Raw genomic sequence first — 72,089 nt, 5'->3', positions numbered from 1 at the left:
CTCCAATCCTAGTTTATCCTAATGCACTATCAGGTATACAAGGTAGAACTCTCTCATTGGCCTCATTATTAAAAAGAGTTGTGCACATTCAAGGCTCATAGGTTTTTTGTTTGTTCGTTTGTTTGTTTGTTTAATCTGGGATTGTGAATCGTGGGACAGTTTTCACTTTCCTTCTTGCTGCAAGGCTTAGCTGAAAGTCTGTGGTCTACCTCTAACGAGTGTGCGGTCCTGTGGGATGCATTTTCCATCCTCAGCTCCTTCTGTTACCAGCCAACTTAACTACCTTTGTTTGCCTTTTCATAATTTTTTTTACTTGTTTTTTTCTTTCTTATTCTATCTTGTTATCTTGTATGTCCTTTTAAAAGCTTACTAATATCTTTTCTGGAACAAAGTAGAATGTAAATAAAACCAAATCAATTTTTAAAATATGAATGTTTTGAGTGCTCATTTTTCTGCTATTTTCTGTCTTCTTATCATGGTTTTCCCTTAAATCCAAAAGTAAAGTACACACCTATAGTTTTCGCTGCTCTGGAGGCAAGAGGCTCACTTGAGGCCAGGAGTTTGAGACCAATATGGGCAACATAGTCTATGTCTAAAAAATAACACAAAACAAAAGTGGGACCTAACTCTATCATTCTGATTATGCAAATACTTTAAACTACAAAAGTTTGCTTTAATTAAATTTTAAATTTCTAGAGAGCGGGGACCAGGTCTAATAAGGCATAACGTAGCTGAGTAGGCCCAAAGAGCCCTTGGCTAAGAGTTTCATTTCTAGTTCTACTAAGTACTATGTGTTTGACCTTGGACACAGCCTGTCTCTTTGGATCTCAGTTTTTTTGTTTATAAAATGAAGAGGTTGGATCAGGTCACCTCTAAAATCCCAGCTCAGAAATTCATTGACTCTCTGACCCACTGCGGGTGCTTAATAAATAACAAACACACTTCCAGAGAACCTCCAGAATGACTTGCATGTGGACACCTCTGTGAATAAATACTTACCTGGCATTCACATGGAATGTGGCTACTGCTGAGGGACAAATCAAAGCTGTTCCCCCAGGGTCCGGGAGAGGCCCACATGCAAACCTAAAAGGGAAACTTAGACGCTTGCTCATTCCCACTGCCTGTGGGTTCCAAGATCTTACAGGATCACTGAAATTTCTTGCAGGCATGAAGAATCAAAGGCACAGATGAAAAAAGTAGCATACATAAGAAAGGGAGCTCGTACATTGTACAGAATATATGTAAAATTGTGTAAGCCTTTAGAGTGGAGGGGAATGGAGAATTTTCAAAAATTATTAAATAAGATCAATGTTTAATACTCTATAAGTCAAAAGTATATATAATTTCATTTCACCACAAAACGATTGTGCTTGGTGTAATTTCCCTTTAAAATTAATCATTGTTAATTACAAATTTGATGATTGATTCTTATTCTCAACTACTTGTGTTTTTTCACACGAATGGATCTTTAAGCCACTGATAACATCTTTTAGAATTTGCTAATTTATAAGGAATGGAGCCAAGTCAAGAACAAACCATCAATACTCGAAAAAAAGTTTGTAAGTTCCTTAAGTATACCAAAGATATTGTACAAGCAGCCATCCATTTTCAGAAAGAGACTGGGAGAGAGGGAAGGGAATGGAAAGAGGAAGGAGAAAGAGGGAAGAAGTGGGGAGGGGATGGGAGAGGAGGAAAAAAGAAAGGAAAGAAGGAAAGGAGAAAAGAAAGGGTCTCACCAAATACAGTTTGTGCCACAAGTCACTTTCTCTTATCCCATATTTTTCTAAACTATTCTGGGAGTCCTAGGACTGTAGCAATAGTTCTATAGTTCTATTGCTTCATTTTAATCATTTCATAGGACCTTGAAATACTAAGAATTTCTCTTGGGGCAAGTCTTTGCCTTTCTAAAGGCCAATTGTTTCCTTCTTCCTCATAAGTGAACCGAGGCAGATTCCTGCTCATATTTTAGGGGGTGGAAGTGACGGGATCAGAGAGCAAGCTGTGCCAAGTGCGTGCAGTCCCAGGGAGGGAAGGATGTGTCCACACCTGTGGACACAACATCCAGCCAGTCTTTTCATATTCTGCAAACTTTAACTACCTTCCTATACCAGCGGCCAAGTGTACTCTGTGATTCCATCCAATCCAGGAGAGTTACAATGTTTGCTCGCCTTTGAATCCAACAATTCTGCTACTTCCTGCCTCTAAATAAGCATTTTCATTTGCTGCTTTCTTCCCCCTTCAGGTGGAAGTAAGCTTGAAATCCTTAAAAGTAAAATTGTACCCCTCAAGGTCATTGCCTGAGGAATAGCTGGCAAAGGGGCACTTGGTTTTTCAGATAAGATCTCTGAGAGGTTAGAAAAAAGGTTGGGGTCCCTTCCACTGGCTGAGGCTTCAGGGTCTAATTTTCTTTAAATGAGGACAATCCAAAATAAGGCGAAATGTTTTATTGTTTTTTTAAATGTGTAGTTTTTAACAAAGGAAAACTCGTAAAGTATATGCATACAAAAATCCAACATGGGTATAACAGCTAACTTCAGAGTTGATTAAAAGGTTAGCTCATAACACATTGACTATCTGTGTGGCTTGTGATGGGGCTGGAGTCAAAGCGGTATAAAGGTTATTTTATGCCAACCCTGTTGGCATCCCTGTGTAAGTTCAACTTGATCTAAAGATAAAAGGAAGATCCTAACCATAAATTTGAAGCTGCAGCCTGATGCTCCCCTCCCCCTTCCCTTCGAGTTGTAGCATAAAATCGACTTTAATGTCTTCAGGGCTACTTGCAGACTTTTTTGTCAGATACGTTTACCCTTACAATAGCGAATTAGGTAGGGAACTGTGGCTCACACCTGCAATCTCAGCACTTTGTGGGGGTCAAAGAAGGAGGATCATTTGACCCCAGCGACTTGAGGCTACAGTGAACTATGATGATGCCACTGCACTCCAGCCTGGGCAACCGAGTGAGACCCCAGCTTAAGAAAAACAAAACAAAACAAAACAAACAAACCAAGGGAACTCAAGATGGTCACTCATTCCCATTTTCTCAAACAGCCTCTTCATTTTTCAGAAAATCCTAAAGATAGAGCCATACTTTCTGTGCCAACTCAGAGTTCTAAACCACTCCTGTGGCATTTTTTTACATTCCATATCCCTTTTCAGATCTCCCTCTGGAGAGCACCCAAATTCACGATGTCATGAGTAAGCAGGTGGGACAATGAGAAGAGAAAGCATCTTTTGTGATCTGTCACTGTTTGTCCTTTATGATCTTCCCTACTGTGTCCCTGTTTCCCGCAGTCTGCAAATCAGAGTCACCTCTCCCTCTCTTTTCTGCAGCCTCTCCGTTGATAACTGACGTCTGCGATTTTTCTGTTGTCTTCTGCTCTCTGTGAAACAAGCTAACCCAAAACTCCTGGGCAGGGGGATTGGCATCACGTGACACCTCTTCTTGGCTCTCTGTTAGTATTTGGAAAGATAACATCCCATTGATTGCTACTCGGGCAGTTTCCCTTTCCTCACCATACTTTGCTTCTAAGAGAGACTTTTCTCAGAGCACGTCTGCAGGACAAACAAGATGCTGATCTTAATAATTAAAACACTTCCTGCCAGGATGCATTTTTAGTTGTTGACTGTTGTGTTCCAGAAAATATAGATCGCTCTAATTATTACTTCCTCTCCAATCCCTGGATCAGCAATGAAGCTGGGACTGTTTTCCATTTCATAGCTTCAAAAATTTGATTTCTTCGGGCTAATGATTACATTACAATGATGCTTAAAACAAAAAAGAAGCTGCAGCAGGAATTTTGGATCAAATATCCTTAAAAGAGATAAACGGATGAATGTGGGATATTCTTCTCCATAAGAATCTTGTAATTATAGTGACATTTAAATTTTCTATTTTGTTGAGAATAAAGCTGAAAAGCTTAATGAATATCTTATTTTAAATTGTATTTACCATTTTTTAAAATCCCAACAGGAAACATTTCCCCTTTTGTTTTGTTTCAATTTGGGGAGGAGGCCTTCAGGAAAAAATGGAGGGAACAGTCGTAAATGTCTCCTTGTCCCATCCTCAAGTCTTCACCTTCTCGGTGCTCTGCAGTTGCCTTCACGTAGACACCACTGAGCAGTGTCTTCTGTGACTGGAAGGACACACATGAAAGGTCAGAGCCAGGTTCAATTTCTGACTATAGTGATTATTAGCAGTGAGACCCAGAATAAGTTACTTGACAACTCTGTGCCTCCATTTACTCCTAGAGCTTTTGAAAACGAAAAGAAAGAAAATATTTGGCTTTACACTGGGCATGGTGGTTCACGCCTGTAATCCTAGCACTCTGGGAGACCAAAGCAGGTGGATGGCTTGAGCTCAGGAGTTCAAGACCGGCCTAAGCAAGAGTAAGACTCATCTCTTAAAAAAAAAAATAGCCATGCTTTGTGGCAGGTGCCTGTAGTCCCAACTTCTCGGGAGGCTGCAACAAGAGGATCGCTTGAGCGTTTGCGGTTGGGGTGAGTTATGACCCCACAGCACTCTACCGAGGGCAACAAAGTAAAACTCTGTCTCAAAAAAATAACAATGAAAACAACAACCAGAAAAAACCTTGGCTTTACTGGCACAAATTTATAGCAGACAGTAAATGCTGGTCCCTGCCCCTCCCAGTTGCTGGCGGTTCTGGGAGGCTTTGAGGAGCTTCTTTAGGGGCCTTAGGCTTTATATTATGTTTTAAGAAGCGATGTAAGTCCTACCATGTACACGAGCCCCTGGCCCTTTGAAGTGGGCAATGCGGAGCCCTTATCAGTGTTAAACCACACTTGTCCCTTACCTGGTTCCTCTGACTGGCTGTCAACTGCCCCTCATTGGCAGCCCACCTGAGTTATAGTTACTTGACATTTATTTGGCTTTTCCTGTCCCACGAAAACGAAGAGTCAATAGCAGGTATGGGCCTGGTGCGATGGCTCATGGTTGTAATCCCAGCACTCTGGGAGGCTGAGGTGGGCAGAATGCTTGCTGAGGAGTTCAAGACCAGCCTCAGCAAGATCGAGACCCCAGGTCTACTAAAAGTCGAAAAATTAGCTGGGCGTGGTGGCAGGTGCCTGTAGTCCCAGCTACTCTGGAGGCTGAGGAAAGAGGATCACTTGAACCTAGGAGTCTGAGGTTGATATGAGCTAGGCCAATGCCACAGCACTCTAGCCTGGGCAACAGAGTAAGAGTCTGTCTCGAAAAAAGAAAAAAATATTTAAAAATTTGAAAAATTTTTAAAAAGCAAGTATGGTTGATGCTTGATAGAAAGATAGACAAGAACCCTTAGCCTCTGTGAGAGAGGGAGAGACACTAAATAAATTCAAGATACCATGAAGTGGTCTTTAGAAAGAGATCTTACCCTTGGCTTTTGACTCCTTATTTTTGAAGAGTAATATTACGTTAAATAAGCACAGTTTTTCTTATAGAACTAGTAAAATTTCACATGGCCTCTTTTTGCTTTCCATGCTAACTTTTACAAGCGTGGACTTGTGACACTGTCTGGAACCTGCTGCACTGAGCCCGGCACGCTTTCTGGTCCATCTGTCACTTAGAAGGTTAATGTCTTGGGTGCTTCTTTCAGAATTGCACCCTTCTGATGTTAACGACTGTGCAGGTTTAATAGGACAGTGGTACAGTGAAAGGAGATATAAGATCTCTCTAGACTTTCAGGAAGAGTTACAATCAGTCAAAAACAGAAATCAATTTGGGTTCTACTGTGTTTCCCTTCTCCCTCCTTCTTGGTGCTGCTCCCACTCTCTGGCCTCATCAGTTACGGGTCTGTGGATTTCTCCTTTCATGCTTTGGGCTTTTTCTGCTAATTCATTCCCTTTACATTTTTCTGGTGCTGTTTCTTCCTTGTTTCTTCTTGTCTCCTTTTTTTTTTTTTTTTTTTTGTCTCCATTTCTGACACTAGCATTATTTCTTGTCTTCTAATTTCCCATTTCTCATCTCTTCCATAAAAGGAATAAGTTTCATTGTTGCTGACCAAGTCTATCTATTTTTTGTTCTCTGTGGGCTTATGCTGAAGCTGTGTTGCAAACTGCCCGTGTACACTGGGCCCTGATAAAACCATAGAGAGTGGAGAACCCACCCCAAAAATAAACAGTCACTTCCTCTTGGAAGGCCATTAGCAGTACAAGGAGCACTTCTTTTGTCAAAAGCTGTGAATGGAAACTATTTCTATACTAAGAGAGGTCAATGAAACTGGTTTCCTGTGTTCAATCAACAAATACTTCTAGGCCAGGTGCAGCAGCTCACACCTGTCAATCCAGCACTTTGGGAGGCCAAGGTAGGAGAATCCCTTGAGGTCAAGAGTTTGAGACCAGCCTGGGCAACATAGCCAAATCCCATCTCTACAAAAAACTTAAAAATTGGCCAGGCTGGTATTATGGTCCTCTAGGACCAGTTGCTTGGGAGCCTGAGGCAAGAGGATCACTCAACCTAGGAATTCAAAACTGTAGTGAGCTACAATGGTGCCACTGCACTCCAGCCTGGGTAATCAGGTCAAGAAACTGTGACTGGCTTGGTGTGACTTCTTGAGAAGGCAAAGGACTCAACAAATGTTAAACAAGCCCGACAATGACATCTCTTCCCCCACATCTTCCCCCTTCCCTGAATTACTTTTCTCTGTACCATCATCACCATCTGACATACCTTATGTTTTGTTTATCATTAGTCTTTCCTCCAACTAGGATGCTTGTTCTGTGAGGGAGGGATTGTCTTGTCTTGATCATGGCTGAATCCCTGTATCTGAACATTGCAAGTCACAGAAGGCAATGTGTGCTAAATGAAGGAAATGTGTCATGATAAGTGGAGAATTAGAAATGCTGACAAAGTGCTATGGCATTCCAGGAACCCACATAGAAAAAGGGGTTTGTGTGTATGTGTGTGTGCGTGTGTGTAAAAATCAGATTCAAAGAAAAGTTGATGCATTGGAATTGAAGTAAATAAAACAGCAAATAGAAAAGGTCGGGTCATCTGGTAATAGAATACAGATTTGTGACTGAAGGGAAATCTGACATTTTCTACCCTTGAAGAATATTAAAGGGCTTGTTCCTTCAGAGAGTTGTATTAGAAATGTTTGCATCAATCTCACGGAGGCAAGGTGGCAGACGAGTAACAGCTTCCCTGCAACTGGGCATGGTGAGTCTGGGGAGATAAGACTCCAGGCATCTCTGGCTGGTGGGATCTGCCTATAATCATCCCTTTGAGGATACAGGGAGTCAGCAAGGGACTTCTGCACCCCAAGAAGAGAACAAAAACAGTAGAAAATTGGCAAGTGGTTGCGTGTGTTCGATCGACCTAATCCCGCCAGCAGCCGAAGTACAAGCAGCAGTGAGACTGCAAACCAGAAAGGCCTTACCTGTGAACTGTTTTGGTGTTTTTGCACTTGGCACTCAGTTGAACTGCCTTGGGGAGAGCTTGAGCAGGAGTGCGGAGAACTTTGGGCATTATCTAGGGCCCCAGTTTGAGCCGCTGAGCTAGACAGAGCTAATAGTGTTTGGATGTGGGCCGCAGGGAACCATTGTGAGAGAACTGCCCCAGCAAGCTCCGCCCTCAGGGTCGCAGAGCAAGGATCGGGCGGGAGCTAGTAACCTAGTGACTGAGCAGCCTAAAGGCAGGGACTGAGCTGCCTTATAGCCTTAACCCTCAGGGGCAGAGTGAGACCAGTTTTGGCACACTGGAGCCTCAGGCTGTTGCCCTGGGTAGAGTGCCATGGCATTACAGCTCATAGCAACCTCAAACTCCTGGGCTTGGCACTGCCCGGACCTCCATAAGAGCTGTGCTACAATCCCCGCACCTGCTGGACCTCTGCATGCCCTGACCAGGAACTGCGGAAGCCTCACAACCCTGTGTCCTCCCTCCTATACCCTCCCTGCCTCCACACCAGCCCGCTCATCTGGCCAGGGACTCTAGTAGCCATGTGCCCTCCGGAGCTCTCCCTGCCTCTGTGCAGAGCCCTTCTCCTGTCCAGAGACTGCTGGAGCCTTGGGTTCTCTGTGCCAAAGTCACTGGGCACCAGGCATTCCCAGAACCATGTGCACCACCTCCCGCCCTGTTGCTGGATCCAGTGGTGTCACACTCCGGAGCTGCTTCCACAACCAGAACTCCCGACTGGAGCAACCCCAGAGGAACTACACAGGGTCACTCCCTACAAGATCCAGCAACAATAGAGTGACCCTGCAGGGGTCTAATCTTGGAGAGACACCTCCCCAACTCTGAGGACAGCCAGAGGGTGAAAAACAATCATGAGGCAAAATCAACAGAAAAACTCTGGCAATATGAATAATCAGAGTAGATAAACTCCCCCAAGGATCAATGGGGCAGACACAGCACAAGATCCCATGCACAAATAGCTGAGATGTCAGAAATCGAATTCAGAATCTAGATACCAAATAAGATTGATTAGAATTCCAAGCAGTAACCCAAAAGATATCTCAAGAATTCAACGAATTCAAAGACCAAATGACCAAAGATTTTGACACATTGAGACAAGAAGTTGCAGCCCTCAAAGATCTGAGAAACACAGTAGAATCCCTCAGTAACAGAATGGAGGAAGCAGAAGAAAGGATTTCTGACATTGAAGACAAAGCTTTCGAATGCTCCCAAACTCTCAAAGAGGAAGAGAAATGGAGGGCAAAAACAGATGACTCTCTCAGAGAGCTCTGGGATAATTCAAAGAAAATCAATATTCATCTTATAGGGATTCCCAAAAGCAACGAAGTGATATCACAAGGCACAGAGACTCTTCTCCATGAGATTATGAAGAACTTTCCAGACATGCCAAGAGATTCCGAAATTCAGATAGCAGACAGTTTCAGAACTCCAGCATGACTCAACCCAAATAAGACATCCCCCAGACACATCATAATCAATTTCACTAAAGTAAATATGAAGGAGAAAATTCTGAAAGCAGCCAGACGAAAGAAAACCATAATCTACAAGGGCAAAAATATTAGAATAACCACAGCTCTCTCTGCTGAAACCTTTCAAGCTAGAAGAGGATGGTCATCGACTTTTAATCTCCTAAAACAAAATAACTTTCAACCCAGGATCCTGTACCCAGCTAAAATGAGTTTCATTTATGACGGAGAAATTAAATACTTCAATGATATTCACATGTTGAAGAAATTTGCCATAACTAAACCAGCTCTCCAGGTTATTCTCAGACCTATCCTCCATAAAGACCAGTGTAATCCTCCACCACAAAAGCAAACCCACCCAGAAAATTTTGATCAAATTCCAACTTCCACAATCGCAAAAGGATTAAAAATGTCCACCAGACTCTCAAAAGGCTTATCAATATTCTCAATTAATATGAATGGTTTAAACTGTCCTCTAAAGAGGCACAGGTTGGCTGACTGGATGCAAAAACTCAAGCCAGATATCTGCTGCATACAAGAATCACATCTTACGTTAAAAAACAAATTTAGACTCAAGGTGAAGGGATGGTCATCTATATTCCAGGCAAATGGAAAGCAGAAAAAAGCAGGCATTGCAATCCTATTCGCTGATGCAATAGGCTTTAAACCAACTGAAATAATTAAGGATAGGATGGACACTTCATATTTGTTAAAGGTAATACTCAATATGATGAGATTTCAATTATTAATATTTATGCACCCAACCAGAATGCACCTCAATTTATAAGAGAAACTCTAACAGACATGAGCAACTTGATTTCCTCCAGTTCCATAGTAGTTGGAGATTTTAACACCCCTTTAGCAGTGCTGGATGGATCCTCCAAAAAGAAGATAAGCAAAGAAATTTTAGATTTAAACTTAACCATTCAACATCTGGACTTAACAGACATCTACAGAACATTTCATCCCCAAAAAACTGAATATACATTCTTCTTATCAGCCCACGGAACATACTCCAAAATCGACCACATCCTAGGCCACAAATCTGACCACAGCAAATTTTAAAAAATAGAAATTATTCCTTGCATCTTCTCAGACCATCACATAATAAAAGTTGAACTCAGTAACAACAGGAACTTGCATACACATACAAAAACATGGAAGCTAAACAAACTTATGCTGAAGGATACATGGGTTATAGACGAGATTAAGAAGGAAATCACCAAATTTTTGGAACAAAACAACAATCAAGACACGAATTACCAGAACCTCTGGGATACTGCAAAGGCAGTCCTAAGAGGGAAATTTATAGCACTGCAAGCCTTCCTGAAGAAAACAGAAAGAGAGGAAGTTAATAACTTAATGGGACATCTCAAACAACTGGAGAAGCAAGAACACTCCAAACCCAAACCCACCAGAAGAAAAGAAATAACCAAAATCAGAGCAGAATTAAATGAATTTGAAAACAAAAGAATTATACAACAGTTCAATAAGTCCAAAAGTTAGTTTTTTGAAAAGATCAATAAAATAGATAAACCTTTGGCCAACCTAACCAGGAAAAAAAGAGTAAAATCTCTAATTTCATCAATCAGAAATGGTAACAATGAAATAACAACAGACCCCTCAGAAATTCAAAAAATCCTTAAAGAATAGTACAAGAAACTCTACTCTCACAAATATGAAAATCTGAAAGAAATCAACAAATACCTGGAAGCACGCCACCTACCAAGACTTAGCCAGAATGAAGTGGAAATGTTGAACAGGCCTATATCAAGTTCTGAAATAGCATCAACTATACAAAATCTCCCTAAAAAGAAAAGCCCAGGACCAGATGGCTTTACGTCAGAATTCTACCAAACCTTTAAGGAAGAACTAGTACCTATATTACTAAACCTCTTCCAAAATATAGAAAAAGAAAGAATATTACCCAACACATTCTAAGAAGCAAACATCACCTTGATCCCCAAACCAGGGAAAGACCCAACAAGAAAAGAAAATTATAGACCAATATCACTAATGAATATTGATGCTAAAATACTCAATAAGATCCTAACAAACAGAATCCAACAACACATCAAAAAAATTACACACCACGACCAAGTGGGATTTATCCCAGGGTCTCAAGGCTGGTTCAATATACATAAATCTATAAATGTAATTCAGCACATAAACAAACTAAAAAATAAGGACCATATGATTCTTTCAATTGATGCAGAAAAAGCTTTTGATAATATCCAGCATCCCTTCATGATCAGAACACTTAAGAGAATTGGTATAGAAGGGACATTTCTTAAACTAATAGAGGCCATCTACAGCAAACCCACAGCCAATATCGTATTCAATGGAGTTAAATTGAAATCATTTCCACTTATATCAGGAACCAGGCAAGGTTGCCCATTGTCTCCATTGCTCTTTAACATTGTAATGGAAGTTTTAGCCATTGCAATTAGGGAAGAAAAGGCCATCAAGGGTGTCCACATAGGGTCAGAGGAGATCAAACTTCCACTCTTCGCAGATGATATGATCATATATCTGGAAAACACTAGGGATTCTACTACAAAACTTTTAGAAGTGATCAAGGAATACAGCGATGTCTCAGGCTACAAAATCAACACCCATTAATCTGTAGCCTTTATATATACCAACAATAACCAAGCCGAAAAAACAGTCAAGGACTCTATTCCTTTCACAGTAGTGCCAAAGAAGATGAAATACTTGGGAGTATACCTAACAAAGGACATGAAAGATCTCTACAAAGAGAACTATGAAACTTTAAGAAAAGAAATAGCTGAAGATATTAACAAATGGAAAAACATACCATGCTCGTGACTGGGAAAATCAACATTGTTAAAATGTCTATGTTACCCAAAGCAATACATAATTTTAATGCAATTCCTATTAAAGGTCCACTGTCATATTTTAAAGATCTTGAAAAAATAATACTTCTTTTTATATAGAAACAGAAAAAACCTCGAATAGCCAAGACATTACTCAGAAATAAAAACAAGCAGGAGGAATCACACTACCAGACCTGAGACTGTACTACATAAATCGATAGTGATCAAAACAGCATGGTATTGGCACAAAAAGAGAGAAGTAGATGTCTGGAACAGAATAGAGAACCAAGAGATGGATCCAGCTACTTACCATTATTTGATCTTTGACAAGCCAATTAAAAACATTCAGTGGGGAAAAGATTCCCTATTTAACAAATGGTGCTGGGTGAACTGGCTGGCAACCTGTAGAAGACTGAAACTGGACCCACACCTTTCACCATTAACTAAGATAGACTCTCACTGGATAAAAGATTTAAACTTAAGACATGAAACTATAAAAATACTTGAAGAAAGTGCAGGGAAAACTCTTGAAGGAATCGGCCTGGGTGAATATTTTATGAGGAGGACTCCCCAGGAAATTGAAGTGGTATCAAAAATACACTACTGGGACCTGATCAAACTAAAAAGCTTCTGCACAGCCAAGAACATAGTAAGTAAAGCAAGCAGATAGCCCTCAGAATGAGAGAAAATATTTGCAGGTTATACCTCCGATAAAGGTCTAATAACCAGAATCCACAGAGAACTCAAACGTATTAGCAAGAAAAGAACACATGATCCCATCCCAGGGTGAGCAAGGGACTTGAAGAGAAACTTCTCTAAAGAAGACAGATGCACGATCTACAAACACATGAAAAAAAGCTCATCATCCTTAATCATCAGAGAAATGCAAATCAAAACTACTTTGAGATATCACCTAACCCCAGTAAGAGTAGCCCACATAACAAAATCCCAAAACCAGAGATGTTGGCGTAGATGTGGAGAAAAGGGAACACCTCTACACTGCTGGTGGGAATGCACACTAATATGTTCCTTCTGGAAGGATGTTTGGAGAATACTTTGAGACCTAAAAATAGACCTGCCATTTGATCCTATAATTCCTTTACTAGGTTTATACCCAGAAGACCAAAAATCACAATGCAACAAAGACATCTGTACCAGAATGTTTATTGCAGCCCAATTCATAATTGCTAAGTCATGGAAGAAGCCCAAGTGCCCATCAACCCACGAATGGACTAGCAAATTTTGGTACATGTATACCATGGAATACTATGCAGCCTTAAAGAAAGATGGAGACTTCACCTCTTTCATGTTTACATGGATGGAGCTGGAACATATTCTTCTTAGCAAAGTATCTCAGGAATGGAAGAAAAAGTATCCAATGTACTCAGCCCTACTATGAAGCTAAATTATAGCTTTCACATGAAGGCTATAACCCAACTATAGCACAAGACTATGAGGAAAGGGCCAAGGAAGGAGAAGGGAGGGGTGCAGTTAGGGTGGAGGGAGGGCAAGGGGTGGGGCCACACCTATGGTGCATCTTGGAATGGGTACAGGCGAAACTTACTAAAGGCTGAATACAAATGTCTACATATAATAACTAAGAAAATGCCATGAAGGCTACATTGAACAGTTTGATGAGAATATTTCAGATTGTATATGAAACCAGCACATTGTACCTCTTGATTGCACTAATGTACACAGCTGTGATTTAACAATAAAAAATAAATTAATTAAAATAAATTAAAAAAAAAATGTTTGCCTTGGAATCTCCCTTAGAACTCAAAAGGAAATCTCTTATCCCAATGGCCAGTGGCTGGCAGGAGGGGGCTGAAGAACTCAGGTGTGGAGACCTGGTTGGCTCTGCTGTGTGACCTGACCTCTTGAGCAGGGGAACTTACATCTCTGAGTTCCCTCCCCCTTCCTTGAAGTTCTGTGGTGTCCTAAGGGTTAAGGGAGACAATGAAAGCAGAATGTTTACACTGTTAAGCCTGCACTAGAGAAGGTAGATTCCTTCATTCAGGTCACAACAGCAAAAAGCAGAGCTCAGGACCTTGTGCGTCCACATTGCTGAGGGTGGGGACAGCACACTGCTAAGCGTAATATATGTAGTTTCAGGTACACCTCAAACGGGGTTTTCCCCAGCTTTTTATTCCTGTACAAACTGGGGCTTCATCGGACACTAATTAGGTGCCAATAAATATTACAATCGTCTCCCATTCTCAAGCATTCGCAAACCTAGTAGGGAACTGAGCAGAGGGAGAAATCAGGCGCCTCTGCCTTTCTGAGGCGCAGTGATGGTTTCCTTCCACTAGAATGTGGTTACCTGGGTGACGGAGTCATCAGCCCTCCTCTCCACACTCACTGCTTTCTCTCACAAATACGCCTCCCCCTTCTGCTGCAAAAGCTTTTTGCAGAACAACTTAATCTATAATTTTACAATCTGCCATCACCATCTACTTAAAGCATTTTTTTTTGTTTCCTGAATGCATACACGTATTTTTTAATATGTGAAGAAGATACTTTTTATCTAGGGCAGAGAAAGGGAATGAAATGGCACATAAGGAAAGAGAAAGATGAAGGCACTAGGATGGAGGGAAGCTAGGGGGGTCCATGGGGCCTCAGTGGACTCCTGGGGACTGAGTTTCCAGAGGTCGGGCAGGCAGCTTTGTTAATGTGGGGTTTGACCTCTGGGAAAAGAAATGGGTTCCAAGGCCCAACTTGGCCTCTTGGTCATGAGTGTCTTTGCTTGGACAATTTGAGCAATAGATGAAATTTGGGGGAAAAGCCTGGGATTTTTTTTTTTTTTTTTTTTTGAGACAAAGTCTAACTCTCTCTACCTGGCATAGAGTGCCATGGCATCATGGCTCACAGCAATCTCAAACTCTTGAGCTCAAGCAATCCTCTTGCTCAGCTTCCCAAGTAGCTAGGACTATAGGCACGTACCACCAAGCCCAGCTAGTTTTTCTATGTTAGTAGAGACGGGGGTCTGACTCTTACTCAGGCTGGTCTCAAACCCTTGACCTTAAGCAATCCACCTGCCTTGGCTTCCCACAGTGTTAGTATTATAGGTATGAGCCACTGCACCTGGCCAAGCCTGGAATTCTTATCTAATTCTTTGTGCTTGTTTCATTTGAGTCTTTAATATTATCTTATATAAACCTTGACCTTATTGCTTCCGTTTTAAATAAAAATTATGTACATGCCTTGCTACTTGGGTTTAGGGATTTTTGTGTGCAGATAATCAACCCAGATCAAGACATAGAATTTTTATTTATTTATTTATTTTTTTTAGAGACAGAGTCTCATTTTATCACCCCTAGTAGAATACTGTTGCGTCACAGCTCGCAGCAATCTCCAGTTCTTGGACTTAGGCAATTCTCTTGTCTCAGCCTCCTGAGTAGCTGGGACTACAGGTGCCCACCACAATGCCCAGCCATTTTTTTGTTGCAGTTTGGCCGGGGCTGGGTTTGAACCCACCACCCTCAGTAAATGGGGCCAGCATCCTACTCACTGAGCCACAGGCACCGCCCAAGACATAGAATACTTTTAATTCCCCAGAAAGTCTCCTTGTTACCCCCAAACAAGTCAAAGTACCCCACCTTACACCAAGTAACTATTATTCTGACTTCTGTCACCATCTGTTAGCTTTACCTGTCCTTGAACTTCATATAAACAGAATGATACAGTAGGTATAAATCTGTGTCTAGCATTTTTCATTCAATGTCATGTCTTTGAGATCCATGCAAGTTGTTACATAGGGCAGTAGTTTGTTCTTTTTATTGCTGTGTAATATTCTATTGTTTGAATATATTACAATTTTTTCTTAGTTGGTGATATTTGGGTTGTTTCTAGTTTGGGATTATTGGGAAGGAAGCTACTTTGAAGATCTTTAGGTGGACTTATGCATGAATATCTCTTGGTATTAGGAGAATTCCTCAGTCATAAAAGAGACACATATTCAGTTTGTAGTGGATACCACTAAATAAGTTTTTAAAATATTTGTACCATTGTATACTCATATCACCATACTACCCCTGCCTTAAATGGGCAAGGTGTAACTTTCAGTGTAAAAGTAAACACACTTTTTTGTTCACCCCGTGTTCTCAGCCCCCATGCACAAATCAAGGTCCCATCAGTTACTATCAGTAATAGTTTGTACCTGTTGTTCCTCTACCTGGAACACTCTGTCACTGGTATTCCCACGGCCATTTCCTTGTCATTTGGGTCTCAGCAAGGCCTTCCCTGACCACCCTACCTAAATTTGCCACCAGGCTTCCCTAGCTCATCATTCACTATTTCATCAGTCTGTTTTATTTTCTTTCTAGAATTTACACTGTCTGTGCCCTCATGAGTTTATGTATGTTTGTCCCCTCCCCTGCTGGGAACGAAGGCTCCATGAGAGCTGAGCACTTAGCTGTCATAGAGCTCACTGCTACTTTATATCACCCCCACTTAGGACAGTGCCTGGACAGAGGAGGGCACTGTGGGAGCCATCTTGCAGGAAATATGCCCCAGGGATTGTCACCTTCGGCTGTGCTCATACCCTTGTGCAGTTTCCTCCCATACTGAACAGAGCTATCCTGTAAAACCAATAAAACATTACAGAAAGGATGGGTGTGACAGCCAAGATTAGGTAATAAAAACTGGTGACTTCTGCTTTGCTCTTTCTTGGCTCACCTGCTGAGGGAAGCCATATGGCGAGGACATTTGAGCAGCCTTGGAAAGGTCGCCATGGCAAAGAGTTGAGGTTTTTCGCCAACAGCCTGCCCTGACTCTCCAGCCACGTGAGTGAGCACCAGGGAAGCAGATTCCAGCCCCAGTCAGGCCTTCAGATGACTTCGCCTTAGCTGACTTTTGGACTGAAAGCTTGTCAGAGGCTTTAAACCAAAACCACCCAGCCAAACTGCTTACAAATTCCTGACCTACAGAAACTATAGTTTTAGACTGCTAAGTTCTGAAATAATTTATACACAGTAATATTTTTGAAATACATTCAGCAAATACTCGTTGAACAAATGAGTGAGTAAATGATATTGAGCAACATAAAACATGGCCTCAACATAAAACAAGAGCAACATAAAACATGGCCTCACACTCTCTGCCTTAACTCGGGTAGATGTATGTGCCACAGACTTCTCCTCGGTCCTGTAAACTTCAGGTAATGCTTAAGACCCGAGAGCAGGATTTCTCAACCTCTGTGCTATTGCTACTTGGGGTCAGGTAATTTTTCATTTGTGAGACAGCCTTGTTCATTGTTATAGTATGTTTCGCAGCCTACATGACCGGTCCCCACTCCTCAGAGGCCAGTAGCAAGCCCTCCCTACAATAAAGTAGTCACAACCCAAACTGTCTCCAAACATTGCCAAATGTCCCTTGGGGTACCAAAGTGCCCCCAGTTGAGAAACTCTTCACTCACTCTAGCCTTAGGCAACAAAGCGAGACCCTGTCTCAAAACCAAAAAAAAAAAAAAAAAAGCAGCACTGTTCTACAGTTTTCTTTTTTTTTTTTTTTATTAAATCATAACTGTATACATTGATATGATCATGGGGCATCATACACTTGCTTCAAAAACCATTTGACACATTTTTATCACAGTGGTTAACATAGCCTTTCTGGCGTTATCTCAGTTACTGTGCCAAAACATTTACATTCTACATTTACCAAGTTTCGCAAATACCCCTGTAAGATGCACCACAGGTGTGATCCCACCGATCCCCCTCCCTCTACCCACCCCCCCTTCCCACTTCCCCCTATTGTTAAGTTGTAGCTGGGTTATAGCTTTCATGTGAGAGTCCCAAATTAGTTTCATAGTAGGGCTGTGTACATTGGGTACTTTTTCTTCCATTCTTGGGATACTTTACTAAGAAGAATATGTTCCAGCTCCATCCATGTAAACATGAAAGAGGTAAAGTCTCCATCTTTCTTTAAGGCTGCATAGTATTCCATGGTATACATATACCACAATTTATTAATCCATTCGTGGATCGATGGGCACTTCGGCTTTTTCCATGACTTAGCTATTATGAATTGGGCTGCAATAAACATTCTGGTACAAATATCAGAGATCTAAAAATAGATCTGCCATTCAATCCTGTAATTCCTCTGCTGGGCATATACCCAGAAGACCAAAAATCACAACATAACAAAGATATTTGTTCTACAGTTTTCATTAAAGAGAGATTAGAAGTACAGGCAATCTAAACATCTAGCTGACAGTCAGGTCAGCTCGCACTTAAGAATAGAGGCTATTACAGGTCCTAGGTAAATGTACCTGTTCCAACTTACATACAAAGTCAACTTAAGAACAAACCTACAGAACCTATCTCATTCATAACCCTTATAACCCAGGGTCTGCCTTACATTCACAATACTGGTTGGGTCCAGAACTGATACAAAATTGTATAATATTTTCAAAATATTTGATGTACAAAAATCCAATCAATGTATAAATTATTTTTCCAATAAAATGTATTTAGTTAAGCAAAGTATATTTATTCATAAAATAATCCTTTCTTATAAGTAAATGGTCCCAATTAATATATATTGTTGCTAGGCCTGAAAAATGATGGCATGAGGACCAGCTAGAGTTTAATCTCTGGCTAAATAAATTATTGAGAAGGTGATGTCTCCCTTGAGTCTTTCTTTGAAAAAGCAACAGAAGCTACTGTGACAGTACAGCAGGCCAAGAAACAAGTCTTCCTAGAATATATCTTCACCTTTCCTATTCCCTCTGGCCCGAAAGCTTTCTCAGGAGAGCCATACAGCTTGCTTTCTTACTCTGTTCAGGTATCTGCTCAAGTATCTTATTATCAGAGAGGCCACCCAAGATCAGCCTTCAAAAATAGCACCATCCCTGATCTGACACTCCTTATCCCAGCAGCACTTAATCACCATCAGACAGACCATATATTCAATTTCCCCAATTATCTGTCTCCACTCCACTAAAACATTAGTTCCAGAAGGGCGGGGATTTTGTTTTATTCTTTCCAGTATCCTTGCACCTGGGATGGTGCCTAGCACTAGGCAGGTGCTTAATAAATATTTGTCAAATGAGCAAAAGAATGACAATGGTAGGTGGTGAGTGATGGGGCAGGGAGAGGTCAAATGCCAAGGTAGACTGAAAATGCCTTGGTAAAGAAAAAGACTTTATTTTTTGGTAGTTTTAAACTCACAGCAAAACTGAGCAGAAAATATGGAGACTTCCCATGTGACTCCTGTCCGAACAGATGCACATCCCCCAACAGAGTGGTGTATTTGTTACCACAGATGAACCTGCATTGACACATCATAATCAACCAGAGTCTGTAGTTTACACTAGCGTTCACTCTTGGTGTTGTACATTTTATGGGTTTGAAGGAATGTATAACGTCCTGTATCCACCAGCACAGTTCCATACAGAGTATTTTCACTGCTCTAAAGTCCTCTATCCATCCCTCAGCACAACCACTGATCTTTTTACTTCCATGGTTTTACCTTTTCCAAAATGTCACACACATACTTGGAATCATATAGTGTGCAGCCTTTCACGTTGGCTTCCTTCACTTAGTGATATACATTTGAGTTTCTTCCATTTCCCTTAATAGCATGGTAGCTCATTTCTCTTTAGCACCATTTAATACTCCCCTGTGTGGATGCACCACCGTTTATTTCTCTGTTCATCTACTGCAGTATATCTTGGTTGCTTCCAAGTTTGGGCAATTATGAATTAAGCTTCTGTAGACATTCTTGTGCAGGTTTTTGTGTGGACATAGATTTTCACTTGGGTAAATGCCAAGGAGTTTGAATACTGGATTGTATGATAAGGGTATGTTTAGTTTTATAAGAAATTACCAAACTCTCTCCCAAAGTGGTACCATTTTGCATTGCCACTGGCAATGAACACGAGCTCCTGTGTTCCACATCCTCTCCAGTGTCTGGCTTTGTAAGGGTTTGCAGGGGTATCTCAGTGTAATTTTAATTTACATTTTTGTGATGGCATATGATGTGAAGCGTCTTTTCATAATGCTTGTTCGCTGTCTGTGTATCTTCTTTGGTGAAGTGTCTGTTAAGGCCTTTGGCCTGCTGTTCAATCAGGTGGTTTGTTTTCTTATTGTTGAGTTTGAGGGGTTCTTAGTATACTTCTTTATCAGATCTGCCTTTTGCAAATGTTTTTTCCCAGTCTGTGGTTTATCTTTTCATACTCTTGACAATGTCTTTCACAGAGCAGAAAATTTTTATTTCATGATATTTAGCTTATCAAGTCTTTCTTCATAGCTCATGCCTTTGGTGTCCTCCATAAAATGTCATGGCCAAGCTTGAGGTCATCTAGATTTTCTCCTCTATTATCCTCTAGGAGTTGTATAATTGTGCATTTTACATTTAGGTCTATGATCCATTTTGAATTCATTTTTGTGACAGGGAAAAGTTTGTGTCCGGCTTCATCTTTTTGCGTGTGGATATACAGTTTTTCCAATATCTTTTGTTGAAAAGACTAGCTTGTCTCCATTGTCTTGCCTTTGCTTCTTTGTCAAAGATCACCTGGCTGCATTTATGTGAATCTATTTTTGGAGAGGGAGATTTTTCAGTGCATATCATATTGTACTTAGTGAGTTTTGAATCATGTACACGTAATAGCTACTTAAAACAAATAAAAGAAAAACATGGTCAGTTCCCTCCTTCTCCCAAATGGGGGTAAATATTGCCTGCTGTACCATCTCAACATCACTTTACATGAGTGTCATACTTAAAATGTATTGTCACTGTATCTCATTGGTATAAAATTGACTTTTATTGCAATTATTGTTTGCACAACATAAAATGACAGATTATTTTAGACACTCATTCTTTATTTTGAGGATCTCTGGGCCTTTTTAAAGTCATGCTTTAGTCCAGACATGGTGGCTCATGTCAATAATCCCAGCGCTTTGGGAGACCAAGGAGGAAAGATCCCTGGAGGCCAGGAGTTTAAGACTAGCCTGGACAACATAGGGAGATTCTATCTCTGCAAAAAAAAAAACCTCTTTTTAAAATTACCTAAACATGCTGGTGTATACACATTCTTAGCTAGTCAGGAGGCAGCAGGAGGATAGCTTAAACCCAGGAGGTCAAGGTTATAGTGGGCTGTGATTGACCTCTGCTCTCTAGCCTGCGAGTGAGACTCTGTCTTTTAAAAAAAAGTCATTTCTTCAGTTTTTTCAAGTATTTTCAAACATACATAAGCAAAAAAAAAAAAAAAGTAAAGCTATCATTACATGTAATCTATAATCACAAAGAACAAATATTTTAGGACATGTCTACTTAAATTGATAACTACTTTTTGAGAAAAGTGAAGTATACATTTAAGTATTGTAAATCAAAGAGTTTAAATGCATCATGGAGACATTCTAAGATGATCCTGTGGTGAATAGTTTTATCTTAAAAAAATTAAAGAGACTCTTCTGCAAAGCAAGTCATTAACTCTTTTTCTATCCTGTCTTATCCTCACCCCAACCCAGCTATGTCATGATATCACATCTGGCTTTTTGAGAAACCTGATTAAAGGTATAAAGCCTGATGTACAGCAAAGGGCAAGGCAGAATGGCGAGATCCCGAGTCCGCCTGGACGCTTGCCCTCTTGCTGCATTGGACTCTATTGGGCAGAACACATGCAATGGGGATGTGGTCAGTTGGATGAACAAATGAGTGTGTGAGTGAAAAAACAGAGAGCAAGACTGCTTTACAGCAAAGCAAAAGTTACTTATTCACAAATAAGTCATCACTCCATCTTTTTGGAACTCAGTTCAATGGAGCAAAATGATGCAGGGCTTTGTTTCAATAGTGTAATGTTTTTTTTTTTCAAGACAGAGTCTCACCATGTCGCCCTCAGTAGAGCTTCATGGCATCACAGCTCATAATAACCTCAAACTCTTGTGCTCAAGCGATTCTTCTGCCTCAGCCTCCAAGCAGTTGGGACCACAGGCGCCCACCACAATGTCCGGCCATTTTTGTTGTTGTTGTTGCAGTTGTCATTGGTCCAGCTGGCCCGGTCTGGGTTCAAACCCAGTAGCCTGGGTATATGTGGCCAATGCCGTAACCACTGTACTGTGGGTGTTGAGCCTCAATAGGTAATTTTTAAATTTTTTTCTTCTGTCCTTTCATTCATTTTTTAGTAAAATAATTAGAAGTATTCAACAATAGAAATTGCTGCTGCCTGAGTTAGGGAACTCCTGTCATTGTGCTAACTGAAAGCTGGAGTCATTGAATGAGTAATCTGACCACATGAATTGCAAAGTCCAGGTTCTGTGATTCTGTTGAGAATTCTCCAGATTTTACTTGCTGTGGGTGATACAAAGAAGAAAACTGTCTTTTTTTTTTTTTTATTGAGACAGAGTCTCACTTTAATGCCCTCAGTAGAGTGTTGTGGCGTCACAGCAACCTCCAACTCCTAGGCTTAGGTGATTCTCTTGCCTCAGCCTCCCGCAGGCACCCGCCACAATGCCCGGCTATTTTTTTGTTGCAGTTTGGCCAGGGCTGGGTTCATACCTGCCACCCTCGGTTTATGGGGCTGGTGCCCTACTCACTGAGCCACGGGCGCCGCCCAGAAAACTGTCTTTGATTCTCATAGTTCACAATCTAGTTAGCATAAGACCTTGTCTTAAGCATAGTATATTTAAAAAATTATTTATAATGCTACTTTCATACTTTATTTTATTTATTTATTTATTTATTTTTTTGAGACAAAGTCTCACTATGCTGCCTTCCGTAGAGTGCCATGGGGTCACAGCTCTCAGCAACCTCAAACTCTTGGGCTCAAGCGATTCTCCTGCCTCAGCCTCCCCAAGTAACTGAGACTACAGGTGCCCACCACAATCCCTGGCTATTTTTTGGTTGAATTGTCATTCTTGTTGGGCAGGCCTGGGCTGGGCTCTAACCCACCAGCTCTGGTGTATGTGGCTGGCACCCTAGCTGCTTGAGCTACTGGCGCCAAGCCTAATACTTTATTAATATCAAATCTCTGTATACTTTCTCTATATGTGAAGTCTAAAGCATATTTTGAAAACAGATTTGATCTACACACTCGTTCATGATTTAGAAGCAGGTCTCTTTGTCCTGTAATTCTCTCCTTCTATGACAAGTTCAGAAGGCTAAAAGCTTTTGACCTTCAGGTCTCAAGATAAGAATCATTTACTTCCTTGAGCTTTTGCCCAAGTAGAAACCAGATCAAAACAGAAAAGGGGAACCATTAAGAGGTGTGCTGCAGGGAATTTTAATTTTTGAAACAGTAATCAAAATTGTAAGTTGAAAATTAAAAATTTAAACAGCTCAAAGGTGAAAAAGAAAAGAAATAAGAAAAAGTTACAAAGACAATGTTCAAACTTGTTCATTTCTTTCCACTATTTTAATTAAAAATCAGAGATATATTAACAAATACCAATATTCATTCTCTACACTAGTCCTTGGGAGATTTTTGATATTTCTTAATTAAATAGAATGGAATGGAATTTGACAAAGTCAGCTTCTAGATCTTAGACCTTGTAGGAATGAAAACTTGGATGTGCTAAAAATCATATGTTTGTTTTGATGTATTACAATTCCAAAAATATAGATGAATATTGCCCACAATGATATTTGCAAATATAGCTAAGGGTCGGTTTAAGGCAAGGTGAGTTTTAGATTAAGTTAAGGTTAGAATGGAAATAAAAACAATAAAGGTAGGGGCAAGGGACTACCTTTAGAGTCTAAAGCACCAGTCTCAAGTCTGATTTTATTTTAATTTCAAGCTCTGCTTATTCCTCAAGAATTGTGAGCAAGTTACTTCACCCTTGTGTGTCTCTGTTCTCTGCAAAATAAGGATAAGAAAATCTACTTAATTTTGGTTTTGTGAGATTTCCTACGTAAAGCACTTGTCACACAGCTTAGCATAGTAAGGATCTAGTTACTGAAAACTTCAAAAGTAAAAAAAAAAGTATCACAATTGTCACTTCTTGTTTTTTTAACACCTGTACTGGAAGATTTGCATCTAATTTTTAAGTGGTTAATTTAAATTGTAAACTAGGAAGACTAAAATATGAGAATAAGAGTTATTGTTTATTGAACCTCCACTATGAACCAAATTTGGTGCCAGTCCCCTCATTTACTAATTCCTAATTGTCACATTACATCTGGTATCATAGTCTCTATTCTATAGATGAAGAACCTGAAAATCAGGGTGGCGCCTCTGGCTCAAAGGAGTAGGGCGCCGGCCCCATATACCAGAGGTGCTAAGTTCAAACCCAGCCCCAGCCAAAAACTGCAAAAAAAAAAAAAAAATATTCAGAGGAATTATTCACTAAAATGGTGACACGCTGGTTGGAAAAACTTAAGTCTTCTTATCGGGTCAGCAACATGAACCACAAAAAATACCGTGTTCACTTTAATTCGCCAAAGCAGTAAGCACATGGTTTGTAGTTACTCTGTCATAAAACCTTGGAACAACTAAGTACTATCTACCAACATCCAGATATAGACACCTAACAAATCGGGGCAGTTAAGCTCTCTCCCTCTCTTTTTTTAGTGAGGGGTAACTTTTATTTTTTTAAAGATCTAAGATTCTTTGATGCTGGAAAGAACCACTTCAGGGTTCCTTTGAGGTAAGCGCTCTCAAAATAATTAATTGACGTTTTTAGAATACACAACTGATAAAACAAAGAACCCAATTAAAAATGAGGAAGCGATAAGAAGATATACAAATGGCAAGTAAGAACATGGAAAAATGCCCAACATTGGCTTGGGGCCCGTAGCTCAGCAGCTAAGGTGCCAGCCACATACACCAGAGCTGGCGGGTTCAAATTCAGCCTGGTCCTGCCAAGCAACAACGACAACTACAACCACAAAATAGCCAGGCATTGTGGCCGGAGCCTGTAGTCTCAACTACTTGGGAGGCTGAGGCAAGAGAATCACTTAAGCCCAAGAGTTTGAGATTGCTGTGAGCTGTGATGCCACAGCACTCTACCGAGGGTGACATAGTGAGACTGTCTCTGAAAAAAAAAGAAAAGAAAAGAAAAATGCCCAACATTATTAGTCATTAGGAAAATGCATCTTAAAATCACAACGAGATACCACTACACACACCATAATCAAAGAGACTGGTAATTCTAAGTGTTCCCGAGGATGCAGAACATTCAGAGCTCTCCTATGTTGCCAAGGGTAATGTAAAATTGTAAGACCACTTTGGAAAACAGTTTGGCAGCTCCTCTTTTTTTTTTTTTTTTTGAGACAGGTTCTGGCTCTGTCACCCACCTCACACTCCGGGACTCAAATAATCCTCCTGCCTCAGCTTCAGGAATAGCTGGGAGTACAGGTGTCTGCAGCCAATGCCAGGCTAATTTTTCTATTTTTAGTAAAGATGGTTTCACTCTTGCTCAGTCTGGTTTTGAACTCCTGAGCTCAAGCGATCCTCCTGCTTCAGCCTCCTAGAGTGCTAGGATTCTAGGCATGAGCCACTGTGCCGGGCCAGTTTGGCAGTTTCTTATAAAGTCAAATATACAGTTACCATGTAATTCTTCAGTCCAGTTCCTAGGTGTTTATGCAAGAGAAATAAAAGAATATGTTCACACAAAAGCTGATATGTGAATGTTCACGGGAGCTTTATATTTGGAGCCAAAAGCCAGAAACAATCAAATGTTCAGCAATGGGAAGATGCCTTCCTCCTTGCGATAAATCTGTCAAATGGAATACTACTAAGTAATAAAAAGGAATGAACTAAATAGACCCATGCAAATATGCCCCACTGAGTTTTGGCAAAAGCAATTTAATGAAGGAAGGATAGCTTTTTCAATAAATGGTGCTAGAGTAATAGGACATTTACTAAAAAAAAGAACATTGACCTGAACCTCACAAATTACAAAAAATTTACTCAAAATGGATCATGGGCTTAAATGTAAAAGTAAAAAACTTAAAAAATATATCAGGAAAAAAATCTTTAGGATCGAGGGTAAGCAAAGAGTTCTTTGACTAGATACCAAAAGTGCAATCCATAATAGGAAGTATTGATAAATTGGGCATCATCGAAATTAAAATTTTTTCTCTGTGAAAGACCTTATGAAGATGATAAAAAAGGCAAGCTACAGAATAGTATAAAATGTTTGCAAACCATCTATCTGACAAAGGTCTAGTATCTATAATACATAAAGAATTCTCAAAGCTCAACAGTAAAAAATAAAAAAATCCAATTAGAAAATGGGCAAAAAGACATAGACATACCACCAAACACAATATACAGATGATGAATAATCACATAAAAGATGTTTAACATCATTAACAAGCAAGAAATGAAAATTAAAACTATAATAAGCTATCACTACACAACTATCAGGTTGGCTAAAAGAAAAAATAATGCCAACACGAAAGGCTGGTGAGGATGCAGAGAAACTGAATCGCTCACTCATTGCTGGTGAGACTATAAAAGGGTCTAGACCACACACCCTCTGGGCTCTGATAAGATCATGAACAAAGCAGCCTGTGATTTTTGGGGGGTGATTCCACCTTGGGTAGGAGCACCCACCCTTATCCCTTCTCAGGGACAAAGACTGTAAAGGACCAATTGCCAGCCATGTGTAATCCTTTAGACTTAACCCCTAGATAAAAAGCCCAAGTGGAGACTCCAGGGGAGTTCTTCAGTTCTTTCCCCTTCCAGAAGCTCTGGTGCTTTTTCTTCTTCTGTATTCCTTTCTAACTTCTAATAAAAGTCCTATCTTACCATTGAAAAAAGAAGAAAGGAAAGGGTCTAGCCTCTCTGGGAAATGGTTTGGCAAATTTTTATAAAACTAAACATCCAGTATCATGTGATGCATCAGTTACACTCTTGGCATTTATCCTAAAGAAATGGAAGCTATGTTCACACAAACACCAGTAGTCAAACGTTTATAGTAGCTTTATATGTGATAGTCCTAAACTAGAAACAATCTAGATATCCTGCAATGAGGGATGTTAAATAAACTGAGATATAGCCATAGCATGGAATATTATTCAGAATATGAAGAAACAAACTACTTACACATGCAGCAACCTGGATGAATCTCCAGAAAATTGTGCTGAGTGAAAAAAAGCCAACTCCAAAAGGCTCCATACTGTGATTTCATTCACATGACATCCTTAAAATGACAAAATCATAGACATGGAGACTAGATTGGTGGTTGTCAGGGGTTACTGAGAGGATAGGAGGCCAGAACGGGTTATGGCTATCAAAAGGCAATATGAGAGATGCCTGTGACAATGGAACTATATTGAGGTCATTATACTGACTAGGATACTGTATTACAGTTCTGCAAGACACAACCCTTGGGAGAAATGGGATAGAGTATACATCTGCATTATTATACTAAGTAAAAAAGTCAGACAGAAAATATTACATACTATATGATTTCATCTGTATGAATTTCCATTTATACAGTAGAAGTAAACTATTAATAGAATGAAGATCAGTGTTTGCCAAGGGTAGGGCACAGGGAGAGGCATTTGAATGCAAAAGGGAATAAGGGAAATTTTGGAGTGATGGACCATGTTAACTGATGATTCTGGTGGTAGTTATGTGACTAGGCAACCACTCACTATATTGAGCACTTAAATTTGGTGAATTTTACTATATGTAAATTCTGTATCAGTGAATACGATTACAAAGAAATTTTGAAACACATCTAATAAATAAAGCAAAAAATAAATTCCTTATTCCCTACCCATATGTACTATTCATTAAGTAATTTATGTATTTTTCCAAAGTAAAAAGCAACTCTCAGAAACATCATTTTTTAATTTTTTATAGAGAAGAAGTCTCACACTTGCTCACACTTGTCTCAGAGTCCAGGTCTCAAAGGATCCTCCTGCCTTGGCCTCCCAAAGTGCTGGGGTTACAGGTGTGAACCTGTAACATAAGTCTTATTTTAACAAATTAGAAAAAAAGAGATGGCTTGGCGCCCGTAGCTCAGTGAGTAGTAGGGCACTGGCCACATACAAAGAGGCTGGTGGGGTTAAGCCCGGCCCAGGCCTGCTAAACAACAGTGACGACTGCAAAAAAAACCAAAAAAAAAAAAACAGCCAGGCGTTATGGCAGGAGCCTGTTCTCCCAGCTACTTGGGAGGCTGAGGCAAGAGAATCGCTTAAGCCCAAGAGTTTGAGGTTGCTCTGAGCTGTGATGCCACGGCACTATACTGAGGGTGACATAGTGAGACTCTAGTCTCAAAAAAAAAAATAAATAAAAAGAAAGAAAAAGGAAAAAAGAGACATGGGAATTACATAGGAGGTACACTGAATAAATAAGATAAAATACGGTGATACATCACTTTAGCAGTTATCCTACCCAGGAAAAAATAGGGGGAAAGGTAGTATAACCTGCTAAAGAAAAGCACGTTATGACAGCTCACTTAGGAGATGCCAAGTGTCACAGAATCCTCTGATATTATATAAGTCAGATAATAATTTTAGGGCTACTTAGGTCACTATTATTTAGGATTAGGTTTGACTGCAGTGGCAGAAATCCCAAATAAACACAGGCTTAATGACATAAGGTTCTTCTACTCATCCTGCAACAACACTGCAGGAGTGCTCTGGCAGCTCCACGTTGTCAGAGGCCCAGCCTCCTTCCATGTTGCTGCTCCACTTTCCCTCAAATACTGCCTTGTCCGGGTTGACTGTCCAGGCTCCTTATCATCATGTCCACATTCTGGCCAGCCGGAAGGGGACAGGACCAAGCAGATATATTGCTTGGTCCTGTCCCCATCAGGGGCGCCTCCCAGAAGTCTCTCCGGAAACATCTCCTTACATCTCTTTGGCCTTCGCTTATTTACATGGCACGCTTCACTGGGCAGGAAGGAGGCTGAGAAATATGGTATTTATTTCAGCTGAATAGCAGAAATTCTATTAGTAATAATAAGACAAGGGTTGGGCACAATGCAGGGGGATCATCTGAGCTCAGGAGTTTGAGGTAAGCCTGAGCAAGAGCAAGACCCATGTCACTACCAAAACTAGAAAAAAAAAAATTAGCCAGGCATCGCGGCGCATTCCTACAGTCCCAGCTACTCAGGAGGCTGAGGCAGAAGGATCACTTGAGTCCAGGAGTTTGAGGTTGCTGTGAGATGTGAAGACACTCCTGCACTCTAGCCTAGGTGACAGAGGAACACTCGGCCTCGAAAAAAAGAACGAGGAGGAGAAGGGAAGAAAATATACTAGAAAAACCTTGCAGACTCTTCCATAGGCCAGATCTATATTTTCTCCTCCAAAGGATCTCCAGCCTCTATCTTCTTGAAGAGTCTGGGCCAAGAAACATGACATGATGACATTTCTATAAAACTTTAAAAACCTGACACTCATTGATTCATCGTTCATTCAATAAATATAAATATTTTTGCAAGAAACTGTGGTAACTGCTAAATTAAGGCAAAGACATGCTGTAGAAATTTTGTTTGTGAGAGACATTCATTATTAACAGAAATTTTATTTTATTTGTTTTTTCATTTAATTAATTAATTTATTTATTTATTTTTGAGACAGAGTCTCACTCTGTTGCCCTAGGTAGAGTGCCTGTGTCATCGTTCACAGCAACCTCAAATTCTTGGGCCCGAGCAATCCACTTGCCTCAGCCTCCCAACTAGCTGGGTCTACAGGCCTGCAGCACAAAACTTGGCTAGTTTTTCTAATTTTAGTAGAGATAGGGTCTTGCTCTTGCTCACGCTAGCCTTGAACGCCAGACCTCAAGCAATCCACCTGCCTCATCCTCCCAGAGTGCTAGGATTACAGGCTGGAGCCACTGTTCCCCACCAATTACCTACTCAGCAGGGAATACAGTTTGAGATTAATACTAGGTTTGTTTTGTTTTTTGATTTTGTCTTTGTTTTTGTTTTGAGACAGAGTCTCAAGCTGTTGTCCTGGGTAGAGTGCCTTGGCATCACAGCTCACAGCAACCTCCAATTCTTGGGCTTAAGCGATTCTCTTGCCTCAGCCTCCCAAGTAGCTGAGACTACAGGTGCCTGCCACAACTCCCGGCTATTTTGTTGTTGTTGTTGTTGTTGTTGTTCTAGTTGGCCCGGGCTGGGTTTGAACCCACCAGCCTCAGTGTATGTGGCCAGTACCCACTGAGCTATGGGCACTGCCTAATGCTAGGTTTTGTTATTTATATAATCCTTTATTTGGATATTTTCTAGAAATACATTTGAAGGTGATGTTTGAATTTTATTATAATACCCTTTTAAAATTCATGTCTTGATTCCGTTCCCTAAGTCAAGTAAATATTTCAAAAAAGACATTTATTTTTGGTTTTTATATGTAATTGGATTATACAGGTCTTCTTTCCCTTCTTCCTTTTACTATCTTATTTCATTCCTAACTAAATCTACACCAGGGTCCTTTGCACAGAAATGAACATTAAAAAATTTACTCAGTTTTTCTTAATAAGAAATATTTTCTATTATCTCTGGGCTTAAATACTTAGAATGTGTTTATCAGTGAATTTCATTTATTCATGATATTATCCATACATAGCAGTATTAATAATTTCTAAAGTGCCATTTTCCTCTTTTTAAAAATCCATTTATTTATTCATTATTCCATTCAACCAATCTTTATCAATTACCTATAAAGAGATGGCAACTTTAGTTAGCCCTCTGTATCCACAGGTTCTGCATCCATGGATTCAACCAACCAGGGATCCAAAATATTCCAGGGAAAAAACTGTATTGAATATGTACAGACTTTTTTTCTTGTCATTGTTCCCTAAACAATATGGGGAACTATTTACATAACATCTACATTGTATTCATCATTACAGATACTCTGGAAATGATTTAAAGTATGTCCGAAGACATGCACAAATTATATGCAAATACTACATCATTTTATATAAAAGACTTTCCCATTCCTGAATTTTGGTATCTAAAGGGAGTCCTGGAAACAGTCCTCTACAGATATTGGAGAACAACTGTATATTTGTTTCCTCCCCACAAAATGGGACTATGTGTGGTCCAGAAGTGTCTTTTTCGGTTTCATCCTTCTAATCTCAGAACCTGTCATATCTGGTATTTAAATACCTATTCAATAAACATCTCGTCAAGAATAAATGAAAGAACAAATGTGGTCCTTCCAGAACCCAAATTCACTGATGATGTTCTGCCTTTCTAAAAACAATGACAATAATCCATGGGGTCACTGAACATTTTACTGACGTTCCAGAATTCCCTGGTCCTAAGTACTATTTACTTGTCCTTCTAGAAAGGCGTGAGATGTTTCAGCAAAAAACAGTAGGATATCATAATCAAGACCTCATCATGGAAGGCATTTTCCATTCCGTCTCCTTCCAGCAGGTTTTAGGTGCTTTCCCTGGATTTTGTATTCCCTTTATTCTCAGTTCAAGTCCAATAGCCACTTCTGCTCCCTGACCTCCGACTCTCAAATTACTCTAATCAAACAATCAAGCCTTTGTCAAAAGCTCAGGAGTTAATTGTTCTTTTTAAAGCTGACCTTTGTACTATTTCCAATCCTTACCCTCTTCTCCTATCTACAGATGCTGCCCGCTGGATATATTTTAACTTATTTATGCTGCTTGCATGCATAAGCTATTGCTAGGTGCTACCACGGGATAGGAAAGTCAAAAAAGAAAGGTGACCTCGACTCGTAAATTGCTTAAGTAGTTGATGCTCTCCAAATGGTGCTTTGGAGAAAGTTCAACACGTGTCCTTTTCTTCCAGTGGTTACTTATCAGTTAGAATGTTCCTACTCTTTTCATTTATTCAGTTTTTAATTGACCGTGCCTGAAGCCTGCTGACTGTCTTAGCCTGATTGAAAAATCAATGTTTAACACACAAAGTGAGTCATTAACTGTGTGAAACTTAATCATGTCAAAAACACACATCTAAATTGCCCAGAATGACCACCTCATTTCCTAAGATGTGGGTTTGGTTTACATTTCTTATCAAGTCACTGAGATATTTCAGGGACTCCTGAGGATTTCATAGCTAAGAAAGTGTGAGGACTCCTCCTAAAAATTGTTTCAGGTGGAAAGCAATTGCCACAGAGAAAAGACCAGGAGAACTAGAATGCAGAAAGTTTGCCCTCACGTGGGTCCAGGAAAAAAATTTATATTGGGTCCCAAGAAAACTGCCAGAAATGGGCATTGGGCTTGATTCCTTCTCCAGACGCCAGTTTTGCCAGAGGGGGTGGGCAATTTTTTCTTCTGATATATATGCATTCTTATTGCATTTTAAATCTGTAATGAATTCCAAATGCTCACTTTACTTGTTCGTGAATACTTGGAGGACATATGAGCTAGAAAGGGATAAATGGTTCTGACCTTTCATTCCATGATTGCTTTCAGAATTGTGAACTGATCACTTTTGAATCATAAATGAGTATACTTTTGAAATGTGAGCTCCTGGCAGCTTTCACCTGCCTCAAGGGTGTCACATGACTGCAAGCTCCACTGGCTGAACACACATGGTAGTACCTATAACTTTCCTCATTTTTCTTTGAATGTATGAACACCTTTCCATAAAAGTGACACCTGAATTTAAACTGAACTTCAGGTAAGTATGTAAACCAGCACCTTCATTTCTGTGCCACTAATCACAAGGGTAACTTCCAAAATCTATTTTCTATTGCTTAACACCAAATTAAGTCTTTACCTTTACTTACAAAATGTAAAAATAGAATACAATACAAAGTATAATTGGGTGAAGACTTAAGGGTTAAGATGTTAAAATGGTGTCAAGCTGAGATTCTTGATATAACCTTTCCTATCTTCCCATTGAAATATCATGAGTTTTTGAAAAATAAGAGTTAATCATTTGTGAGTCTGGGAGGAATTTCCAGTGACCACAGTGTAGAGGAGGCCAAATCAAGAAACTCTACCATGGATACTATCTTCTCTGAAAAGAAGACAAAGATGGGTGGCGCCTGTGGCTCAAAGGAGTAGGACACGGACCCCATATGCTGGAGGTGGTGGTTTTGAACTCAGCCCCGGCCATAAACTGCAAAAAAAAAAAGAAAAGAAAAGATGATAGAAAAAAATTTAAGCTCGAACTATTAGTCTGAGTTCATACATCTGGGAAAAGGCACAACAGAAATACAGGCTTGGCACAGTGGCTCCTGCCTGTAATCCTAGCACTCTGGGAGGCTGAGGCAAGAGGATCACTTGAGCTCAGGAGTTCAAGACTGCTGGGATCAGCCCCAAACTATCCCATGAGTTCCCTCCCCATCGCTGGCAGAGACAAGAGGATGAGGGAAAAAATGAAAAATCAGAACTCAAAGAGAAAGTTTTTTAAGAGCAACTAGGTCAGCAACTAGGTCCACCACCAAAGCATGAGAACCAGTGGAAGCCCTTCACACTAAGCTGGGTCCATTTGTATCACAGACATTAAATGGGGTAAGGCTAAACCTTTATGTCACGGTTCTTATTGGGCTTGAATTTTCTAATCAAACTATTTCTTTAACTAAGTACCTTAATTGCATTGATTAACTTCTTACTTTTGTTACTTTTGATCCTAACATAAACAAAGCCTGGGACAGGAACACAGTCCAGGTATAGGACAGCAAGGCTGACCCCAAGTAGACCACCCACACAAATCCCAAGATGAGCTATTAAGCCCCTGGGAAGTCTGCTGTGCAGTTGGGGTGCCTGCCATTCCATACTGAGAAACTCACCTCCCTGAGAGAAACTTTTTCTCTCCTATGAGATCAAAGCATTTGGGCTGTTTTCAGCACATTATGCCTTCTCTTGTAAATCTTCCCAACTCCTTGCTGCTCAATTTCTCCAAGAGGCCAGTACCACCTGCAGGAGCCTGGCCTCCCAGTCCCCAAAGACCTGGGGACCAAGTTGCGCTGCGGGGAGGGATGAAGTCTTCTTGTCTTAAAGGGCCAAGCATTCAGGCTGCACATATTGCAACATATTATAAATTTCTCAGTATGGATCCTGTAGCTTGAACGTGTCCATGCTTTTCTCTGATCCACTTTTCTCCTGTCTCTGTTCCCTTTGTCCATCATCTGCAATCATTTTCTTAATTCAATTTCTAACCTACTTATAATAAATAATTGAATATTGGTTTTAAGTTTGTTAAATCAGTATTTCTAGCAATGCAAGTACATCAGGATATAATTCTTCCCTTAAGTACCCATATTCCCACTCACAAAGACCAGATTGAGCAAGAGTGTGCCTCCACTAAAAAGAAAAATTAGCTGGGCAAGGTGGCTCACCCCTGTAATCCAGCATTTGAGAGGCTGGCAGGGGGTGGGGGTGTCCTGGGGGGAGGATTGCCTGAGCTCAGGAGTTGGAGACCAGACTGAGCAAGAGTGAGACCTTGTCTCTAAAAAATAGCTGGGCATTGTAGTGGGTGCCTGTAGTCCCAGCTACTAGGGACGCTGAGTCAAGAGAATCGCTTGAACCCAAGAGTTTGAAGTTTTTGTGAGCTGTGATGCCAAGGCATTCTACCGAGGGTGACAAAGTGAGACTCTGTCTCAAACAAACAAAAAAAGAAAAGAAAAGAAAAGAAATGCAAAAGGCTGGTGGATAACTGGTTAAAAACTGTGATGAATAGCCTCCTAGAATAAACAGCTATGGATAAGTCAGTGTGTGGAAACATGCTGATAGTTGATGATGTTTAACTTTGTAGATTTTCATTTATCACAGCTGATTAAAGAATCAGATATCTTTTATGTTGTGGTATTTTTTCTTTATTTTTAAGAGACAGGGAAGAGACTAGGTCTTGCTTTATTGCCCAGGATGGAATGCAGTGGCATCATCATAGCTCACTGCAACTTGGAGCTCCCATGTTCAAATAATTCTCCTACCTCAACCCCCAGAGTAGCTAGGACTTAGGTGTATGCCATCAAGCCTGGCTAATTTTTTTTTTTTTTTTTTTTTTTTAGAGGTGGGGTCTACTATGTTGTCCAGACTGGTCTCCAACTCAGGGGATGGAGAGATCCTCCTGCCTTGGCCTCCCACAATTTTGGGATTATAGGTGTCAGCTATGCCAACCAGCACCTCCGATTCTTGACAAATTCCCTTCACTGTGGACAACCAAGTCAGAGTAAGAGCTTGTCATGGTGACTGCTTAACTGGTGATCATCTGCTGGATTCCAGAATTTGGGCGAAAGCATATGCATTTGCACACTCCTATCATTTGAGATCTATCAGTTTTCAAGGGAACAGTAAAAAGAGGCAAAGGAGATTTCATCTGTTAGTTGAGACTGGCAGAAACTTCTCATATTGATATATAAGAGAAACACCCTGTAAGGGCTACTAAAAATTCTGGAGTGCAAAGAAATAAAACGCTATCTGAAGACTCTAAGGAAGAGCATGTATCTGAAAATAATTTACTATAAGAAAAGAAGAAAATTTTAGAAAATGTCTGTTTGTGCCCTTAATAGTGTGTGAGGAAACATGGTATCTATCAAACAGTGACCTACATGGTTAAGGATACTAAAAATCTAACTGAAGAATTTAAAATGTCATTGAAGGCAGAAAAGAAAAATTGAGTAATTTGCAGATGAATATGAACTTTTTAAGGGAAACTTCTTTAGCTTTCCATGGACACTGTGCTTGTTCACAGCTCAGATTTCTTCAAACGCAATTTGTTCATCTGTAGTAGCTCTTACCTTGCTGTGCTGCAGTGGATTTCTGTTTTGTTTTCTGAGACAAAGTCTTGCTCTCTTGCCCAGGCTAAAATTCCATGGTATCTGCCTTGCTCACAACAACTCCAACTCCTGGGCTCGAGTGATCTCTTGCCTTAGCCCTGAAGCTAGGCCTATAGGTGACCACCACCATGCCCAGCTAATTTTTCTATTTTTCAGTAGAAAGGAGGTCTCACTTTTCTCAGGCTGGTCTTGAACTCCTGACCTCAAGCGATCCTCCTGCCTCAGCCTTCCAGAGAGCTAGGATCACAGGCTTGCCCCCTGCAGTGTTGCTACATTCAGAGTGTCTCTGTCCCTGGACTGTCATCTCTGTCTGGAAGGGTCCATGACTTACCCACCTTTATCACTGACGACCAGCAGAATCTCTGACTACTGAGCCCTCACTAAGTGCTTCATGACATGTATGGAATGAGATCTGTCAGCTTGACTTCCTTGTTGTTTTTGTTTTTTAATCAGCATGCAAAAAAAAACACAGTCTGTCACCAAAGTATCATAGGACATAGGGATAGAGTCGAGGATGTAGGGATGTAGGGATAATGGTCATGGGTTGAAAAACACAGTAGACAAAGGAAGGAGGATGATATCAAGTAAAGTAAAAAAGCAAAGTAAGTAGTGAGACTATTAGAACAATTTAGAGTTAAGTGAGGAAATGCTACTTTTCTAAGGCCAGGGTGTCCCAAAAGTTGCCAATAAAGTCACCATACATAGGAAAAATGAGAAATTGCAACTAAATGTACCTTTATTTATAAAATATTCATTATAAAATTTTACAAAATATTTATAAAATAGGATCTACATGTTGGCCAGCTCTTTGTAAAATCTTCTCATTCCCCTTCATTTTATCTCTCTCCATTTATAAAAAATACTTCCCATGGTTTGAACTTGAAAATGACATCCACAGACATTATAGTGCTAGCTGTTACAACAGATAAACCCTAAATTTCAGTGGCTTAAAAATAGAAGTTATCCCTTGATAGATTCCAAAATGACCAGGATTTGCTTTCACAGGCTTTCAGGGAACTAGGCTCTTTTCATTTTATGGCTCCACCCTTCTCTAAAGCCTCAGAATCCTTTCCATTCAGCTGGAATAGAGGTTCAAACAGGGAGGTTTTTATGGACCAGGCAGGCAAGTGGAGCACATCACTTTGATCATAAGGCATTAGCCAGTGCCCAGGCACATGGCCGCTTGGACTTGCAAGGGAGACTGGGCAATGGAGTCTCACGGTGGCAGCAATAGAAGAATGGGGCTGGTGAAGAGCTAGCCTGCCTCTGCTGCTAACTGAAGATTATTTCAACAATAGATAATAGCAATCTAGAGCACTATATGTAGCCCTCTCCCTACTCTTTCATTTAATCATTACAATCATCGATAGGATTAGGAACTAGTATGTCCAGTTTACTAACCTAAGGTCACAAAGCTCTGATTGATAAACCACAATTTAGACCCAGTTCTGACTGCAAAGTCCTCTGTACTATGCCACATTTCCAATTAAAACACAATGTTGAAAGGTAGGGCATGGTGGCTCAAGTCTGTAATCCTAGCACTTTGGGAGGCGAAGGTGGGTGGATTGCTTGAGCTCAGGAGTTTGAGACCAGCCTGAGCAAGAGCGAGACCCTGTCTCTAAAAAATAGCCAGGCGGGCGCCTATAGTCCCAGCCACTCCGGAGGCTGAGGCAAGATGATCTCTTGAGCCCAAGAGTTTAAGGTTGCTATGAACTATGAAGCCATGGCATTCTACCTAGGGCACCAAAGTGAGACTCTATCTCAAAAAAACAAACAAACACAATGTTGAAGTGAGATTATAGCCTAAATTACTGTTACACTTAAAAGATCCTATAACTGTAGCATTGTCAATAGAGTCAAGCAAGCCAGCATGTGCTTGTAATCCCAGCTACTGGGAGGTTGAGATGGGAAGATTGCTTTGAGCGTAGGAGTTCCAGACCAGCTTGGGCAACATGGTGAGATCCCATCTTCAAAATTAAAAAAAAAAAAAAAAAAGCCATCCTTTGAGATGTTTTTCTAATTGGAATGATGGACTTAACATTAATTTACTAGGACTCTTTCCCATTTTGTTTTCATTTATTTATTTATTTTAGAGATAGAATTTCACTGGGTTGACCAGACTGTAGTGCAGTGGAGCAATAATAATTTACAACCTCAAATTCCTGGGATCAAACAATCCTCCCAACTCAGATATATTTTTGTAGAGACAAAGTCTTGCTACATTGTCCAGGCTGGTCTCAAACTCCTGGCGTCAAGTGATCTTCCTGCTTTGGCCTCCCAAATTGCTGAGATTACAGGCATGAATCACCACCTCTTTTCCATTTTAATGTGTAGCACAGCTCTGAAGAAATCATAGCAGTCCCCTTTACTGGAATGATCTTCACTTAACGTCTCATTAGTACTAACAACATACCTATACATTTCCAGAGTTAACTTTAAACCTATACTTCTAAAAGACACAAAAATATTGTTTCACACCCTTTGAACACTAGATGCATCCATTAGATATTATCCATTTACACACTAATAATACCTGCAAAGTTATTCTGTGTAAGGAGTAGTGGTAAGAAATATACATGTATGTATATTCATTAATCGTCAGCACCACCTAAGAGTTCTGTACCAGAAATTTATTGACATAGCATCAAGGCACCAGAGATGCTAAGAGGTGAATAGAAAGTATAACAGCTCAGGCTAGTGAAAGTGTCCAATAATTTTCCCAGAATTCAGAGGTTCTATTTGTCGTTTTGCCATAAGTCATTTCTTATTTCTCAAAATACTTTTCCCTAGAACTTTCATGACATTGTCTATTCTTGCTTTCTTACATCTTCATTATGTCTTTATTGGGTGGCTATGTTGATTTGAGTATGTAAAACCTAACAGTGTCTACTGTTTTACTAAAAAGATACCTTGCTACTTAAAGCATGAGGTGAACACCTAACTTAGCTATTTCCTAAAATAGTTCCACAATTCAGAGAAATCCCTAAACTTTCTCTGAAACAAAAGGCATTTATTCTACATAGACCCATATTTGAGAAATATATTTTAAAAAACATCAATTTTCATTTTAAAAAAGATTTAGCTTAGTGTCTTCTCATTTTTGGTGCCTACTACAAAACTGGAAACAGTAAAAACGACCAGCTTTTGAAATATTAGTCATTTTAAGTGAGTCATTCCCTAAAAGAAATTTACTTGACAGTCAAATAAAGTTGACTTTAACATCTCAGAAATAAAACCCGAATCAATGTGTTCATCCAAAGCCCAGGAGTTAGAGGTTGCTGTGAGCTGTGATGCCATGACACTCTACCCAGGGCGACAGCTTAAGGCTTTGTCTCGAAAAAAAAAAAAAACAAAAAATTGTTCATCCTTTTGACCTACTATGAATTTATGCTGATGCAAAAACTTAAAACATACTGGGGTGGTCCCTGTGGCTCAAGGACTAGGGCACCCGCCCCTTACACCAGAGGTGGCAGGTTCAAACCCGGCCCTTCCAATAACTGCAAAAAAAAAAAAGTAAAACACACTGAACATCAACTGGTCAGTGGAACTCTCCTCATGGTCTCTACAATCTTAATGCCAATGGTCATTTAAAGGGGAACAGTAATTTGAAGAACAGTCTTGGTTTCCACACATTGTATCTATCACATAGAAAATACAAAGTACTGGAAGTGTGAGGAATCATTTTGAGTCTATCACTGAGAATTTGAATCCTCTGGAGCTGTGGTCTCCAATTCCTGGCCCAGTGCCTTTTGTGGCCTGTTAGGAACCAGGCACACAGCAGGTGAGCAGTGGGCAAGTGAAGCTTTATCTGTATTTACAGCCACTCCCCAGTGCTCAGATCACTACTTGAGCCCTACTTCCTATTCGATCAGCTGTCACATAAGATTCTCAAAAGAGCATGAACCCTACCTTAAGATGCCCATAAGAGGGATGTAGGTTGTACGCTCCTCAGGAGAATCTAACGCCTATTAATTGGAGGTAGAGCTGAGGTGGTGTTGCTAGTGCTGGGGAGTGGCTACGGATTATCATTAGCAGGGAGGTTTGACTGCACAGGGTGCATAATCAATTGTTTGCAGATTTGTATCAAAACCATTGCCCCCATCCCCACAACAGTGGAAAAATTGTCTTCCGTGAAACCGGTTGGGGACGCAGCAGAGAACTTGAGGCTGAATTCCTGAGCCTCTTCTGTCAGCTGTACTTAGTGTAGGCCCCTAGCAGGTGTTCAATAAGGGAAAAGTCAACGAGGCCTAGGCGGAGTTTTACACCGGGGTAACAGAAGAGTTCCAAGTTCTCTCGCTGCTAACTATCGACACTCCATGACTGTCACCAGTGGTTCTGCAGGTCATGCAAGCATTAGTCTTTTCTTAGTTCCAACACATTTAACCGGGGGAAGATGTAGAGGGATTCATACTGAGAATATAGCTCTTCGAACTTCCTTAAGTCAACTGGGTGGAGAGCCCCACCGTATGAGGCACCTGCAATTTCCGCCCTTCTCCTTCCCCCTCTTCCTGGCCTCTGTCCCCTGTCCTCTCCCAGTTTGTGGTCCACTCTCACCGCCAGCTGGGTCAACCTGGGCCGCGGGCTCTACGACATCCCGTAAACCTTGCTTCCAGAAGATAAAAAGGTAATGATCTTTATGTTTTAAATAACTTCATTATGAGTTCGTCAAATGAAAGCTTTTACATCTAGCCTACGAGAAAACCAATCAGTGCGTTTAAGCCTATTTCTTTTCCTGTTAAGACTAATACGATCACCTCCAACCCTCCATCTACAGACTCTTTTTCCCCCTGGGTAACTGAAGCCTCCCGAAAGCTGCGTCCCTCTCAGGCCTCACCTCCCGCCAACTCCTCCCGGCCCACCTCGCCGCCCACCTATTGTCCCCTCGCGGCTGTCACTGCATGCACATTCCGAGCTCCCGATTGGAAAACCTCCCCGCCACTCAGCCACACTCAGGGGCTGATCGCCTCACTTTCTTTTCCGAGCCTTAAAAGGTCTAAGGCCGCTTTCCCAGAGCAGCAGGTAAAGCCGCGGCGGCTGGAGGGGCCGCGCGCCCAGGTCGGCCAAGCCGGGCGAAAGGGAGGTGCCGGCGCGGTAGAGGCATTGCGCCCCGCCGCCCCTCCCTCCCCCTCAGACCGCTCCCTGTCCTTCCACCCCTGTTCCCTTGGGTCCTGCTCTTTTTGCCCGGGACACCAAGCCACTCTCGTAATCTGCCTCGGGACGTCCCTGGGGCAGTTACCAGCCCAAAGCACGGAGGGCGGGGCGAGCAAGGTAGCGGGGATGGGGGGGTGGCGGGCGGTAATGTGAGGGGTCCCGGATGTTGTTGAACCGGAGCCCCTGCTAGAGGGAGTGACTAGCGCAGGCGCAAAAGGACTGAACGAAAGCTAACGTGGGGGTGGGGAGAACTTTCCTTCCAGTGGGCGTAAAGGAAGAGTAAGCTGGCAGAGGTTGTGGGGGAGCTAGAGGACGTCTGGGATCCAAGGGGAAGACGAGGAAGGGGGTTAGCGGTGGGAAGGGAAATAAAAAAACAGCTTCCTGCCCAGTAGTGCTGGGGACACGAGTAGAGAACTTGGAAGGCAAGCGGGGCGGGGAGGAGTTGGTAGCGGGCGAGGAGCGCGCTCCTCCGCTCGCCCTCTAGCGCGGGCGGGCAGGGCGCGCGCTGGGGAGCGGCGGTTGCGCTGGGCCCCGAGAGCTGTGGGCACCAATCAACGGTTGCCATAGCAGCGTTTGACGTCATCGTGCGTGTGGTGCCCCTGCTGCCGGGGCTGGTGATTGGAGGAAACCCCGTGTCTGCGGAGCGGCTGTAGCCTGTGAGCAGCGAGATCCAGGGACAGAGTCTCAGCCTCGCCGCTGCCGCCGCCCAGAGACTGCTGATCCCCCGTCCGTCCGTCCGTCCGCCGCCACCCACTCCGGACACAGGTAAGGAGCCCGGCCGCCGCCTCGCCCCACTCCCTCCTGTCCCCGGCCAGCTTTCCACACGCGTGGGTGCCATCGCACTCCACGTCGCCTGGGCCCGGCTTGGCCCGCGGCAGTGGCGCTAGGCTGAGGTGGAGTCTCTTCAGGCGGACACGGGCGGCGGCTTCTCTTCCACTGGACTCTCGAGGGCGGCTAGCGGCCGCCTCCGGCTACTGGCTTCCGGATCGACGCCTGGCCCCGATCGGTGCCCGTTTCCCCTCCCCGCTCCCCGGGGTGGAAAGGGCGCCCACACGCGAGATCCCCGGGGATCCCACGGTCACCGGCTCCCGGGGGTGGGCGAGGCATAGCCAGGGCGCCACCGGCCGCAATCGGTCCCCACCCTCGCTCCCGTGGGCTCCCACCCCCTTCCCCTTCGCCGCCCTTCCCCGCTTCCGCCCGAGATAATGACTCGGCGACGACGGCGGGCATTGCAGTGGCGCAGGTGAGGCCGCCCCCTCCCTTCTCCCTCTCCCCTCCCCCCTCTTCCTCGCTCCCAGGCTCGGCGCAGCCTCGGCGCTCCGCTCTGCGGCGGGACCGGCCCGCCCCCACCCTGGGAGGCGGTGGCGGGGAGGGGCCGGGGACGCTGGGCCCGGCGGGAAGGGCTGGGTCGAGAGCGGGCCTCAGCCCAGGCCCGGCCCGGTGGAGCCCGCCAGGTAGACCCGGGCGAAGCCGTGCTCTGGCGCCGAGGGGAGTGAGATTTTGGGGTGGGGCCCGCCTGGGACCCCCGAGCTGAATTTCCTGGGTTCCGCGGTGGGAGGGAGGACTTGCGTGTTCCCGATTGGGGTGGGGGATGGGGCTGACATTTTTCCCGTCTTGTGAATGGGCGGGGGAGGTGTGGACGGGGGCTCCGGGTCCAGGTCGGGGTAAGGAAGGGAATGGAAAAGCCTGCAGGCCTTGTCTGTAGCTTTCTCCAGAACAGGCTAGAACTAGAAGGTCCCAGTGTTCGGTTTTGGGACGCATGTCCTGCTTGGCGGGGCGGGGGAGTCTCAGCATAACAGCCGGTGGTGTGCCCCCCCCCGGCTGGGTGTGGCTCCCTCTCGTTCCCCTCCCCCTATCTGCTGCAGCTGTCGGGCGCTTGTAGGGTCTGTAAATGGGCACTGGCCGGGTTCAGTGGGGAGGAAGACGCCCGGTGGGAGAGCGGGGTGTGTTCTTGGTGGGGTTGGCGTCTGCGCCCCCGGGTCGGGCGGGCGGCTTCTCTCCATCCCTCGCCACCCCCCGCTTGGGCGGGGGCGCTGGCTGCTCCTCCCTCTTGCTCGGGGTTGGGGGGGGAATTAACACTCAGCGGTAGGTTGGGCTCCTTGACATAGATCAGCCGTGACAAAGGAGAGTCGGGGACTTCTGCAGAGGCACTAGCTTGGGCGGAGCCAAGGTGGGGGTGGTTGCGGATAGCAGAGACTGGAGGATTTGCACTTTAAAGTCACGGTCTGCGGGTTTTCGTTTCACCCTATCCGACGTCTAAAGTCAGTTAAGGGTTAAATGGGTGCGGCGACTCCTCCCCGCAATGTAGAGGCGAGGCTTTAGAGCACCAGCTATTCTGTGAGAAACCTTATCTACTTCCCCTTGTAGCGAAGTGGCCGGGGAGAGAAACGTTTGTACTGGTTTTGAATCATTTTTTGTTAGAAGCGGCGTTAACCAGAGAACGTTTTTTGAGTTCCTAGGGGAAAAATTAATTTTGAGGCCAGAGGAAGATGCACGATCACGAATTTTAAATAGTTTCACTCACTGAAACAGTTTGTCCCGAATCCAAGTTAGCTGATTAGTTTTCTTAAGTGGTGGGGACCTGTTCTCAAATTTGGTTGAAGACCGTGGGATTTCCCTGTCAAGGTAATTGTGATTGACATCCGGGAGTCAATTTCCCTGGTGGTTGACAATGGCTCTTCTGCTCACCTTTTAGTTTAAAAGGTGCGCTTATGGCGATTTTCCTTTAAAATTATTTATTCTGTGGTATCACTATGTATTATCTTTGTACTGTTTTGTTTTAGCACCTTAGAAAAGAGTGTCTTTAAAGAAAAATGTAGCCGAAGTAAATTGAAAAATCTAGGGAATTTTAAAATGTGGGGAAGAGAAAGAGTGAAGTCTTGGTGAAAGGCAACTCGTGATAACTACTACAAGAAGCAAAATGCAGTAATTCTACGTTTAAATTGGAATGTTAACGTTGTAAACACTTGTAAATTAAGTGCCTTCCCATGTGACATATTTTAGTGCTGACAGATAGTAAAGAGTTGAAGTTCCAGGTCTCTTGGATTTTTTTTTAAGCATGTGTGCATATAACAAGGTTTAGGTGGATGAGCCATAGGGTAGGTTAGATATTGATCCTTGGTTGTTTTATATGCGCAGTATCTAAGAACAAACAATTTAGTCATTTTTCCTGTAAAATTGTAATGCTGTGATCAGCTGGCAAGTTATTGCAGAGATCAGTAGATTTGGGGTGGGGTGGGTAATAATACCAACTAAAATTTATTCACTCCTGATAAGAGTAAGTATTGTAAAAGAAAAATGATGTGAATTACATTACAATGACAAGAATCGTGATTGTGGAAGTTATCACAGAAATCCTGATGTTCTCTGTAGGCAATATTTTTGCTAAAGAAAGAAAAGTTGCTTAATTTTGGATCACTTTGTGATTACTGGAAAGGAGTTGACATTTTGGTTAGATTGGTGTTTTTAATAAGGTGTCCTTTTGACCAAATGTGTTTTGACTTTATGTGAAATTAGGATCTTCTGAGCAGAGAGATGAGGTAATGAAATTTTAGTTTTGCTAAATTGATAATAATGGCTGTAAATTTAGCTCTGCATGCTGAGTATGCTATTTTTTCCCCCTCTTTTCTGATTATCCTTTTGTGAAGGCTGCATTTTAATTGCTCATGTGAAGAGTCTTCTGCTGGCAATTAGGTTTTAGGTTCAAGGTGTTAATAAAGGATATTTACCACAGGTAAAGTTTTCAGCTTGTTCATTTTGATGGGAAAAAATGTTTAAATGCTCCTTTTTTTTTCCCCCTGCAGAGCATCCAGTCATGGATAAAAATGAGCTGGTTCAGAAGGCCAAACTGGCCGAGCAGGCTGAGCGATATGATGACATGGCAGCCTGCATGAAGTCTGTAACTGAGCAAGGAGCTGAATTATCCAACGAGGAGAGGAATCTTCTCTCAGTTGCTTATAAGAATGTTGTAGGAGCCCGTAGGTCATCTTGGAGGGTCGTCTCAAGTATTGAGCAAAAGACGGAAGGTGCTGAGAAAAAACAGCAGATGGCTCGAGAATACAGAGAGAAAATTGAAACCGAGCTAAGAGATATCTGCAATGATGTACTGGTGAGAATCATTTAGTCTAGCTTCATTATAGGGTTTCAATGAATATCAGTTACATTACTCTGAAGTTTGGCTTTTCTTTTCCTTCTAGAAATTAAGTGTTCTAAATTTAGAAGTCTTTGGGTGCCATTACTAAAAGATGTTTAAACAATTATAGATTATGTAAAATAAAATAGTGCTTATCAAACAGTTCAAGTTCACTTTTGCTAAAAATAATAGACTGTGTTAGTGTATTTTGTAATTAAAAAGATCAACTAATAGTACTACTATTTAGTCAGAATATTTGTAGTAATTCCAGAGCTGATTATCTTAATTGCACATCTGTGCATGCAGGAATTTTATATGTCTTGTTTTATATGAGACAGATGTAATAGGAGACTCATTGTAGACATAGGACCCTTCCCTGGATTAGTCAGTATAATGTTAATGAGTCACCTGTGCAGAAAACTCTGGCTTCACAGTTGCCTCTGCCTCTTCCTGCGTTGGAAATCAATTTTGTGTTCTGATAACCATAATGGAAGGTTATAAATAATTCAAACTTCATTTTCTAGGTTCAGTTCAATACCTGCTATGTTGAAGCACTGTGCTTCTTTAATAAAACCTTTAAAGAATTAAACATTACATTTTGGTTAATTGTAATTGGTCTCACAGTATGGCGTTCTAATCCAGAAAAACTTAATCTGAGGATAAAATAGAAGATACAGTTAGCATATAACATCCTATGTATATGAATACATCTCTTTTTAATGAGCCAAGAGTTTTGGAAGTAATGTTTAAAGTGATTTTATTAAATGATTACTCCTATAACACAGGACTTCAGGCTATCATTGAATCTAAGTATGACAGGGCTCTGGCATATAAATGGGCAATATCCCAATTTCTCTGGATAGGTTACTGATCTGGGACTCAGTATAGAAATCAAGTGCAGTACTTAAGTATTTGAATCTCATTCTTAAAAGAACTACTATAAGGAGCAGTAGGATTATTTCTGATATGGTTGTGGGTTTGGGGTTTCTGTTAAAAGTTAAAGAGTAGTGATTTTTTTTTAATCCTAATTTATGTGGACTCAAAGTCACAAAGTCTTATGTGGCTTCTGTCTTGGGACAGTACAATGAGAGCTATTGTCATTTCTAAGTTGAAAAAAGGAATATCATATTTTTATTGAGACTGAATGACCAGGCCTATCTTGTGATTTGATAAGGTAATGAGAATTTTTAAAAATTGAAAGTGTTGTTTTTTTCTTCCTGCTCTCCTTACTATAGTGTCTGTACATGTTTCTGAATTTTGTTTAGATTGGTGTTTTTTCCCCCCAATTAGTACATCTGATCAAGTGACTTTTATTTTGGCTTCAAAGGGTATGTTACAGGTTATAATTTCTCTAAAGACAAAAGCCAATTTTAGGGACAAAAGGAATATAGGAACATTTGTCTTCTGTTAACAAGCTTATTTGCAATTCCAGGTAGGTATTTGCATGTTTTCCATACACAAAGTATGAAAGTTCCTGTCATGGTGAGGATTCTCCTAAGAAAGGATTTGCAGCAGTTTTAACTTTCTTCTCGTTGGTTTCCTTGTCAAGAAAAAAAAAATAGGGTCTATTGCATAGAACCTATAGATGAGAATGACTAGATTAATTTCTAAATAGCTTCTTTTGTTAACATTAAGGATGTTGATACTAGTCACTCCATATTGTTCCTCTCTAGAATAACACTGGCTTCACACAAAGTCTAAATGAAATTTCCACTTCTGAAAGTTAAGATGAATGAAAATTTAATTCCTTTTACATACAAATGGCATAGAGAATTCCAAAAAAACCACTTCCAGCCTTGGTCTTTTAAGAGCAGAGCTCATAGTAGATAGTCAAATATTTGTTAAATAATTAGGAGGGCTTCTTAAGAATTAGGTCAGTAGCACTGCCAATTTTTTATGGCATTTTCTTTTTCAAGTTGGGAAGATTTGGTATTTACAGATATCCTGAGTGGGCATCTTTTCCTACCATTTTTTTCAGAGATCATGTTAACTCTGGAAGCACTTGTATAAAATTCCTACTCCCTTTTCTAAGTAAAATGGGAGAGTAAAGTGTAGCAGATTTCTATCAGAAAAAAATTTCTGAGCCATTGTACTTAAAGATTAGAGTATATTTAAATCATTTTCATATTTTAAGATCTTCTATAATAAAAACATAATCACTTACAACTTTTTTTTTTTTTTTTTAAGGCAGAGTGCCACTCTGTCGCCTGGGCTAAGAGTACCATGGCCTAGCTCATAGCAACCTCAAACTTCTGGACTCAAGCAATCCTCCTGCCTCAGCCTCCCAGAGTATAGGATTACAAGCATGAACCACTGCACTGGCCACTTAAAACTTTTATTACTATAGCTTTTTTTTGAACTTGATTGTTTTTTAATTTGAGAAAAAGAAGCAGGTAATCCCTTTGCAGAGTAGTGTTGTTGGATGATAGCATCAGTGACAAACCACGCTTTGTTATAACGAGCATGTGTTTTATAATAGCTGAGAAATTTCTTGTTTCCTACAGAAAGCACCTAGTCTCCAGAGTTCTGAGTTTTCTAAAGAGGTGTTTATTTATTTATTTATTTTTGTCTTATTTGTTAAGCATCTAGTACGAAGAGCATTTTAGTAGCCCATTCAGGTTATGTGCATTTATCAATGTTTAATTCCATATAGTAAACAAAGAATTGGAGACCATGTTACTTTTTACAAGAGCTATGAAATATTGCCATGGGAAATGGTTACTGGCATATTCTTCACAAAGTAGACTTTTCACTATGTAAAAGAACTTGAGGTTCTTTTCTAAATTTGAAATTGCAATATATATGTACTAATACAATTTGCATTTCCTGTTTAGACCAAAAGCTCTCTTGGTAGTTGGGGCTGTCCAGCAACTCAACATTAATACCTCTTCATGAACTTTAAAGATGTAGCCTGCAACTGAGTTGTTTTTTTTATCTTGTGAATGATAATGAGATAAAAAATAAATACATACTAAACCTAATTCAAACTCAAAGATGTATTGCTGAGGTGTAATAGAGCTCAAGATCTTTGAGTCAAACAATGGTTTTGCTGTAGATGTATGGCCTAAGAAAATCACTCAATCCCTCTGAAACAAACAAACAAAAAAGCTTTAATTAAATAGGAATAACTATCCCATAGGATTGTGGCAAATGAGAATCAGGTAAAGCACTTTGACTACCTTCTGTGTCTGTTTACCTCAACTTTGGGGTTCTATTCAAAAGCAGTGACAAAACTGCCTGTTTATAGTACAGGGGTCTCTTAATTCAAAAGTCTGTGAATGGGATTTAAAAGATTCAAAAAGTCTTTAAAATTGTGTGTATATTTTTTCTGGAGCAGAGGATCCATGCTAGCCATCAGCTTTTCAAAGATTTCATTCAAACTTTGAAAGCCACAGGCAAACAATGACTTTATAGGAGGTTTAGGAGAGGAATCAGTAAAATGGCATGTCTAACATTTGTTAACAGTTGGCAACAGTAGTTGAGTAATTTTAATAGTGATTCAGTTAACTTGAAAGAGTTCCATTTTGTTATGGTGCTGTACATTTTTATTTGCCTAGGGCAGTTTTAAGGTGTGGTTTTGGGGTGCTGATTTTCATCTGCATCTCACAGAACTGCCATGAAACAGGAGCAAGATAGAAAACCAGATAGCTTTTTAGGTCTTCCCTAGTCCGAATGTGTTAGTTAATATGTGCCTTTGGCTTTAAAAGCTGTTACATAGAATTAGCACCTGTGGCTCAAAGGAGTAGGGCACCAGCCCCATATGCCGGAAGTGCGGAGGGTTCAAACCCAGCCCCGGCCAAAAACTGCAAAAAAAAAAAAAAAAAAAAATTTAGTTTTTAAGCTGAAAATTACTAGGCAGCTCATTTATTAGAATAAGGACATCTCCAAAGAATTCTGCAGTATTACAGAATTCTGTTTACATGTTTTTGTGGCTTTTGGTGTATTTCACACCACAAAGGATAAAGAACTTAAGTGACGCTGCAGATACCTGTAGACTCTTTTCAGTTGTCTTCTTGATAATAAAGTTCAATAGTCTGTTTTTAAAGTTGTATTGCACCTGATGAGGTATTTTGTACAAATGCAAAGAGACTGAGATACATGAAATGGAAATGATGGGAAAAAAGAAGAATGGAAAAGTAGGCATCTATTGTTTGGTGGGAAGGGGAAATAATTTTGCCTTTGTAATACTGAATTAAATGTCCTTGGACTAATTCCACCTTAAATTTTTGATTCTAAAATAAGTCAGCCTTGGTGCATTTATATTGAACTCTTTGTGTAAGAGAAATTTTAAAAAGTTAAAATGATAGGTGTTTGGATGTCAACTGAGTTTTTAAAAAATACTAAGTCTATTGAAATTCTAATAAGCCTCAGACTATTTTTTATTTGTAGAATTTCTGGGTTACCTGCTATTTTAATCTAGTTTCCATTGCTTTTGGTTTACTCTGACAGTTTTATGTTGAGAATAAACACTGCTCAAGTTTTTAGGGGACTGAAAACTGTTCTCCATTATGTCGAAAGCCAGAATTTGTCATTCTTTTGAAACTGCCTGTCCTTTATAACTACCTAATTTTGCACATTTTTGAACTAAAAGTGATGTGTTGGACACAACTTTAACTTCATTTTTTGATGACAAGCTGTTATTACTGGGTTTCCTAGATCATTGGTTCCCAAATTATTACATTCATGCTAGTACTTATGTAGTCAGGATTACACCTCAGAGAAATGCACATTGCCAAGTAAGAAAATGATATTGTTGGGGGTAAACTTGTTCTAATTTTAATGGACAAAGCTAAATTACAAGCATCCTTTTACTACTGCTTGTAGTCACTAACTTGGATGTGGCTATTTAATTGTTTCCCCGTTCTATGTTGCATACATTCTTATTCTAATTTTTAAAAAACACATTTCATTCTATCTGCCTGATTCTTGCTAAAATCTCCTGCACAAAGCCTTTGACTCTAACTTGGTCTTCTCATTATCTCTGATACAAGCCATTACTAATTTTCATTTTTGTGGCCTAAGAGTTTGTGCTTGTATTGCTTTTTATTTTAATCTAAGTCATATTCAACTTAATAGAATTGGCTTCATTCTTTGATTCTCCATGAAAACAGGGCTGTTGGTATTTGTAGTATTTAATTTGTAAAGCACACTGGAGAAAGATCAGCTTTAATATTTTTAGGTGGTACAGATTTGAATTTGGTATAGGAAGAATAGTGTGCTTGGCCACCATGTCTGCAGTTCCATTTTACTAGGTACATTTCTGTGCAACAGGTCATTTATTCTCTACTTGTTCTGTAGTCTGTAAATATGAAAAAAATTGGATCTTTGTGCAAGTTCCTGTGCAATAGTCATTGTCTTTAGTTTAGTTTTTTGTTTTCTGGTAAGGTATAATGTGATATAAGTAGTGTAGTATAGAATAAAGTTTTATATATTGGCATATTTCACTCATTTTCTTTTTCTATTTTCATTCTTTTCCTGCAATGTGGATCTTTAGTTACCAAAGCCACATGGATGAATATAGTTGATTTACATCAGTAAGATAATTTTGTGTAGTACATGAACTTTTTAAATCTTGAAATAGGTTACTATAAAATTTCAATATGTAAGCTTGTGGATTTCTTTTGATAAGATTTGTTCTGAGCCTTCCTTCTCCCTCAAATAAAATTGTGCTTACCTGTGGTAACCACAAGTCAAATGTAAACCTAGTCAGCCAAATGTTAATCTATAAAGTTAAGTAGACCAAAATAAGAGTTGTTCAATGGGTTGACCTATATACATGTTGTTCTTGAGTTATAAAATCTACGAAAGATCCGATTGCATTTAATTTCAGTAGTGCCCAATTTTTGTTGTATTGGAATTTCACTTATTTCAATTGTTGATGAGTTGGGACATCATTAAGTTGGAAATGTTATTTTTAGTCGTGGTTAATTCCCAAGTTGCGAATAGAATCTATAGTTTTTAGAAATTAGAAGTATTATCAAGGAACCCAGTGGTGAGTTGAATGTTTCTCATCTAAGTGATTAATTACCAACTACTCGTTGATCTAAGTTTCATAAACTGTCAGCTCACAGCTCATAAATTTTTTGCTGCCTTTTTTTTTTAAAGAGACAGACTTACTTTGTCAACCTTGGTAGAGTGCTGTAGCATCACAGCTCACAGCAACCTCCAGCTCTTGGGTTAGGTGATTCTCTTGCCTCAGCCTCCTGAGTAGTTGGGACTACAGCTGCCCGCCACAACGCCTGGCTATTTTGTTGTTGTTGTTGTTGTTGTTGTTGTTGTTGTAGCAGTTTGGCCAGGGCCGGGTTCGAACCCGCCACCCTTGGTATATGGGGCCGGTGCCATATACTTACTGAGCCACAGGCATCGCCCCATTTTTGGCTTCTTAAAACATAATCAACACTGTTACCCAAAGTTTAGAATGACATAGTTGGCCCACATTCAACCAAAAGACACTTGATGAAAATCCTACCCAAGACTCATTATTAAAATGCCTGTGGCTCAGTGAGTAGGGCGCCGGCCCCATATGCCGAGGGTGGCGGGTTCAAACCCAGCCCCGGCCAAACTGCAACCAAAAAATAGCCGGGCGTTGTGGCGGGCGCCTGTAGTCCCAGCTGCTCGGGAGGCTGAGGCAAGAGAATCGCGTAAGCCCAAGAGTTAAGAGGTTGCTGTGAGCCGTGTAACGCCACGGCACTCTACCCGAGGGCGGTACAGTGAGACTCTGTCTCTACAAAAAAAAAAAAAAAAAATTGCTTTTTTGGAGTTGATAGTTGAGGAGCCTGTTATTATAAGTGGGCTGGCTGTATGTCGTTTTTTTAAAAAGTACTCAATTCAGCCATTTAATGAGTACTTGAGTACTGTTAGGAAAATGTTTGGAAATAATGATATCACAAAGTAATCATGTTCTTCAAGAGTAATGACTTTTACTTCCAGTTTTCGCTTTGGTTTTTCCTGTCTGACAAAGGGTATTATTGTCAGGCTCTGTTCTTTAATTGGATTAAAGAGATAAAACTTCAAATATATTCTTGTATATTATTTCTAAAAAAATTAAAAAGGCAACTAATGTGGGTACTACCTTATTTTAGAGAAAGTGATAATAGCTTCATCACAGCCATACAGGCTTTTGAGGTTTGAATTTTTAATTCATTGTGTGGCTTTGGGCACATTTTACTATCTCTATGACTGTTTCTACCTTTTCAAAATGGGAATGATAGTTATCTGCCTTTAGAATGTTCTGAGAATTTGTTGAATCAACACACAAATAGTAAATACACTGCTTACCTTCTTTTATACTTTTGACAGCCACTTCATTGTGGCTTGACATAAATTTTGTGATTAAATTTAAGGGAATTTTAATAAACTGAAGCCTTTTATATTTGAGTACATGTTATTTATTTATCTTTGAGACAGTTGTCACTTGGTCACATTTGGTAGAGTATCATGGCATCATAGCTCACACCAACCTCAAACTCTAGGACTCAAGCAAGCAATCCTCTTGCCTCAGCCTCCCAGGTAGCTGGGACTATAGGTGCCTGCCATGAAACCTGGCTATTTTTTTGTTTGTTTTTTAAAAAGACACAGGGGTCTCACTCTTGCTCCAGCTGGTCTCAAACTCCTGAGCTGAAGCACTCCACCTGCTTTGGCCTTCCAGAGTGTTGGGATTACAGGCATGAGCCACGGCGCCCAGCCTTGAGTACTTGCTATTTTATAATCCTTGTGCTAGTAAAAGAATGTAAAAAGCCCTTACACTTAAATCTTGACGATCTGAAGGGAAATAGATATGTATTTATGTAGTAACAGTAGGGGTAAGAAGGGAGAGGGAAGTTCTGCGAATTGGTTGAACATAGAAAAGCTGGGTTTCAAATTTTTTTTTTAAAGGGGGTTGATAAAATTACGTGGCCATGCTTATAGTCACAGCTACTCTGAGGCTAAGGCAATATCTCTTTGAGCCCAGGAGTTTTAGGTTGCAGTGAGCTATGGTGATGCTACTACATTCTAAATGAGATGGCAGGACAAGGTTCTGTCTCCAAAAAGAAAAGGTGTAACAACAAAAAGCATTGTGGTGAAAATATTGGGAAATAGGGTCTTGGTTTATAAGAAAATTCAGCACAGCCCAGGGTTGATTCTAACCATGCAGAGATTCTAAGGGAGGGAAGAAGAGGAAAGCCTCAAGATTGTCAGAATAATTTTAACAGTTTCTACTTATTCATGAAATTCTTTTGGTAAAAGAATTCTTTGGTGAAATTCTTTTCATAAAGTAATTTCATGTATAATTTTTACTATTTCACTTTTAATTTTTAAAGTCTACAATTTGTAGATATTTTTTAAAACATTATTTCCTACTGGGTTTATTTCACTAACATAAATTATTCAGATGCAGGGAATTCTGAATCTTATTTAACTTAGCAGTTTTTAGTACCATTTTTTGGTAGCTCTTTTACCCAGTTGATTTTTCAAAACATAAAACCTTTATGGATAGTCAAGGCTCTCTATGGAGCAACTACTCTTTGGGGGATGATTGGGGAGACAGAGTCTCAATTTTTTACCTGGGCTAGGGTGTAGTGTTACCCTCATAGCTCACTATAGCCTCTAACTCCTGGGGTCATTCAATCCTTCTGGCTCATCTTCCCAAATAGCCAGAACTATAGATGCATTACATCCAGTTATGCGGCTCAGGCTGGTCTCAAACACCTGGCCTCAAGTGATCCTCCCACCTTAGATGAGTTTTAGGATTAGAGGAGTGAGCTATTGTGCCTGGCCATAACCACTCTTAACCAGAATTATAATAAAAATTTAGGCTGGCTTTAATATTTCCTAAACTGCAGGGATGAAATACCATTGCTTTATCAAATTCCTTATTGATTTAAAAAAGTTACTGGTGAACGTTTACCATCTATTAATTGGAAGTACATTCCATTAAGTCACTAGTCAAAAATCCTCTTATATACTATCAGTCTTCTCTTAGAAATTATTCTTATATATGGCCTATTCATAGAACACCTGTTAATGACTTAAAAGTATACTTTTCCAGGCCAACATTGTGTAAAAAGGTAAGAGTCTGAAGTAAAAGTTTGTGCAGATACTTGTTAAATTAGTTCTTGACACCACCTGGTATTGTTAGCATTTTGGATGGAATGATGCTTACTGGTTGGTTGGAAGCAAATGAAGAAAGAAGTTGCAATTTAGAGAACAGAAGCAACTCCAGCCACAAGGGGGAGTAAGAGACTAATATCCAACTTGATGGGCCCCTGTTAATTGCTTCTTGTGTGCTTTCTGTATAGAATTGTAAGAGGTCCAGAAACTATAAAATAGGTTTCAGCGGCTCCACTGAGTAAAAGTTCTAGGAAAATTATCTCTGTGCACAAAAATATTGTACAACTCTAGAAATTTGAACTCCTGCATTATGCCAAAGAGTTGAAATTAAATTATTCCTGTTAACGAACATGCTATTAAAAATGTTTGTTGGCTCACTGCCCATAGCTCAGTGTTTAGGGTGCTGGCCACATACACCAGGGCTGGCAGGCTTGAACCCAGCCTGGGCCTGCTAAACAATAATAACAACAAAAAAATAGCTGGGTGTTGTTGTGGGTGCCTGTAGTCCCAGCTGCTTGGGAGGCTGAGGCAAGAGAATTGATTAGGCCCCAGGGTTCGAGGTTGCTGTGAGCTGTGACACTCCGTGGAACTCTACTGAGGGTGACATAGTGAGACTCTGTATCAAAAAAAAAAAAAAAGTTTGTTGGGTATTTTGTGAGGTTTTTTTTTTTCACTGAATAATGGGAGTTTCATAGAATTCTAGAAATATTTAAGTTTGTAGGATCAGTGAATTTTAGGGTTCAAGGAACATCAGCCTACGCTTCTTACCTTAATAGATCAAAAGACTGAAGCTCAGAAGTTCAGTGGCTTACATCATAAATATTAATATTTTTAGTCCTCTATATAGTACCACCTTACTTGTAGATTGAAACATGACTTTTACTCTGCTGTAAGATGTATGGTTTATAGAAGGGTTGGGGAGCTGTCAGAATAACCAAAATCACCACTTTAATTTCATTTAAAATGATGGTTTCTGTTCAGACTGTATTTTAGGGTTCTGTACTTAATTTAATTGAAATAACAAAAATCATGTTTGAGAGCCTTTGTACCTCAATTTCTTGCTATCCCTAACTTTTAATTGGTATTTTTTGTTTGTTGTGTTCATGGAAGGAGAACCATGACAGTACAGTCTAAAACAGAGGAATAGGTTATGGACACTTGGTCTTTCTCCCACTCATGTTTGTTGACATCACATCAAAGTTACCACAGCTATATTTTCAAATTTCAATTAACAAATGTCTCATTAGAGGTTGATTCTTTGCTTTGATAAATTTTGAAAGCATTGAAGACTTCTAAAGACAATATGGTACAAAAGTATCAGTTGAATGTTTTTTTAAAGATAGATATACTATGATTATGCTTACTTTATCAAAGGCTGTAACTGTTTTGCCAAAGTGCTTTCTTTCCAAATAGGCTATATCCACTTGTAATGAATGGGTTGCTTCTTCAGAGGAGAAAATATGATCCCAACTATTATATGTAACTTGTAATTTTCCTTTCAAATTTATTTGCCTACAAGTTGACTTCTTACATTCTAGTTGGCAAACCCCAAATAACAGCACATAGCCCAGTGGTTTAATTTGAGTGTATAGTGGCCGGTAGCCATTCTTTAGGCCTGAAGTAAATAAGGGAAGCTTTCTGCAGATAAAATTGGAAGGGATGGCTTTGAAATTAATGCTGTAGTGAAATAAAAATTAGAATGAGGAGGTTGGTCATGGTTTTCTATCTGAAATCCTGTCACACCTCTTGGTGGTGGCAGAATTAATGCCAACCCAAACCCAGAACTCCTGACTTCAAAACAAAATCTTTCTGCTCCCCCTCCCCCCCGCCTTTTTCTGGAGATAGTATTGCCCTGTCGCACCATCAAGAGTGCAGTGGTATCATCGCAGCTCACTGCAACCTCAAACTCCTGGGCTCAAGTGATTCTTCTGCCTTAGCCACCCAGGTAGCTGGGACTACAGGTGCCTGTCACAATGTCCAGTTAATTATTTCTCATTTTTGTAGAGATAGGAAAAGACCTGTTTGATTTAAATGAAGCTGCTCAGAATATGCATATATTGTAATTCAGTCAGGAGATTTACTATTTGAGGGCCTAAAATGTGAAAAATATATCTTTACAGAGCCTCTAAGTAGATTTAATGTCCTTGAAGCCAAAAGTATTAATCAGTTCATTAACAGACCTTACGTAGACATCTTTCTGGGAGGCAAAATAGTACGTGTAGTTGTTGTCTCCAGGAAAAGCACTTGTAGTTATTTCCATTGTGAGCTGAACTACTTTTTTTCATGAAATGGTGAAAAATACTTAAGAACTGCAGGCAGACAAGTTTATTGGTTATTCAGACTTGGATATTTGGCAAACATTTTGAAAAATGAATTGAGCCTGTTACTTCCAAGAAAACAAATGTCGTTTGTGACAAGGATAAAATTCAAGTCTTGAAACAAAAATGAGAACTTTGAAAATCTTACATTCATTTCCATGATCTTGACGGTTTTTTGATAATTTTTATGAATATAAAGAAGTCTTGAGACCAAAACCTTTCAAACCATAAATAGGAAGCATGCATTGTTAATATTTAGGATTTTTTTTCCTCTAGAAAGTACCTGAGAGAAGTGCCATGACGGGGAATATAAGGTGGCATTTTTTAAACACATAAGTCGGGGTGGTTTATGGGTGTATTAAGATATCTTTTTTTTTTCCTTAAGGTATATTTTAAAGTTACTGTAGTGCAAACTGATTTTTTTGGTAATGGAATTTGCTTGATTTGCTTAGACAGTACTTCAAGGAAAAAAATTATTGGTTAAGGAATGCAGTTCAGACTAGATTTTTATCTTCCACAAGATGACAGCACATCTTTTTGCCTGTGTGCTAGACACTATTCCAAATGCTTTGTATGTGTTAATTTAGGCTGGGCACAGTTGGCTTACTCCCCTATTTCCAGCACTCTGGAAGGCCGAGGAGTGAGGGTCACTAGAGCCCAGGAGTTGGAGACCAGTCTAGGCAACACTTCTATACATAAACGTTATTGAGTATTACAGTTTCAGTACCGTTTTTTTCCTTTCTTAAAATTGGGGATACATTTTTTGGCACCCTCTGTACATGTAGTCATTTCATTATTAACAGCAACCCTGTGTATTGTCTACTACTAATACCCTTTTACAGGCAAGAAACCTGAGGCCTGTAGAGGTTTCTAAATTTTTGTAAAGATGACACAGCTAGTAAACAGTGAACTGGGATTTGAACTTAGGCAGCACAGTCTTATCTTCATGATCTGTGCCATTTAACAAGTCTTTTTAAAAAGAATAAGTACTAAGGGGAAAAAAAATTTTTTTTTTGTCCTTTGGTATGACTTAAATCCTGTGTTTTTTAATGAAAGCTTTTCTACATTTTACCACTTTTTGCTAGTTGCACAAATTTTAGGTTACTGAAGCCAAAGGAGGTACTGAAATTAAGAGTACAACAGCAGGAAAGCAGATTTGGGGGGAGGGATTTCTTTTTTAATTTTAGAGAGGGAATCTTGCTGTGTTGCCCTGGCTGGCCTCAAACTTCTGTGCTCCAGGGATCCTCCTACCTCAGCTTCCTTAGTAGCTGATGTTACAGGCTAACGCAGACTTTGAATGTCAAAATCTCCATATCTTATATTTGTAAGTAGAATGCCTACTCTGTCAGGAGCTGTGATTGGTTCCTTCCTGTTTATATGCTCATTTAGACCATGCTATAGTGGGCTGGCAGCTGTTGTAGTGATGGAGTCTACTGTGTTACCCAGGCTGGTTCTGCGCTCCTGAACTCAAGGGATCTTCTGGCCTCAGCCTCCCAAGTAGCTAGGACTATAGGCTGGCCCCTCCATGCCTGGCAATGTGTGTGTGTGTGTGTGTGTGTGTGTGTGTGTGTTTGTAAGGACAGTGTCTCACTGTGTTCACCAGGCTGGTCTCAAACTCCTGGCCTCACGTAATCCTCTTCTTGGCCTTCTGAAGTGCACGGATTACAGGCATGTGCCACTATGTTTCACCAATTATCTTTAAAAGACAATGATTATCATCAGAAACAGATACTTAATATTGTAGGGAAAGAAAAGAACACTGTACATTTATTTTGAAGTCCCAGGAAATGGAAATTTCTAAATCAGATTAATGTTCAATAAGATTCAAGCAATTAACATCGTACCATCAGTTTAGTTCTTGAGTGTAAGATGTTCTTAAATTTTGTTTGACTTAAAAATCCTTAAGAAAGTTAATATACTATGATACTTGACCATCCAGCCTAGCCCTTGTTTTACAGCTAAAGTTGTGATGCCTAGTAGACTTTCCTTATGTAATGCTATGCCCATTCCCCCTTTTTAATTCATATTGTTAAGAGTGTTTCAGAGCCATCATTGCTTTCCTCATACTATTATAGATGAATGAAATGTTGTAGGAGGTTGAGTTGTAAATTTAGCAGGGTATTCACTGAGGTTTTTTGGTACATTTTGACAATAGCTATTAGTCCTTTTCTCCCTTCCAGTTTCTTCTTTGGTCACCTCTATTTTTTTCCCTGCTTGGCTGTTACTGCTACTTTCTGACTTACGCTGCTTCATTTCCTCCGTTCTTTTTTCCATCTTCTCTTCACCCTACATTTGCATTTTTCTTCTGGCCTCCAAATTTGAAAAGGATTTTGACAAATTAACATGCTTAATTGCCTCTTTTGTGTTACAATTAATTCAGTGAACTCTGTACCTTCCCTTAGAATTGAAAGAGACCATGGGTACAGAAATACAAATAGATAAGTATGAATTAGTTCTAGTATTCAGTACTACAATTGAGGAAATTACAGATTTATTGCATATTTCAAAATAGAAGAATTGTAATGATTCCAACATAAAAAAGAGTTAAATGTTTGAGATAATGGATATCCCAATCATCCTGATTTGGTTATTACACATTGTATACATGTATGGAAACACCACATGTACCCTGAAAGTGTGTATAGCAATTATATGTCCAGTTTTTTTTAGAAAATAAAAAGACCCCAAATATGAATCCCCTTTACAAAATACCCAAGTAATCCTCTTGTTTCTCTTCGTACCTTTTTGATAAAGAGAGGAAGTCATTGTCTGACTAGGTGATCTATTCCAAATTTAGACCACCTTAAGTTTTCTTGTATGGAATAGAAATCTTCCTCTTGATCGGTGGTGCTCAACCTTCCTAATCCCTCAGTGTATTTTCATTGTTAAAGGGGGTTTGCGACCCACAGGTTGAGAACTGCTGCTCTTGATAAAGATAAATTTAACTGGTCTTAAGAACATTCTTGTGGGGAAGTGCCTGTGGCTTAGTGGGTAGGGAGCCAGCCCCAAATACCAAGGGTGGCAGGTTCAAACCTGTCCCTGGCCGAACTGTAACAAAAAATAGCCAGGCGTTGTGGCAGGCACCTGTTGTCCCAGCTACTCAGGAGACTGAGGCAAGAAAATCGCATAGGCCCAGGAGTTGAAGGTTGCTGTGAGCTGTGATGCCGTAGTACTCTATCAAGGGTGATAAAGTGAGACTCTATCTCAAAAAAAAAAAAAAAGAATATTCATGTGCTATTGCTTGCATCTTTGTGACAATTTCTATAGTCCTAATCATAGCTTTGATTACTAATTTTATCAGTATACCTTGGGATCATATTGTTCTAAAAAGAACAATATGATTCACACCACTGAAACAGAGAAAATGTAGCAAAGTTTAGCGACTTAAAACAGTGATTTATTCTTTGGGGGGTGGGGATCTGTGGCTTGGCTGGACTGTTATTGGACAGCTCTTCCCATGGTATGGGCTGGGTTTTCTCATTGCGAAAAATACCAAGACAGGTTAACTTACAGTGTCAAATGAGTGGGAACTACCGTGGCTTCTTCTACCTTGGTTTCACTTCTTACACATTGACTCAGGGCGCCAAGAAAGCAAAGGGAAGCCTGAGAGCCCTTAAGTATTAGGCTTAGAACTAGAATAGTACTGTGGTCACTTCTGCTGCATTCTCTGCTGCATTCTCCTGGTCAAAGCAAGTCAATGATGCAAGCCTGGACTCCAGGAGAAAGGAAATAAATTTCACCTCTTGACAGGAGGGAGAATGGCATAGATGACAGGGATGACAGAGAATTGGCATAGGCCATCTTTGGAGATAGTCATGCTACAATTCTGTTCTTTCTTTTTTTTTTTTAATGAGTTGCAGTCTTTTTTTTAATTATTTTTATTTATTTATTTATTTTTGCAGTTTTTGGCCAGGGCTGGGTTTGAACCCGCCACCTTCGGCATATGGGGACGGCGCCCTACCCCTTTGAGCCATAGGTGCTGCCCTGATTCTGTTCTTTCATAGTTGGATTTTTGGGCCAGAGTACTAGCCCTTTTAATTTAAATCTAATCTTTCTTAAGAAGTTTTTTGATGTCGAAATCTTAATTAGCCATATGTCTTAGGAAAATTTAATAGACAGAAATACACCATTTATGTCTTAACTTCTTTTGGTCAGCATTGCACCAGAAACATTTGCCATTCATTGTTTGTTTCTTTTCTATTTTTTTTTTGAGACAGTCTGACTCTGTCGCCCTCAGTAGAGTGCCTGTAGTGTCATAGCACACAGCAACCTCCAACTCTTGGCCTTGAGCCATTCTCTTGCCTCAGCCTCCCGAGCAGCTAGGACTACAGACACCCTCCACAACGTCCGGTTATTTTTTGTTGCATTTGCCACTACTGTTTTAGCTGGCTTGGGCTGCGTTCAAACCTGTCACCCTCCGTATGTGGGGCCAGCGCCCTACCCATTGAGCCACAGGCACCTCCCTATTTGTTTCTTTTGATTTATAATTAGGCCAGCAAACAGACTGACTACTGTTATCTACCTCACCTGTTACTTGTGGGTCCTGCTTAATGGCTTTAAAATTGTTACAGCTAATTCAGTGTTGTACTTGAGGGAAGAGGTGCTTGACTGCTTTTTAATCCCACACAATTTAGCATGAGTTAGCCTGGTGTAAAATAAAACATTTTTAGGGTATAGAAGTTACTATTATCTATTTATTTAGACAGTCTCACTTTGTTGGCCGGAGTGGAGTACACTGATGTCATAGCTCACAGCAACCTCAAACTCTTGGGCTCAAGTGATTCTTTTGTCTCAGCCTCCCGAGTAGCTGGGATTACAGATGCCTACCACAACTCCCAGCTATTTTTGGAGACCGGGCAGGGGAAGTGGGGTGCCTCACTCTTGCTCAGGCTGGTCTCAAACTCCTGAGCTCAGGCAGTCCACCTGCCTCAGCCTCCCAGAGTGCTAGGAATGTAGGCATGAGTCACCGTGCCCAGCCTGTAACTTTAAAATTTTGTATGTGAAGTGGTGGTTCACTCTTAAGTCATATGCAGTTTATGGGTTAAATAAAGTCATTGAAAAGTGAAGGATGCAGTGTTATTCTTAGTTTCATTTGTCTTCCCTGTTGGACCAATAATCCACAAAGTGGACTTGTTCCACATACTCGAGATCTTGTTCGTTATTTTCTCAATGCCTAACACACTGACATTCAAATATTTGGAGAATAAGTAAACGTAAAAATTATCTTGAAGCTATACAGTATGAAATAGGGTTACCTAGGTGGACAATTCATTTCATGACAATGCTCACTTACGATTGATTTTTTTCTTTGAAATTGTAACAGTCCTTAGCCGGGCATTGTGGCGGGCGCCTGTAGTCCCAGCTACTTGGGAGGCTGAGGCAAGAGAATCGCTTAAGCCCAGGAGTTGGAGGTTGCTGTGAGCTGTGTGAGGCCACGGCAATCTACCGAGGGCTGTAAAGTGAAACTCTGCCTCTACAAAAAAAAAAAAGAAATTGTAATAGTCTTAAATGTTATGTAAATAAACTAGAGAGTAGTTCACAGTTGAATTGTATATGGAAGCTTTTAAAAATTTGTGTATTTTTCTCCTACTTAATTTGAAGTTAGTAATCACATAATATCTTTTTTCAGTTGATTTTGTATCTAATTTGGTCTTAACCTTTTGGCTAGCCAATTATAGAAACAGAATTCACCCTTCCCTATTAATAGTGGTTGCACAGTGATTTCTTAGTTTCATCCATAGCATCTTTTAATATTTATTATAAGGTGTATTATAATGGAAGTAATTACAGTTCTCCATGTCTCTACTGCTAGATTATGAAGTACTAAAATACTGCGTTTCTAGGCTCTAGCGTGTTACATGGTGTATAATTGCAAGTATAACGATTGACTTGAGTGCTCTTAACCCTGAGTACTTTAACCTGCATTTTCCTCTCAAAACCGGTAGAGGTCCCTACCTTACAGAACCAACTTAACCATTGAGATAAAGTAGGGCGCAATGTGGAGTGCCTCAGTTCAAACTCTCAACTCAACCCAAAGCCACTGTGCATGTAACCATCTCCCAGAGTTAAGTAACACATTTTGTATAAAATGTAAAACTTGAAAAAGCCTAGTCATTTGTTTCTTAGGACCATTGCTTTGGCTGGGCATAGTGGGAGCCTATAATCTCAGAAGTGATTGAGAAGGCTGGGGTGGGGGAAATCACTTGATGACAGGAATTCAAGACTACTCTGGGCAACATAGCAAAACTTGTCTCTACAAAAAATTAAGTTAGGTGTGATGGTGCCTCCCTGTAGTCCCAGCCACTCGGAGGGCTGAAATGTGAAGATTGCTTTAATCCAGGGGTATAAGGCTATAGTGAGCTGTGGTGGCACCACTGTACTAGGTGACAAGAGAGGGAGACTGTGTCTCTAAACAAAAACAAAAAGACCATTTTTTTAAGTTGAAAGACACACTTAACTTTTGTGTGTGTATGTGTATGTGTGTGTGTGTGTGTGTGTGTGTGTGTGTGTTTGAGAGGGAGTTTCACTCCAGAGTGCCATGGCTTTATAGCTACAGCGATTTCAAACTGTTGGGTTCAAGATCTCTTGCCTCGGCCTCCCCGGTAGCAGGGATTACAGGCACCTGCCACAACACCTGGCTAGTTTTTCTATTTTTAGTAGAGACAGAGTCTCCTCTTGCTGGGCTCTTACCTCCTGAGCTCAAGCAAACCACCCACCTTGGCCTCCCAGAGTGCTAGGATTAATCTGTCTTCTGTTTGAGGTAGATTTCCCAAGAGCAACAACCAGAGGTGGTACAGAGCCTAGTGTTCAATGGACAAAACACTGGCAGTAAATAGAACTTAATTTGAAGAGATAAGTGTGGTATAATAAAGACTTTGCTATCCTAACCAAAATGCTCTTCTGATTTCAAGCCAGTAGTTTCAAAATTGGTTAATCACAGGAAACATTTCAGATTGACTTTTGTTACCCCCAACCCCTTCTTAAAACTGCAACTAGGTTCTGTTACTTCATCTAGGTATCTGTAACTTGAGTTGTGAAAGGAAAGTGAAGCTAAATAAAAGCTGTTTACCTTCCCCACTGGAACAGAATAGGTAAATACAGAAAGTTAGAGCTATACTATTTTTTAAAAATTTTGCATATGAATGGGTGCTATATACATTAAATTACTGGGTGACTGCCTTTCTAGAGTAAAAACAAAGAATTGGATCCCTTTTCTCATTGTAAAAATTGATTTATTGGGGGTATAGCCCAGGTAGACTTCACTTTGATTCCCAAAGTATACTTAGAAGGAAGTGGTGTGGATAATAAAAATGGATTGTATTGTTTTTTTAATGTTTGCCTTATTCTACTGGAATTACCTTTCTCCCCCTTAAAAGGTAACTGAAAAGAAAGAAAATCACTAGTTTTTTGAGCTTCTCCCCCCCAATACAGTATCTAATTGTTTTGCTTTAAATTGATTGTAGAGTAAATAAAGTATTGTTAGCATATTAGGATTTAAATTAGTTGAAATTGTTATAGTTTTAAACAAAGTTTTGTAGGATGGTGTTTTTAATTTTTTTTTTTTTTTTGGTAGAGACAGAGTCTCCCTTTATTGCCCTCAGAGTGCCGTGGTGTCACACAACTCACAGCAACCTCCAACTCCTGGGCTCAGGCGACTCTCTTGCCTCAGCCTCCCAAGTAGCTGGGACTACCGGCACCCACCTCAACGCCTGACTATATTTTTGTTGCAGTTTGGCCGGGGTCAGGTTTGAACCTGCCACCCTTGGTATATGGGGCCGGCACCCCACCTATGAGCCACAGGCGCCACCCTGTTGTTTTTAATTTTGTCTGTGGTCTGTGATGATCTGTTAACATGTCCCAGCTAAAAATTAATGAGATTCAAATCTATTCTTTAGTTCCGAACAGTTTTTTTTTTTTATTATCTATTGTGAGGTTTGTCTGAATTGTGTTTTTATAAATGAAGTTAATTGTGTTCTGCCTCCTCTGGCATGGACTCTGCTAGTGTCTATTACATTATTGGTTTCTACTTTAATCATTCCTCCACAGAGTCCAAAAGGTTCATCAGAAGAGGTCTTTCTGTACTCAGTGCCTTTGATTACATTTAAACGCGAGAGTTTCCCACTAGGAAAGGTTCCTAAATAATGAACTATCATACTTGAACTGTTGAGTCAGCCTATGAACAGGCAACACTTGTCAGGGACTGATAATCAATTGTATCATCCTTGAATAGCAAACTGAACACTAACTTAAAAAGTTGAAAGTATTGCAGTGTGCCCAAAGAATTCTTTTGGGCTTTTAAACCACAAGTTCATCAGTCTCTTGCAGTCAAAATTGTATTGTTGACAGTGACTAGGTGTTAAAAAAGTTTTATAACTTAAGCAACAGTATGCTGTTTAAGAAATGCAGGTTTTTCACCTTTGTAAATGTTGTATTACATCTGTTTTCTTTTCTTTCTAAGTCCCTTTTGGAAAAGTTCTTGATTCCCAATGCTTCACAAGCAGAGAGCAAAGTCTTCTATTTGAAAATGAAAGGAGATTACTACCGTTACTTGGCTGAGGTTGCTGCTGGTGATGATAAGAAAGGTATGCTGTTTTCTAATCCTATTAATTGAACTTGTGTAAGATAACGCAGTATAAGTAATTTTTTTGTTATTTTTAATTGCTTAGAGTAAGGAGTAGTGATGCTCCCTCCCCCCCCCCATTTCAGGTTCATGTGAGAGTACAAATAACTAGGTTACAGTGTTTGCATTTGTTGGGTAGAGTCCCCATTGTAGTTGTGCCTGCACCCAAGAAGTATGCTATATACCCTTACATCATGCCCATTAAGTGGGAACACATCAATCCCCTCCTCTTTGCCTCTTCCCTTCCTTCGTTCCCCCTCCTGCCTTTTTTTTTTTTTTTAAAGCTCTGAGACTGCTTGCATGTGTTTCTAAAAAGCCAATTTTGTGTGCAGGGTAGGGATGTTTTTTAACAGTGTAACAGAGAACTGAGCAATGCAGACTAATCAATAAAAGTATAACAATGGGTGGCGCCTGTGGCTCAGTGAGTAGGGCGCTGGCCCCATATGCCGAGGGTGGCGGGTTCAGACCCAGCCCCGGCCAAACTGCAACAGAAAAATAGCCGGGCGTTGTGGCGGGCGCCTGTAGTCCCAGCTGCTTGGGAGGCTGAGGCAAGAGAATCGCGTAAGCCCAAGAGTTAGAGATTGCTGTGAGCCGTGTGACGCCACGGCACTCTACCCGAGGGCGGTACCATGAGACTCTTGTCTCTACAAAAAAAAAAAAAGTATAACAATGATATTATAAAGTTTTTATCTTGGCATTAACCAGTGACTGGCTAGCGTGTAGTGTTCCAGGATAAGACTCTCTTTTCAGTTAAAGGCCTTGTTCAATTAAGATTGTTAACAGCTTAATATTTCAGAGAACACATTAAATTAAAGGTTTAGTTCAAGGGATGAAGATAAAATGCACATTTTATCAATAAATTTTCGTGTGTCTTATTCAGGAATTGTGGATCAGTCACAACAGGCGTACCAAGAAGCTTTTGAAATCAGCAAAAAGGAAATGCAGCCAACACATCCTATCAGATTGGGTCTAGCCCTTAACTTCTCTGTCTTCTATTATGAGATTCTGAACTCCCCAGAGAAAGCCTGCTCTCTTGCAAAGACAGTATGTATTGTATTTTACCTGTTTTGTGAAAGTTTAGTAGACTTTATTTGAACGCTGAAATCTACCCTTTTAAATCACAGGCTTTTGATGAAGCCATTGCTGAACTTGATACATTAAGTGAAGAGTCATACAAAGACAGCACGCTAATAATGCAATTGCTGAGAGACAACTTGACAGTAAGTACATAGCAACTTTAAGGATGTGTTTGAGGAGATTAGATTGTTCTGCAAGAAGGAATATTTCTAATCTTTTTTGGGTGGGAGGCAGACAGAGTCTCACTCAGTTGTCCTTGGGTTGAATGTTGTGGTGTCATAGCTCACAGCAACCTCAAGCTCCTAGGCTCAAGTGATCTTGTCTCAGCATCCTGAGTAGCGGAGGTGCTTGCCACAACGCCTAGCTAGTTTTTGTACTTGAGTAGAGACAGGGTCTCATTTTGGGTAAGGCTGGTCTTGAACTCTTGAGTTCAGGTGATCCACTCACTTCTGCCTCCAAGAGAACTCAGCCATTTCTGATCTGTATTTTAGTGCTGAATATTCTCAATATAGAGCTTTTGAACAGTGTTGTATACTTGTTTGTTATTATTTTATTAAGTGGAATTTGGGGCAATCTATAAACTTGTGAGATTTTTTAGTCAAGAATAAACTTTTAGTAAAGAAAAAATATATCAAATGAAAGAAGTACTTTGTTAACTAATTATAGTCTAAAGAGTTTTTCTTTTCTGGTTGGAAATGACATTTTAAAAAGATGAAACTTGAGTCCTAGTTAGTTATTGTGTTGTGTTTTCACCTCTTTTTAAGAAGTACTGATCTTATATACTCACAGCTGAATTTTGGTATCAGTATAGCATGAAGGGTGTACTGCAACAACTGAGTTAGAAGAAAAACATTCCAGTTGTTACTCTGTTGGTGTTTGGTCTGGGATGTCTCTGGGCCTTAATAGGATCTGCTGTTATCATTATAGGTTGATTGGATCGTTTATCAATCAAGAAAAGAAGTTTTCCTAAAAACCTTAAACCAGTATTTTGAGTCTGAGCTTGCTTGATCAAGATTGTTGACACATTACTCTAAGAAGAGAAATACTAATTTTTACATGTTTTTATAGAAAACTCAAGAATCCTTGAAAGTTAGAACTGGAACAAGAATTAGAGATAATTTCAAAAAGTCTTTTGGCTACCGATGTGACCTTGGATATAGTCTCCTTTCCAAAAGTTTAGAGATAGATTTGGTTAATAAATAAATTCAACTAATGGATGATTTGGGGAACATTTCTTTAACTTTAAAGCAATTATGATAAAATAATTTCTATTTTTTTAACCTGTTGGAAATTAATAACATTAATGAAAAAAATTAATAGAATCCATAATACTACCACTATGAGGATAACTTGCATTTTTTACCTCTTAGAAGATGTGGGTTTGAGCATACTTCATTTTGTCCAGCATTTATTTTGAAATCATGCAGATTCACAACGGTGTTTTTCTAAACTAAAAAATGTCAGAAAAGCTAGATTAAAAATGTCAGAAAAGCTAGATTTGTAGTTTAGCTTTATTTTCTATTCATCTTGTATGAATACCAGAAGTTTACTGTATCTATTAGTTGAAGACACCCAACTCTGTTGTGTATTTACAAATGATTAGGGAAAAAATAAACTTACTGTATTGAGGTGTTTTTGTATCTTGAAGATAATCTTCAGTGCTGCTATTTTAAAGAATGCTTTCTGACTGTAACATTCTGATACTGTGGCATATATATGAAATTTTTATTTATTTTTTTTCCCAAACTGAAACATGCTGAAAAGTCTCTTTTTTCTTTTACCAGTTGTGGACATCGGATACCCAGGGAGATGAAGCTGAAGCAGGAGAAGGAGGGGAAAATTAACCGGCCTTCCAACTTTTGTCTGCCTCATTCTAAAATTTACACAGTAGACCATTTTGTCATCCATGCTGTCCCACAAATAGTTTTTTTGTTTACGATTTATGACAGGTTTATGTTACTTCTATTTGAATTTCTATATTTCCCATGTGGTTTTTATGTTTAATATTAGGGGAGTAGAGCCAGTTAATATTTAGGGAGTTATCTGTTTTCATCTTGAGGTGGCCAATATGGGGATGTGGAATTTTTATACAAGTTATAAATGTTTGGCGTAGTACTTTTGGTACATTGTGGCTTCACAAGGGCCAGTGTTAAAACTGCTTCCATGTCTGAGCAAAGAAAACTGCCTACATATTGGTTTGTCCTGGTGGGGAATAAAAGGGATCATTGGTTCCAGTCACAGGTGTAGTTATTGTGGGTACTTTTAAAGTTTGGAGCACTTGCCAGGCTGTGGTGGGAACAGATGTCTAATGGATACTACGTGTTAAACTGTGTGCATCTGTTGAATGATCAATCTCAGTGTGCACACCTTTGACTACAGCTGCAGAAGTGTTCCTCTAGACAAAGTTGTGACCCAATTTACTCTGGATAAGGGCAGAAACGGTTCACATTCCATTATTTGTAAAGTTACCTGCTGTTGCTTTCATTATTTTGCTACACTCATTTTATTTGTATTTAAATGTTTTAGGCAACCTAAGAACAAATGTAAAAGAAAAGATGCAGTAAAAAGAATTGCTTGATATCCATTAGTTTATGTGTATCAAGCACAGCAGTAAAACAAAAAAACCCATGTATTTAACTTTTTTTAGGTTTTTTGCTTTTGTGATTTTTTTTTTTTTGATACTTGCCTAACATGCATGTGCTGTAAAAAATAGTTAACAGGGAAATAACTTGAGATGATGGCTAGCTTTGTTTAAATGTCTTATGAAATTTTCATGAACAATCCAAGCATAATTGTTAAGAACACGTGTATTAAGTTCATGTAAGTGGAATAAAAGTTTTATGAATGGACTTTTCAACTACTTTCTCTACAGCTTTTCATGTAAATTAGTCTTTTGGTTCTGAAACTTCTCTAAAGGAAATTGTACATTTTTGGAAATTTATTCCTTATTCCCTTTTGGCAGCTAATGGGCTTTTACCAAGTTTAAAAAACAAAGTATGTCATAACAAATATTCTAATACAACTGCTGTTTCCAACCATGTCCCACGTTCCCCTTTCTTCCCTCCCAACCCCCCCAAAATGAGTTCTTATCTTTTCTGGGGGAGGGGGAGATTAATTGGATAAAAGTAGTATGTTCCATTTAAAATTTTGGTATACGGCATTTTCTAACTTAGGAAGCCACAATGTTCTTGGCCCATCATGACATTGGGTAGCATTAAATGTAAGTTTTGTGCTTCCAAATCACTTTTGGTTTTTAAAAATTTCTTGATACTCTTTAATAGCCTGCCTTCGATTTTGACCCTTTATTCTACTTGTCTGGTGCACAAGATTACCTTCCCTTTTTAGCCTTCTGTCTTGTCACCAACCATTCCGACTTGGTGGCCATGTACTTGGAATAAGGCCGCATGATCTTTCTGGCTCCACTCAATGTCTAAGATACCCTGCTTCCTTTGCTTGCATCCCACAAACTATTTCCCTCATCCTCTTTACTACAGCAAATCTCCTTAGTTGATGAGATTGTGTTTATCTCCCCTTGAGCCCTACCTACCCTGAATGGTCTGTCATTGTCTGCCTTTAAAATCCTTCCTCTCTCTCTCCTTTCTCTTCTCTAAATAATGATGGGGCTAAATTATACCCAAAGCTCACTCTACAGACTATTTCCTCAGTACTTTGCAGAAAACACCAAACAAAAATGCCATTTTAAAAAAGGTGTATTTTTTTTCTGTTAGAATGTAAGCTCCTCAAGAGCAGGGACAATGTTTTCTGTATGTTCTATTGTGCCTAGTACACTGTAAATGCTCAATAAATATTGATGATGGGAGGCAGTGAGTCTTGATGATAAGGGTGAGAAACTGAAATCCCCCAACACTGTTTTGTTGCTTGTTTTATTACGACCTCAGATTAAAATAGGAATTATCGGCCCTTTTGGAGAATTGTCCCAAATAATTACATTCAAATAAAAGTGCAATGAAGGCCTTGGGGTCTTTATTTCCAGGAGAAAAGATCTCTTTGCATCTGGGGCAACATAATCATCTTCCCTCACCCTCTTTTATCTTGCCTATTGACTTCTCCTGACCCCCAGGCCAATCAGGTAAAATAGTTTTATTGCTAAGGAGAATTAAGCTAGTTAGGCTGAGGAGATAGTGTCTCACTCTAGTAAATTATAAATAAAATTTTGTCACATGTGCTTATTAGCTAATGTGCCTCAATTATCGAAACCAGTTTGATTCTGAAAAGTGGAAAAGCTTCACTAATACTAGCTATTGTTTTCTGCATAGTAGTTCCCAACAGATGAAGATTTCCAACCTGAGATTTTTTTTTTGCCTTAGAATTAATTTTATAACTTAATTATAACTTTTCCTTATTGTCCCCCAAATCTAGGCTTTGTATGTTTTTGTCAAATTAATGTGTAGTGCAGGGTGTTGGGACAATCCAGTGATGTATTTTGTGTGTGTGAAGTGTTAGGATTTTTTATAAAAAGTAAATTGACCACTTTAGAGCTGTCATTCGGAGAGTAGAGTAGCAGTGTGATTAGTAAAAAAAATGGACTCTGCTGCAGCTCTGGCTTGCGGTTCTGGCGAGTCCAGTTAATAGTTATGTTACTTCGTGATAGGAAGATCTTAGAATTGGGGGAGGGGTGGAAGGAAGAGAAAGATAGTTTATAAGGGCTTAATTTCTTTCTTCTTCCTGTTTTCTGTGCGAAAATAGTCACCAGTCTTGCCATGGGCCAAAGCATATATTTTAAAATTAGTCAAGGCCCATTTGTAAGCTGCAATCAGAGTATTTGTGGTCAGACCTCAGTTGGAAAGTGAAACTTTGACTTGGGAAACTCAACAATGGGATGTTTAAAAATCTTAGATGCACTCTAGATTCAGATCAAGAATTTTCAAGACTTCCAGCATTATTTAAAGGATAAATAACATAATCTTTATTGGGGAAGAACTGTTCAATTTGGATGCAAGTGCATCCTAATCACTGAATGAGAGCCTGCAACGTATTAGAAAACTACCTCATGCTATGTGCTTAGAGATACTCCTACACATTCTGTATGGAGAGGTCAAGAAGTGTTTTGTCATTTACCACGTAGGTAATTACAATGGTGGATCTGAAATATAGAGTCTTAACGTGAAGGTTGAGACTGGGCAGTTGGAGAATGGCTACACTTGGGTCCTTTAATGAATATGGAACTGCATTAATATAATGTCTTCTGTGACTTAACAGCCATCACAACCATACTCTAGTTCTCTTTAGAAGTCAGGAGACCTAAAAATAGATTGTGAGAGGATGGCCCTAACCATACTGGACAAGGAAGCACAAGTGTCTGGGATGCAGAAACAAAATAAAATTGAGTCAATCAACATAGGTAATGACAGCACCCTGGATGTTTGATATTTGAGTTCATTCTGTTAGATTCCTAAAAGCCCAAACTTCATTAGTCTAATAGTAATGAAAGACTTGATAGCATCAATCTCAATTCAAGAACTTAATACTCATAATTTAGTTCTCAGCAACTGCATGTTGGTTTGGGGCAACTACTGTTCTAGTGTTTGAGAAGGCTTCTCAGTTTTATGTTTTAAGTCACAGTTACATATTGGAACCCAAACAGGTTACATTATGTACAAAGATAAGTACAAAGGTATTAAGATGAGAAATTTAAGTATCCGTATACTTGTAAATTCAGGGACTATGTTCTGGTTTTCTAAATAGGCTGTAGTTATCATTTCTAATGCTTAAGAATTTGCTGAGGGAAACTTGTTTTAAATGCTTATTCCCAAGCACCCAGTTTTAAGTATTCTAACTTTAGCTTGGAGACTACGAATATGCATTTTCTTAGCTAAAACTTCCATCTGCACATTGTTCACAAGGCAACAGGGGAGAGGGAACAAAGGTGATATTTGAGAAAATAGTTATGTAAAACTTCACACTTTGAGCCCCTCCAAAACGCAATGTCTAAAACTGTATGAAAGTGCAAAATAAAGAGTTTGTGACTGCTCAGCAGATCATATTTCCCAAAATAAGAGATTAAGGGGAGAAGTTCACATTAATGAACTTGGTTTAGTTTGGGAGCAGATGCCATTTAAAACTTTTGCTGTGTTGAGGAAAAAATTAACAATGATTCTATGAATTTTTGTTAATGAATGTTATTTGTGTTTTTCTTCATGCCATACATAAACGTCAACTCCAGGTGAATGGACTTAAAAAGCAATCCTTGAGATGTTCGTAAGAAGATGTAAGTGAATAATTGGCTGACCTTGAAGTGTAAGGAAAGTTCTCTTAAAATGGCTACAGAAAGCATTAACAGAAGAAAAATGTATAAATTCTGAATCTGCATGAAAAAAATTATCTGAAATGAAATGACAGCTGAGACAAGACGTGCACAG

The 72,089-nt window shown here is 40.0% G+C and overlaps 1 protein-coding gene across 4 annotated transcripts; it reads left to right on the top strand.

Moving 5' to 3' along the window:
- The first annotated feature begins 40,777 nt into the window (after nt 1-40,777).
- YWHAZ (tyrosine 3-monooxygenase/tryptophan 5-monooxygenase activation protein zeta) lies at nt 40,778-69,681 on the top strand. 4 transcript variants are annotated; one of them, XM_053559563.1, is made up of 6 exons: nt 40,778-41,237; nt 44,276-44,580; nt 64,471-64,594; nt 65,513-65,676; nt 65,757-65,852; nt 67,494-69,681. In XM_053559563.1, the coding sequence occupies exons 2-6, from the start codon at nt 44,287-44,289 to the stop codon at nt 67,551-67,553; spliced, it is 738 nt and encodes a 245-aa protein (XP_053415538.1). In that variant the 5' UTR covers nt 40,778-41,237; nt 44,276-44,286; the 3' UTR covers nt 67,554-69,681. The 4 variants fall into 4 exon arrangements, with proteins under 4 accessions (XP_053415538.1, XP_053415540.1, XP_053415539.1 ...); XM_053559565.1 differs by lacking the exon at nt 40,778-41,237 and adding an exon at nt 41,698-41,715; XM_053559564.1 differs by lacking the exon at nt 40,778-41,237 and adding an exon at nt 41,831-41,926.
- Nucleotides 69,682-72,089: the final 2,408 nt, after the last annotated feature.

The sequence above is a fragment of the Nycticebus coucang genome, chromosome 13 (assembly GCF_027406575.1).
Source record: "Nycticebus coucang isolate mNycCou1 chromosome 13, mNycCou1.pri, whole genome shotgun sequence".
NCBI classification, from domain to species: domain Eukaryota; kingdom Metazoa; phylum Chordata; class Mammalia; order Primates; family Lorisidae; genus Nycticebus; species Nycticebus coucang.
The sequence above is the reverse complement of the archived record's forward strand: the minus strand, read 5'-3'. Positions and strand labels throughout refer to the sequence as shown.

Bases quoted from the DNA above. Each gene is read 5' to 3' on its own strand.
- YWHAZ (XM_053559563.1), top strand. From the start codon at position 44,287: ATGGATAAAAATGAGCTGGTTCAGAAGGCCAAACTGGCCGAGCAGGCT. The intron at 64,595-65,512 runs GTATGCTGTTTT...TGTCTTATTCAG, and splicing joins TGCTGGTGATGATAAGAAAG to GAATTGTGGATCAGTCACAA. The intron at 65,677-65,756 runs GTATGTATTGTA...TTTAAATCACAG, and splicing joins CCTGCTCTCTTGCAAAGACA to GCTTTTGATGAAGCCATTGC.